Source organism: Bufo bufo, chromosome 4 (assembly GCF_905171765.1).
Source record: "Bufo bufo chromosome 4, aBufBuf1.1, whole genome shotgun sequence".
Classification (NCBI taxonomy): Eukaryota; Metazoa; Chordata; class Amphibia; order Anura; family Bufonidae; genus Bufo; species Bufo bufo.
In genome coordinates this window covers 403,079,414-403,151,502 of record NC_053392.1, presented here as the reverse complement: position 1 = coordinate 403,151,502, position 72,089 = coordinate 403,079,414, and the positions used below count along the sequence as shown (strand labels likewise).

At 47.3% G+C, this 72,089-nt stretch overlaps 1 long non-coding RNA gene across 1 annotated transcript; it reads left to right on the top strand.

Annotated features, from left to right (window-relative positions):
• The first annotated feature begins 35,174 nt into the window (after positions 1-35,174).
• Positions 35,175-48,934, top strand: LOC120997174. The gene is made up of 3 exons (XR_005778107.1): positions 35,175-35,353; positions 41,735-41,739; positions 48,925-48,934. It is a non-coding gene; the product is annotated as an uncharacterized LOC120997174 (long non-coding RNA).
• The last annotated feature ends 23,155 nt before the right edge of the window (positions 48,935-72,089 follow it).

Sequence of the window (72,089 nt, the reverse complement as noted above, 5' to 3'; positions counted from 1 at the left end):
CTCTTTCAGCATGTCTCTTACGTTTTTGTCTTTCTCTTATATCATTTATCCTCTCCTGTGTGACTGTTGATAAATGTGTTACGTATGTTTCTAGATCTGTTATCCTGCCTCTTTTTATTGCTTGTTGCTGACGTAGTGTTGCTCTCCTAGCTCTGTGTGCTTTCACATTTTTCTGACGCTCATTTTCCTTTTCTTCAATAGATCTATTTGCTCGTCTTTGTCTTTCTCTTAGAGATTGTATTTTACGCTGATTTTCCTGTTCTTCTATAGATCTATTTGCTCTTCTGTAATGACCGACGTCACGCACAGGGAGGATAAAAGGGAAAGCCCTGCCCAAGGGAGAGGGAAAGGTGGTGACCCCTAACTCACCTTGCGGCTGGCACCTGACTGCCCTGACGTCCCTAGACGGGTTCCTCACCCGTGCGGCGATCACGTGCCTAAACCCTGGCTTTCCCTAAAATGAGCCCTAGATAGTGAACGGGCCAGTGGGATCGCTAGTCCGCACCACTATCACTAAGAGGGAAACACCAGGGAGAGGACAGACAAAACAGACAAACACATACACCCAGGTGGGCGATCACAATAGACCACAAAGGTCCAACAGGGATCCGGAGGGTAGCGTTCTGGACCAACTACCAGAGAACACAGCAACACAACTCCAGAAGGTCAGAATAGATGTCCAGGCAGGAAGTTCTATCTCTGGCAACCAGAGAAGTGTGAGAGAGGAATATAAGGAGGTTTGGGAGTGCTGGACAAGGAACAGCTGAGGAGAAGGAGCTACGGATCCCTGAGTGAGCCAAAAGGGTTTGCAAAGCAAACCCAGAAAGCTACCATAAGGAAAAAAGCCCTATCTTAAATAGAGCGTGCAGCCAATCGCTGCGACTTCCTGACCCCGGGTATAACGGAGTCAGGCGTGGTTCTCGATACCCTCGTGACATCTTCTGAATCTTTCTCTTTTAGCGTTTTTGTGACACTCATTTTCTTTTTCTTGAATTGATCTATTTGCTCGTTTTTTTCTTTGTTTTTCAGCCTTTCTTTTTTTGATTTTTACTTGCTGACTTGACTGTTTCTCCAGGAGAATTTGGTTATGTAGGGTTTCATTGTCTGTGTCTTTTGTCATACTTGATGTGTCCTTTTTTTTGGGTGGCATGTTGTTAGTAAAAAGTCCAAGTAATATAGGATTGTATTTTTATAATTATATAATATTTTCTCTTACTGTAATACTGACTTATATGTAGCTGTAATATGCGTCACTGGCACTGACTTTTGGCTGAGACTGCAGGCACTGTGACTGGTGGCTGATATGACTGCCACTGACTGGTAGTGCTGAGACCACTTGCACTGTGACTGGTGACTGATACAGCTGTCACTGACTGGTGGTGCTGAGACCACTGGCACTGTGACTGGTGGCTGATATGGCTGTCACTGACTGGTGGTGCTGAGACCACTGGCACTGTGACTGGTGGCTGATATGGCTGGTACTGACTGCTAGCACTGACTGGTGGTGCTGAGACTGTGGGCACTGTGACTGGTGCCTGAGGTGGCTGGCACGGACTGGTGGTGCTGAGACTGCAGCTGATGGCTGAAACAGCTGGCACTTACTGGTGGCTGAGACGACTGGCAGTGCCACGTGGTGCTGAGACTGCTGCCACTGTGACTGGTGGCTGATACGGCTGGCACTGACTGGTGGTGCTGAGACCACTGGCACTGTGACTGGTGGCTGATACAGCTGGCACTGACTGCTAGGACTGACTGGTGGTGCTGAGACTGTGGGCACTGTGACTGGTGCCTGAGACGGCTGGCACGAACTGCTGGCACTGACTGGTGGTGCTGAGACTGCAGCTGATGGCTGAAACAGCTGGCACTGATTGGTGGCTGAGACGACTGGCAGTGCCACGTGGTGCTGAGACTGCTGGCACTGTGACTGGTGGCTGATACGCCTGGCACTGACTGGTGGTGCTGAGACCACTGGCACTGTGACTGGTGGCTGATACAGCTGCCACTGATTGGTGGTGCTAATACGGCGGGCAATGTGACTGGTGGCTGATAGAGCTGGCACTAACTGGTGGTGCAGAAACCACTGTGACTGGTGGCTAATACGCTTGGCACTGACTGTTGATGCTGAGACTGCTGTCACTGTGACTGGTGGGTGATACGGCTGGCACTGACTGCTGGCACTGACTGGTGGTGCTGAGACCACTGTCACTGTGACTGGTGGCTGATACAGCTCGCACTGACTGGTGGTGCTGAGACAGCGGGCACTGTGACTGGTGACTGATAGAGCTGGCACTAACTGGTGGTGCTGAGACCACTGGCACTGTGACTGGTGGCTGATAGGGCTGGCACTGACTGCTGTTACTGTGACTGGTGGCAATCATTGATGGCTGGCAATTATTGCTGGCACTGATTGGTGGTGCTGGCTAATACTGCTGGCAGCAGCTGCAGTGTGTATCTGAGAGCAATTTATGTCACTGTGCATGTAATGGCGGCGCTTCTTATCCACTCTGCTTCTTATGCACTCTGCTCCAACTGACACCACATGCCATAAGAGGTGGTTATTGGCCAGCGCCGCAGTTGTGGGGATGGTGTGATTGGACAGCTCCATGCTGTGGGCGGTCCATACAGCGTGTGGTGCGCCGTGTGTTTATTGGCTGGCGCAATTGTGGGTGGTCCGGGCGGCGACTTTGATTGGACGGCCGCACTGCTGTGGGCTGTCCGGGCTGCATGTGATGCGCCGTGTTTTTATTGGCCGGTGGCGCGGTGCTTTGGGCGGTCCCTGCTGTGTGTGTGTGGAGTGTGTGCTGATTGGTTTGTGCGCCACGCATGCAGCCGTTTCAAGGCTCTCACAAGCGGCCCCAAACGGATCAGTTAAGGCTACTTTCACACTAGCGTTCGGGTGTCCGCTCGTGCGCTCCGTTTGAAGGGGCTCACGAGCGGCCCCGAACGCATCCGTCTGGCCCTAATGCATTCTCAGTGGAGGCGGATCCACTGAGAATGCATCCGCCTGCCAGCGCTCAGCCTCCGCTCCGCTCAGTGAGCGGACACCTGAACGCTGCTTGCAGCGTTCGGGTGTCCGCCTGGCCGTGCGGAGGCGAGCGGATCCGTCCAGACTTATAATGGAAGTCAATGGGGACGGATCCGCTTGAAGATGACACTATATGGCTCAATCTTCAAGCGGATCCGTTCCCCATTGACTTTCAATGTAAAGTCTGAACGGATCTGCTCAGGCTACTTTCAGACTTAGAAAATTTTCTAAGTAATAATGCAGACGGATCCGTTCTGAACGGATGCAAACGTCTGCATTATCGGAGCGGATCCGTCTAATGAAACATCAGACGGATCCGCTCCGAACGCTAGTGTGAAAGTAGCCTTAGCCTCAATGCATTCTGAATGGATGCGGATCCATTTAGAATGCATCAGTTTGGCTCCCTTCCGCTGGGGCCTGGCCCCTGCTGCCCCTGCTGCCTGGCAGCACCCGATCAGGGGGCTGAGATCCGCACAATTTATCCCTCAGGTGCGGCACCTTAGGGGTTAATTGTTCGGATCACAGCCCCCTGTAAGAGATTGGGTTCTGCCAGGCAGAAGGGGGCAGTTATGTACACAGTTCTTAGTATATTCTAACTTGAAGAGTCCCCATCACCATGGGAACGCCTCTGTGTTAGAATATACTGTCGGATCTGAGTTTTCACGATAGTGAAAACTCAGATCTGAAAGAGCACGGGTGATGCGCCGTGTTTTTATTGGCCGGCGGCGCGGTGCTTTGGGCGGTCCCTGCTGTGTGTGTGGAGTGTGTGCTGATTGGTTTGTGAGCCGCGCATGCGCACTTCACTAATCGGCACACACGCACGGACAACAGCCCTGAGCACGTACACAGGGCTTTTATTAGTATAGATAACCTTAACTCTCATTGTAGGAACCATGTTTGAATGGGTCTTTAGGTACTATATACACAACAGTACATGAACATAAATCTATATACACTCACCTAAAGAATTATTAGGAACACCTGTTCTATTTCTCATTAATGCAATTATCTAGTCAACCAATCACATGGCAGTTGCTTCAATGCATTTAGGGGTGTGGTCCTGGTCAAGACAATCTCCTGAACTCCAAACAGAATGTCAGAATGGGAAAGAAAGGTGATTTAAGCAATTTTGAGCGTGGCATGGTTGTTGGTGCCAGACGGGCCGGTTTGAGTATTTCACAATCTGCTCAGTTACTGGGATTTTCACGCACAACCATTTCTAGGGTTTACAAAGAATGGTGTGAAAAGGGAAAAACATCCAGTATGCGGCAGTCCTGTGGGCGAGAATGCCTTGTGGATGCTTGAGGTCAGAGGAGAATGGGCCGACTGATTCAAGCTAATAGAAGAGCAACGTTGACTGAAATAACCACTCGTTACAACCGAGGTATGCAGCAAAGCATTTGTGAAGCCACAACACGCACAACCTTGAGGCGGATGGGCTACAACAGCAGAAGACCCCACCGGGTACCACTCATCTCCACTACAAATAGGAAAAAGAGGCTACAATTTGCACGAGCTCACCAAAATTGGACTGTTGAAGACTGGAAAAATGTTGCCTGGTCTGATTAGTCTCGATTTCTGTTGAGACATTCAAATGGTAGAGTCAGAATTTGGCGAAAAACAGAATGAGAACATGTATCCACCATGCCTTGTTACCACTGTGCAGGCTGGTGGTGGTGGTGTAATAGTGTGGGGGATGTTTTCTGGGCACACTTTAGGCCCCTTGGTGCCAATTGGGCATCGTTTAAATGCCACGGGCTACCTGAGCATTGTTTCTGACCATGTCCATCCCTTCATGACCACCATGTACCCATCCTCTGAGGGCTACTTCCAGCAGGATAATGCACCATGTCACAAAGCTCGAATCATTTCAAATTGGTTTCTTGAACATGACAATGAGTTCACTGTACTAAAATGGCCCCCACAGTCACCAGATCTCAACCCAATAGAGCATCTTTGGGATGTGGTGGAACGGGAGCTTCATGCCCTGGATGTGCATCCCTCAAATCTCCATCAACTGCAAGATGCTATCCTATCAATATGGGCCAACATTTCTAAAGAATGCTATCAGCACCTTGTGGAATCAATGCCACGTAGAATTAAGGCAGTTCTGAAGGCAAAAGGGGGTCCAACACGGTATTAGTATGGTGTTCCTAATAATTCTTTAGGTGAGTGTATATATAAAGAAGGACGTATATATGTGTGTGTATGTATGTATGTATGTATGTAGGTATGTTCCGCGCACCATCGATTTAAACAAGACATGGTATACATCCCTTGCTACCTGGAAGAAATCTTGTGGGGGTCATATGCCCCTACACAGGAGCTGCATGGAGTTTGTATGCTCCAACTGTTTTTGCTACACACATATTGCTCTGTAACTCAAAAACTCATTGATCAATTTCTACTAAACTAGCATGGGATAGCTAGCATGGGTTTACCAAAGATAGAAGTTGTTAAACTAACCTGATTTGTTTTGATTAATAGGTCAGTGGAAGAATGAACAAAGAGGTTACTGTGAATGTAGTGTTCCTGGACTTTGCAAAAGCATTTAATTATTTCTCTCACTGGCATTTAATAGGTAAAATAAGGTCTATAGGCTTAGAAAGTTTAGTTGTAATTGGATTGAAAACTGGCTGAAGAACTGTGTCCAGAGAATTCCGGTCAATTATTCTTATTCTAAATGGTCCCTAGTTATCAGTTTTGTATCCTATGGTTCAATGCTGTGTCTGCTATTATTTAACTTATTTATTAATGTGCAGAGGATAGGATTAATAGCACTGTTACTATTTTTGCAGGTGACACCAAACGTCACATGGCACACATGTGACATTTATCATGCCATGTGATGGAGACGGAACTCATGTGACCTTGCGTCCGGTCAAGTAAGGCTGTTGGGGGATAATTGGCACGGAGGTGGATGTGGTTGGTGCTGACTATCGCAAAACCGAGTGCCATCTTTGAGATGTGTGTTCTCGAGTCAAGGTTTACAACGGTGCTGTTGGGTAGAGATGGCCCGATGGTCGTTTCGCGGCAAACTTTGCTTGTTTGCGATTCGCAGAACAAGGAAACATATGGCAATATTCGCACGCACCATATTTCTTTGCATAGCACCGAACTTTGACCCATGACACATCCATCAGGTGGGACAGAACAGCAAATTAAGACGTTTCAGCACACCCCCAACCCTATAACAGAACCCAATTTGGCAGCCATTTTACATTATGTGTTTTGCCAGTGTAGGGAGAGGTTGCATTTTGGAGCAGGTACAGTTAGGGACACCAAACGCTAGCTAATAGGGCCACAAAAGTCCTTTTAAGGACTGGTACAGATGTGCTATCGATAGGTGTGATATAGAGGGGTGTAATATACTTATATTATACTTTCTAACATAGAAATTATACACTGCTCAAAAAAATAAAGGGAACACAAAAATAACACATCCTAGATCTGAATTAATTAAATATTCTTCTGAAATACTTTGTTCTTTACAAAGTTGAATGTGCTGACAACAAAATCACACAAAAATAAAAAAATGGAAATCAAATTTTTCAACCCATGGAGGTCTGGATTTGGAGTCACACTCAAAATTAAAGTGGAAAAACACACTACAGGCTGATCCAACTTTGATGTAATGTCCTTAAAACAAGTCAAAATGAGGCTCAGTAGTGTGTGTGGCCTCCACGTGCCTGTATGAGCTCCCTACAACGCCTGTGCATGCTCCTGATGAGGTGGCGGACGGTCTCCTGAGGGATCTCCTCCCAGACCTGGACAGTCTGTGGTGCCTTTATTTTTTTGAGCAGTGTATTACAGTGTATTTGTATTGTGCACCAGTTGTGTGCGATTCAGCTGCGATCCCGCAGCTAGATAGAGGGACAAACGCTATTGGAGTAACTAATTGCAACGGGTGTGATATACCTGTTGAGCCAAAAAAAACTGCTTGAGGGCTGCGATATACCTTCTTCCACAAAATCCTGATTCCTCCAAATACTGATTGAGGGGTGCTATATACCTGTTTCTGCCAAATACTGATTGGGGGGTGCCATATACCTTGTTCCACAAAATACTGATTGAGGGGCGCCATATACCTTGTTCCACAAAATACTGATTGAGGACTGCAATACACCTGCTTCCACAAAATAATGATTGGGGGGGGCCATATACCAGTTTCTGCCAAATACTGATCGAGGGGTGCTATTGCTATATACCTTTTTCCACCAAATACTGATTGATGGCTGCAATACACCTGCTTCAACAAACTACTGATTGAGGGGTGTCATATATCTGGTGCCAAACTTTTTCGTGAAGCTTGGCCGAACCCGTTGAATCCAAACATCCAGGTGTCCGCTCAACTCTATTCAGAACGGTAGGGGGAGTGTTCACAGACAAGCGCAGCCCCTTGTCCACAGCCAATGTGGACAAGCTCACGGTCATTAAAATAAACCAGGCATGGATCTCACAGGACCTGTCCATACCTTGTGCAGAATAGACAAGTATACCGGCCGCACCCAGCCATTGTTATACTCCAGCGCACTTTCTCTTTGTTTTCTTTTTAATATTTCCCAATTTTTTAAGGTCTTCCCAAATCTATAAAAAATAAATAAATACAAAAATAGTGTTGGCTACCTCCTTCTCCTCCACCACTGCTTCCACCTACACCACCACATCCACTGCCTCCTCAACCTCCTACTCCACTTTGACCTCCACCTCCTAGTTCAAGATCATTATTTTTAACTTTTTTTTTCTATGTTATTTGAATTCATTTCCCTATACACATTTTTTTGCAGGGCAATTTTCCTGCTCTACTCCTATTTTGCTTCATTTTACTGCCCTCTAGCCCTTTTAATGACTTTTTTAGAGCCATTTTAGTGCCCCAAAGTTCGGTCCCCATTGACTTCAATGGGGTTTGGGGACAAGTTCGGGTCCCGAACTTAAACTTTGCGACCGAACTCGGCAAACCCGAACTTCCATGTGTTCACTCAACCCTAGTTTTTTCTTGTAAAGCCTTTTGTGATGTGTATTAGGGCATAAAGAAAAAATACATTTGCCCCTCTGCAGTGCACTTATCTGTAGTAAAGGCTTTAGTGGGGTGTTTTAGCAGAAAAAGAAAAAATACATTTGCCGCTCTGCAGTGCAGTAATCTGTTGAAAAGGCTTTTGTGGGGTGTTTTAGCACAAAAAAAATAAAATACATTTGCCACTCTGTGGTGCAGTGATTTCTTGTTAAGCCTTTTGTGACGTGTATTAGTGCAAAAAGAAAAAATACATTTGCAGCTCTGCGGTGCACTTACAGTATCTGTAGTAAAGGCTTTGGTGGGGTGTTTTAGCGGAAAAAGTAAAAATACATTTGCCGATCAGCGGTGCAGTATATTGTGTGGTGTTTTAGCAAAAAATATATATTTGCTGCTTAGCTATGTAGTTATTTCTTGTAAAGCTTTTTGTGACATGTATTAGCGCAAAAAGAAAAAATACATTTGTAGCTCTGAGGTGCAGTTTTATTTTGTATAGCTTTTTGTGACATGTTAGTGCAAAAATAAAAATATATTTTCAGCTCTGCGGTGCGGTAATCTGTTGTAAAGGCTTTTCTGGGATGTTTTAGCTCAAAAAGAAAAAAAATACATTTGCCGCTCTGCGGTGCAGTTATCTGTAGTAAAGGCTTTGGTGGATTGTTTTAGCGGAAAAAGAAAAAATACATTTGCCGATCTGCGGTGCACTTATCTGTAGTAAAGGCTTTGGTGGGGTGTTTTAGCAGAAAAAGAAAAAATACATTTGCCCCTCAGCGGTGCAGTTATTTTTTGTTAAGCCTTTTCTGACGTGTATAAGCACAAAAAGAAAATATACATTTGCGGCTCTGAGGTGCAGTAATCTATTGTAAAGTCTTTTGTGGGGTGTTTTAGCGCAAAAAGAAAAAATGCATTTGCCGTTCTTCGATGCAGTTACATTTTGTATAGCCTTTTGTGACATGTTAGCGCAAAAATAAAAAATACATTTGCCGCTCTGCGGTGCAGTTATTTCTTCTTAAGCTTTTTGTGATGTGTATTAGCACAATAAGAAAAAATACATTTGCGGTTCTGCGGTGCAGTTATTTGTTAAGCTTTTTGTGACGTGTATTAGTACAAAAAGAAAAAATATATTTTCAGCTCTGCGGTGCAGTAATCTTTTGTAAAGGCTTTTGTGGGGTGTTTTAGCGCAAACATAAAAAAAATACATTTGCCGCTCTGCGGTGCACTTATTTTTTTGTAAAGCCTTTTGTGACGCGTATTAGCGCAAAAAGAAAAATACATTTGCCGCTCTGCGTTGCAGTTATTTCTTGTTAGGCTTTTTGTGACGTGTATTAGTACAAAAAGAAAATATATATTTTTAGCTCTGCGGTGCAGTAATCTGTATTAAAGTCTTTTGTGGGGTGTTTTAGTGGTAAAAGAAAAATATATTTTCAGCTCTGCGGCACAGTGATCTGTATTAAAGGCTTTTTTGGGATGTTTTAGCTGAAAAATAAAAAATACATTTGCTGCTCTGCGGTGCAGTAATCTATAGTAAAGGCTTTTGTGGGGTGTTAGCGGTAAAAGAAAAAATACATTTGCCATTCTGTGGTGCAGTTATTTGTTGTAAAGCCTTTTGTGACGTGTATTAGCACAAAAAGAAAAAATATATGTGCCACTCTGAGGTGCAGTAATCTGTAGTAAAGGCTTTTGTGAGGTTTTTAGCAGTAAAAGAAAAAATATATTTATCGCTTAGCGGTGCAGTTATCTTAAGTAAAGGCTTTTGTGGCGTGTTTTATCTGCCTTTTTATTTATTTGATCTAACAGTATGTCAGGCAGAGAAGTGCCAGGCCCTGCACAGGGGAGTGGCAGAGGCCTTAATGTTTCTGGCGCAGGCAGAGATCGCAGCAGAGTAAGGGACAGTGGCAGCAGGGTCACTTCGAGAGGCCTGAGCTCCCAGTCTCAGCTAGCGGTCGTGTTGTGACAAGCAACCCAGAGGTTCCTGAGTGATTGACTCGATCTTCGACCTCGTCGTAAATGACATCAGACACCCGCAGCCAAGAGTCAGTTGGTTAGTCAGCCACAACCATTAGTTGGCATGGCCCGGGAGCAGGGCCTGTGCCCTCACCTGTCCTCAACCTGCCTCCGTCCTTTTCTGTTCCCAGAGCCACAGAAGTATTGCATGCTGTGGGCTCTGCTCCACTATACAGCGAGGACGAGGTACTAGAAGACAGTCAGCAGCTACTGCCCAGCCAAGATCTGGAGGAGACTTCAGCCACTTCCTCCGCTAGGCGGGCCAGTAGTGATAAGGAGAGTGACATGGGAGCTGTTGTTGCAAGCGGTCAGGATCCTGACCTACAGACCGTTGAAGAGGACATCAGTGACGTGCAGACAGTATTCGATGATGATGATGTAGCTGATCGCACTTGGGAGCCGGGTGACGAAGGGGCTTTATCATCATCGGGAGAAGGAGGTCGCTAGCGTGGTTGGGAGTTAGCAGGGTGGCAGCAGTGGGAGGTTGGGAGCCAAACGTTCCATGGGTAGACAACCCGCTTTGTGGGAGCCTACCTGCCCAGAAAGTAGTGGTGCAGGGGTTCAAGGAGGCAATGGAGGTAGCATTCAGTTAGTGAGTAGTGTTGGTGGTCAAATCACCTACTCGGCGGTATGGGAGTTTTTTCTTAAGCCAACGGAAGAGGTGAACGTGGCCATATGTAGAATCTGTGGGCAGAAGGTGAAGCGTGGCCAGGGTGCCAATGTTCCAGGACCCAGACACACAGTGGCAGTATGCAGTGGAGATGGATGCAGGGAGTCCCTCCGAATCACTTGCACAAATGGCCTGATGCATGCTCACTTGCTTGCGTAGTGACAGCCGAATTGACACCATTTGGCAGAGGGATGACGAATGGCTGTCCACCTTGTTGGACCCTCGCTATCGGTCCAAAATGGGGGCCTTTTTTACACCCGCTGAGAGGGAGGACAAACTGAACTATTATAGAGACATCCTTTGTAGTCAGTTGGCAGCTGCCTATCTGCGCCATCGTCCGTCCTCTCGTAGGTCTGATGGCGCTGCTGGGGAGGGGTGGGTTGGCAGGAGCAGTAACAGCTCCATCAGCAGCAGCTTGAGTCTAGAGTCGCTGATAAGAAACTTCCATCACCCGCATAGTGAAGAAACTACTCACCAGCAGCTAGACATAGAGCAGAACCTGAACCTTGGACAGCACCCTGCCAACCCACATTGAAGATCCGCTGGACTACTGGGCAGCCAAACTGGATTTGTGGCGGCAACTAGCAGAGTTTGCCCTGGAAAAGCTGTCCTGCCCAGTAGTATGGCATCAGAGCAGGTGTTTAGTGCGCCGGGGACCATAGGTACTCATGCTGTCGTCACCTCCAGATTCTGTCATTGGGCCACTCTGTGGTCTCCTCATGCTGTCGCCATCTCCAGACTCTGTCATTGGGCCACCTTGTGGCCTCCTCCTGATGCTGCTGTCGTAACCTCCACATTCTGTCATTGTGCCACTCTGTGGCCTCTTGATGCTGCCGCTGCCTTTAGACTCTGTCATTGTGCCACTCAGTGGTCTCCTCATGCTGCTGCCACCTCCTCACTCTGTAATTTTGCCACTCTGTGGCCTCCTGATGCTGTTGCCACCTTCAGACTCTGTCATTGTGCAACTCTGTGGTCTCCTCATGCTGCTGCCACCTCCACTCTATGTCACCAAGCCACTCTGTAGCCTCCTGATGCTGCTGCCACCACCACACTCTGTCATTGTGCCACTCTTAGCCTCCTGATACTGCCGCCACCTACAGACTCTGTCGTTGGGCCAATCTGTGGTCTCCTCATGCTGCTTCCACCTCACCACTATGTCATAGGGCTACTCTGTGAGCTTCTCATGCTGTTCTCACCCTCCCCACTTCATGACTGGGCCACTATTTAGCCTTTTTGGCTTGGCTGACATCATCATTTAATTAACCCTTCTTCTGATCTATCAGAAGGAAGATAAAATGAGACGCCTATTGGATCCTTTTTGTGTAGCAGCTCTAAGTCCTGTATGGTTCCATCAGAATTGGCCTATGATTTGGTAGCAAGAAGCAGGAGTGGGTACTAAAGACATGCAACTATTCCGTTCACGTGTCATCTCTGTTTTGGATCCACTCTAGTGATGAGAGAGCATGCTTGGCCGAGAACCGGTTCGGCTCGAGCATCGCTATGCTCGGCAGGTGGCGGTACTCGGCCGAATACCACGTGTGCTCGTTGCATTGCTCGAGTCTCCTTCCCGCACGTTTGGCGCCTCCTAAGCAGCCATTCAACGTTCAGGTAAGTAATTCCCTACAGTGTAATGCCATAGCCATGTTAGCTATTAGCGTTACACTGATTGGCTGGTTGAAACTCGTTATACCAGTTTATATAGGAGCTGATGTCCCGCGCTCGGATCATTCACCGCCAGGGAGAGCACACAGTAGGTAGGGACAGATAGCATTTGCTGGAAATTCACAATTTTAACTCCCCAAAAAACTATTGAAAGACCAAACAGTCCTCTTAAGGACTACAGTGTGTGTTTGACAGCAGTGCAGCACCATTTTTTTTTTTACCAGGGGTTAAATTCAGCAGTATCAGGGACAGGCGTTTTCAGGAAGGGACAGATAGTGCAGGGCTGGAAAATCGCTTTTTTAAGTACCCAAAAGCTTTTAAAAGACAGAAATATTTGATATTAGTGAGATCTGCAGTACGCCATCAGAAAGCAGTGTGTTTAGCAAACATTATAAAAAGGGGCTTATTCACTAGAGTGTGTCTGCAAGTGAGATCTACAGTACGCCATCAGAAAGCAGTGTGTTTAGCAGACATTATAAAAAGGGGCTTATTTACTAGAGTGTGCCTGCTAACAAGATATACACCGTGCCATCAGACATTTTTTTTTCTGGGGAAATTAACCCAATTTGTGCCACATCTGTGTGTGTGTGTAAGGCATATTGGTGCTCCATAGACTTTTTTAAGGGTAAGGGTGCCCACAGAGATGGCTCTGAGTGTCTCCCCTGGAACCCTGTGCAAGGGTTTCGCTGACCCTATAAAACATTATGAGCGAGGGCAGCCTAAAAAGCATGTTGATATGATGGAGGAGGAGAAGGACGAGAAAAGGAAGATTGAACCATATAACCTTTTTGGTGGTGGCAGAGGTGCATGTGAATACAGTGTATTCAGTACATTACAAACAACACATTTAAAGTGCCTTTATGTTCAGCCGCTTTCATCTGGTGGAGTCGAGAAGTCAGGGGCAATCCAGGCCCGGTTCATTTTTATAATAGTCAACCTGTCAGCATTTTCAGTTGACAGGCGCATTCACTTATCTGTTATTATGGCCCCAGCAGCACTAAATATCCGCTGTGACAAAACGCTGGCGGCAGGGCAGGCCAGCACCTCTGAGGCATAAAAAAGACAAACTGAAGGTGGTAGAACGTAGAGTTCCAGCGCATGCTCACATCGCACAATAGTCTGTTAGCTGGCAAATGCAAGCGCTGCAGCAGCATTGCCAAACCGACATATTGTTATGGTTTAAGTTTGAGTTTCTGACTAGGCTGTAAAATAAAATGTTATGGTTATTTGGTTATTTGAGTTCTTAAAAATTCATGACATTGGTTTACCTCCACTTGTGTGTTAGGTTTTTAGTTATATTAATGTATAAGTTTGGGATATTTGTTGTGCATGGTACATATATGCTGTATGATTTCCATGTGTGTGAGCTTGCCGAGCTACAAAGCTGCCAACAAGTTATGGCCATTATCAGACACAACCAACCTGGTCCCTTATACCCTGCCCCAGCTCTGCGGCAGTGTGCTGTTTGTCACAGTTTGCTAATTAAAAATCATTTTTCGTCCTCACTTTCCTCAAAAAAGCCCCAGACTGTGGAACACCTACCTCTTGGCAAGGGAGATTTGCACAAGGGGGAACAGTTGTGGGCCTGTTTTTTATGGCCCACCTTCTCCCTTTCGCCACCCCACAGCCTCTTGCAGCCTGTTGCGGTGCTGTGGATCCCTCCCCCTCTGTCCTGCTGCCCTCGCTTGGCTTTCCACCTTCCTAGGTTGGGTCAGTGATGTCATCGTCCCCCATCTCCAAATCCACTTCCTCACTCTGGTCATCCTCCTGACTTGTGTTGACCTAACAAGACCCTACTTATTGACAACTGTGTCTCATCCCCATCATCCACCAAGTGAAACACTAATTGCCCCCCCCCCCCCCCCCCATCTTCTTATGACTTGGGAGGCTTAAGAGTTTGGAGATCAGTGCATAAGATATCCTCATGTCCCTCATCAGGGAGGGTCAGCTCACCTGCAGGCCGTGGTCAGCTCACATGGTATATACTTCTCTATGTTTCAGACTTGGAAGGAAACATAATTTGCTTTCCTTCGGTGGTGAATCTTTCACTCATGTGTTTTTTGCAGGATTTGGGTTTTTATACAGTTGCACTGGGGTAAATATTTCAAACATTTTTCCTAGCCGGTGCTGAACGACATTCCCTGCACTCAATCTGCAGAGTAACGTTAGCGCACGCAAAATATAGCTGTGAAATGCAATGCAATTTTTTCGTAGCCGGTGCTGACTGCCATTCATTGCGCTAACACCTGTTAATGTTATCTCTAACCCCCCAAAAAAAATTGAAATTGAAAATGGTCATTCTTTCTTGGTAGCCTGTGCTTACCGGGTCACTTAACTTTGTAGATGGTCAGATCAGCAGGCCATTGCTCGTAGGGTCACCAGCAGGCCATCAAGGATAATTTTTCAAGGGTGTGTATGATGCCCTACTTTATGTGTAAGAAAGGGTGTATTGGAGTGCCAGTTCCTAGTAATAATTGGCAGCCCTTTCATTTAGTGCATAGGCGTAGGAGTCCCACTACCTGAACTATTGTGCCACAATGTGAATGAGGCCTTCCTTTATGTGAAATACATGTTGTATCGGAGTGCTTCTTCCTTGTAATTTTTGGCAGCACTTGCACTGTATATACAATTGAATATACTGGAAAGAATGTTTCCTAACAATTTTTCTAGTAAATTTTTTATTTTATTTTTTGGGGGGGGGGGGGGGGGGGGGGTTGTGCCTATTTTTGTCAGTCTGTAAAAGTGGCGAACAACTCGGACAGCCTCATTCCTAGCAGCGACCCGGGAGTCCAAGATGCATCCAGACATGGTCCCCCTGCTGTTCCTGATCGATTTCAGAGGGATTTCAATCACTTTCAGACCTTTTCCTATGAACCAGGCACCCTCCCCTCATCCGTGCAGGGGGTGTCTGGTTGTCTACCATTGATTTCCATTATACTCTGGTGCTCGGCCGAGCGCACGAATATCGCTATGTGTTTGGTGCCTGCTGCCATATACCTGTTTGACATATACCTGTGCCATATAACCTGGTGCCATATACTGTACCTGTTTTCGCAAATACTGATTGAGGGGTGCTATATACCTGTTTCCGCCAAATACTGATTGAGGGGTGCCATATGCATTCTTCTACAAAATACGGTACGATGTCACTGACCGTGCCCTGGCTGTGACTGAACAGTTTGGTGATCTCATCAACTGTCATGTTATTTGTTCCTGCACATTGTTATTTAGTAAAGAACTGCATTACCTGCCTTAGTGTTATTGTCGCCATTCACCTTCATGACTTGGGGCTCAGACTGCTTGGCTGATTTGCAAGGGGGTGAGGTGAAAGACAGATGGACATCAGCTGCAGGTGCTAACTCTGATCTTTCAGCAGGAGACTGGGTGGGAAACAATGTGAAGGAACTGGAGGCATTGTCAGCAACCTAATCACCTGCCTGTACTTGTTCTGGCCTCACCATTTGTAGAGCCGCATTAGGCCCGGCCAAATAACGCTGAAGGTTCTGTCGCCTACTCGCACCTCAGGAAGGTGTTTCACTTGTGCATGTAGCTGGCACAGATCGACCACGTCCTCTCCCTCCTACAGGAGCTTCACCAGCAGAACCACGACCGGGGCCACGTCCCTTATTCAACGCTCTCCTCATTCCCTGCAAATTCAGTATTTGGCCCCAATTTTTTTTTTATAACAGAATATAACAGCAGTATCTAACGCGTTTAGATCACATTGACAGAAGCAGCAAAGGCCGCAAATTTTGTATTTTGCCCAAAATGGGTGTTTTTTTAATAACAAAAGATAACAGCAGTATCTAACGCGTGCATTTCACACTGACAGAAGCAGTAAAGGCCGCAAATTTAGTATTTTGCCCAAAATGGGTGCTTTTTTTAATAACAGAAGATAACAGTAGTATCTAATGCTTGTGTAGTGTCCCACTAGGTTAAGGTGGGCACTGCACAAAAGGGGTTAATGTGTCTTTATTACATTTAATGTTATGTGTATGCATTTCCCTGTGTTTAACTGGTGTCAGGCCTAGTTAGGGTGCAGTTTAGCCTCCCAGACATTAGAGGGAGCCAGAGAGCCCTAGATATATATAGGAAGGCCCAGGCAGGGGAGTGGTAGTTCATTCCAGGGGACTAGAGGAGTTACTTCGTCCACCTGAAGCTCCTGAGGCTAGGCTTAGCTCAGTAGAGACACCCCAGTTGCAGGACAGCACCTCCTGGGAGAAACCTGCAGCTTCCCAACCAAGCAAGGATAATACAAGTCAGATAAGTACCCTGATGGGCAGAGGTTCTATAAAGTACAGCAATCGCCAATACTGGAGAGAGGATTTATATACCAAGGATTAAAGCCAGCATTTAGGCATCCGGGCCTTGGGATTCAGCCAGCTAGAATAGCTGAAGGGGATAGAGCAGCATTGCACTGCAAAGCATTAACTGTTGCACCCTCCAAGTATCTTGCATGATTAATTCCTGCCACTATTTAAAGTCTACCTGCTTGTGAAGTATTGTTCAAGGGACTGCATTATCATCACAATCACCTGTAACTGTATGTACAAAGTTGGACTGTGTTCACCAAGTAAAGCAACGTTTGGTTTATCCACTGCGTACTCAGTTATTCCTCCTATAAATCGGTGTGCCACCGTTACAGACACTGGCGTCACGAAACCAACAGGGACCTTGCCCCAGGCACTCAAAATACCTGTAACATCCAGGGCACCTCATCCACCATCAGGCCTGGTCCCTACAAACAGAGTGTGCCCCAGAGGAACTGTGTCTACCTCTCATTCACTGCCGCATGCCTGCCCAGGGTTCTCCAATACAGTGAGCAACCCTCGATTGCCCATAACCGTGACCTCACATCGCAATACCCTGCAGGTCTGGCGTGCTGCATAAATTGGCGTCACGAACAGGATTTACGGAACATTCCTGCGCCATTGCGGATTTAAAACTGTGTGCTAAAAAGTGCCTTAAAGTGACCAAGCCCTATTGTTTTATTCAAAATTATTGGGCCAAAGAACTGTCATCATTAGCGGTGTGAAGATAGTGTGTTCTGGACTGTTTGCTGCTTATTTGAGCCACCGCTTGCTGTCAGTGAATAGACAGCCATTTTGCCACTTAAACCTGAGGTGGATTACAAGTGCGCCCGGTGAACTGTTTGGCGCGAAAAAGAGGACTTTGGCGCGAAAAAGAACCAGGCGGAGTCATCACCCAGCCGGCGAGGAGGAAGAACGCCGCCCTGTCTGGAGAAAAAGGTGCCACCTACCTGAGTCCCGGAGCTACGAGAGGCCGCGCCCACCTGCTGACGCTGTACGCAGGACGTCCGACGCCCGTAGCCACGCATCTCGCGAGACTTGGAGCGAGCACCACCGGAGTGAGTACCAACTTAAAACTGTTGCCGGCTCTGCTATTTACCTTACCGGAACCTTCCCGACCCCTGCCAGGGCACCGGAGGGAGCCCCGTTAGCGACAAAAGACTTTTCTGTGAAAAAAAAAAAAGTTATTATCATTGCCGCTCCAGTCCGCTCTGCTACATTTAAAGGGCCATACTCACCTAGCAACGCCATGTCCACACCTGAGGAAATCGGACAGGTGTCCCCAGTCGTGCCTTCTGGAGTATCCCCAGCCGACCCTAGGGCCCCTGCCGCCGCGGCACCGCCAAGCGTGATGCCGCTAACTATGCCGTACTATTTTGGGGCCCCCTGGTTCCCACGTTATTCAGGGGAAGCCCATAAGTTAAAGGACTTTAGGGAACAGATACTGGCCTTGTTCCGGCTTTACCCCATAAATGCCGAACAGCAAATGGAGATCCTCCTAGCTCAGTTGGAAGGGGCCGCCCGCAGGGAAGTCATGTCATGGCCCCGCTCTGAGAAAAGTAGCCTGGAACAGATCTTTGATCGCTTGGGCACCACATTTGAGGCCAGAACGGTGTCAGAAGTTAAAATGCGTTTCTTCAGCAGAAAGCAGCAACCTGGGGAGTCGCTCCGTGATTTTGCCCTGTCCTTACAAGAGACACTGAGAGCTGTAGTCCAAGTGGATCCTAAAGAAGCTGAGGACCAGGACAGGACTCTTAGAGAGCAATTCATTGCGGGCATAAGTACTGAGCATTTAAAGGGCCAGCTACGCATGTTGTCAGCTCAACACCCCCACTGTGCATTTCTGGACTTTAAGGAATTGGCCATCAGTATATTAGGCCAGAACCCTGCTCCAGGGCCAGCAGCCTCCTATGAACCCCAGGCTTGCCAACCAAAGACTGTTAATGTGGGACCTGCAGGAGTCAGTCAGGCGACCCAAGGTCCAGTTACAGACGTAGTGGCAGCCCTCATGGAGCAAGTGAACCACCTTACTCTAAGTCTAGAGAAGGTGTGCAAAAAGATAGAGGAATGGGAGAGACCATTATTACTAGAAGATGAAAGTCCTCTTCCTCCAAGGCTTTCACCTGCATATGGAGACGTATACCCAAAAGAGCCTGATGGGCGACCGAGGTACCGGCCCAGAAGTAGAAAACAGCCTGTCTGCCACCACTGCAAGAAATATGGACATACTGAATCAATGTGCTGGCAGTTAAAAGGGCAACCCCTGAGGCAGAGGACCGCCCCTCGGGAGGTAGAACAGTAGGTCCAAAGGATCCAAGCTGGATGCCTAAGTATGTAGGATCCCGTCCAAAAATTAATATATGCATCGACGGGATACCCTTTGAAGCCCTCTTGGACACTGGGTCACAGGTCACCACCATTCAACGGCCTGCCTTTGACAAGTTCTGGGATCCAAGTCTTCTCACCCAGCCACCAGAGTCCTGGCTAGATATCATTGCCAGCAACGGTAAGCCAGTGAAAGTGCATGGGTATTGGGAACCTACCCTTCAAGTGGGAGAAGCCATCCTGCCACAGCAAGGCGTGATTGTGGTACAAGCAGGAGATAAAGGAGGATACCCTGTGATCTTAGGGACTAACGTTCTGAAAAATTGTTACTCTGAAGTGCTTGACGCCTTAAATCAAACTATATCTTTAGCCTCACCTGCTTCCAGAAGAGTTATCCAAAAGACTATTAGTGTGCTGAGTGTTCAACAAAAGTTTGCCAACAAGAAAGGAGAAATTTGCACTGTCCGGATCCGGGATAACCGGCCGGTAATTCTGCCTCCAAATTCCCAGATCATCCTGTGGTGCCGCGCGGTGTTAGGGATCCAGGGCCAGGACTATCAAGCCCTAGTGGAACCTATTTCCTTTGAACATCATCCCTTCGTACGGACAGCCAAGAGCATGGTGACTGTGTCTCAAGGTAAAGTGCCTGTCCGTTTAATTAACTTTGGTGATCATCCCGTTACTCTCCTTAAACACTGCCCCGTTGCTCAGCTTTTTCAAGTGTCTTTCCAGGATGTGATCCGTCTGCCTGCCACGGAGGCGTTCCAGACCACACAGAGCAGCAGCACCCCTACAACATCCTGGTGGGAAGAATTACATGTGGGGAACGAATCCACCCCAAAAGAGCAAATAGAGGGAGTCCTGAAGCTGGTGAAGGAGCACCACCAGGCTTTCAGCAAGCACTCCACGGACTATGGAGAGGTCAGTGTAATCAAACACACCATACCCACTGGCTCTCATCCTCCTATTAAGGAGAGGCACAGACCCATAGCTCCTACTACCTATCAGTCTGTGAAAGTAATGATAAAAGAGAAGAAAGACTCTAATATAATTCGGGACAGCCATAGTCCCTGGGCTGCGCCCCTAGTTCTTGTCCGAAAAAAAGATGGCAGCATAAGGTTCTGCGTGGATTACAGGAAAATTAATCAAATCACCCACAAAGATGCATATCCATTGCCACGCATTGAGGAGTCCTTGACTGCTCTGGGGTCATCAGCCTATTTCTCTACCTTGGACTTAACCAGTGGGTACTGGCAAGTACCCATGGCCCCAGAAGATCGAGAAAAGACTGCTTTCACTACCCCTATGGGCCTGTTTGAATTCAATTATATGCCGTTTGGACTGTGTAACGCTCCAGGAACGTTCCAGAGGCTGATGGAACGTTGTTTAGGCCATAGGAATTTTGAGACTGTACTCTTATATCTGGATGACGTCATTGTATATTCCAAGACGTATGAGGACCATTCAAAGCACCTGGGTGAGGTGTTTCAAGTTCTTGCTAAATATGGCCTCAAGATCAAACCATCCAAGTCAAATACCTTGGGCACGTTGTCAGTGCCGACGGAATACAGCCTGATCCTGATAAACTTGCTGCTGTCCGCAACTGGCCTACTCCAACGACCGTGAAAGAGGTGAGAAGCTTTCTCAGTTTTGCAGGGTACTACAGGCGTTTCATCCCGCACTTCGCACAAATTGCGGATCCCATCCAGGAACTGTTGAGGGGGCATCCAAAAAAGAGCCCGAAAACCCCTATTCCTGTTGAATGGAACCAAGAACGAGAAATTGCCTTTCAAATCCTAAAGAAGAAGTTGACTGAACCCCCTGTTCTGGGTTACCCAGATTATCAGAAGCCGTTCCTCCTCTACACGGATGCCAGTAAAAGAGGCCTGGGGGCCATGTTGGCTCAAGTGCAAGACAACAAAGAAAGGGTAATTGCCTACGCCAGCAGATCCCTGAAGGGAGCCGAAAAGAATGATGAGAATTACAGTTCTTTCAAGCTGGAGTTTCTTGCCTTAGTGTGGGCTGTGACTGAAAAGTTCAAAGACTATCTCGCTGCCACACCGTTTGTTGCCTTCACGGACAATAATCCCCTGGCGCATCTGAACACGGCCAAGTTAGGGGCACTGGAGCAAAGATGGGCCTCCCGCCTTGCCAACTATGACTTTACTGTGAAGTACCGGGCAGGCCGCTCCAATGATAATGCTGATGCCCTGTCGCGGCTTCCCACTACAGAGGCCCCAGATGATCTAAAAGATGCCCTGGAAGAAGTGGAGATGCCTGCGTTCTACAATAAATTCGCCCAGCAGGATAATATCCGTACTGAAAATCTCCCTGCTGCTGATCCTCCCTCATCAGATGATCCTGAGTCTAGAGGCGATCAAGAAAGATGGATTAAGCTCCAGTCCGAAAGTAGAGTCCTCAGTGAACTGCTCGACTTCCTTACCAGTGGGAAAATCCCTGAGAGAATCTGCAGGAAGAGTGCAGACCCAGAACTAGTAAGACTGTGGAGACATCACCACCAACTATTCCTTCAAAGAGGCCTGTTGCTCAGAAGGAGTCTGGATCCAGTGTCCTGTGATAGAGTCTACCAGATTCTCCTGCCACGTCGGGATGCCAGCCTGGTACTGGACATGTACCACAACCAGTCCGGACACTTCGGGGTGCAAAAGACTGAGGCCACTATACGGAGGAGATTCTATTGGATCGGGATGAGAGAAGATATCGAGAAATGGTGCCGAGAATGCACTGCCTGTGCTGTGGGGCGGACGGAACGCCATGACCAGAGGGCGCCTCTCCATCCTATTGTAAGTACAGCTCCTCTAGAATACCCTGCAGGTCTGGCGTGCTGCACTTGTATTTCACACTGACAGATGCAGCAAGGGCTGTAAAATTCTGTATTTTGCCAAAAAAGGGTGTTTTTTAAAACCCCGAAAATTATTGCTGTATTTCAAGCTTAAATTGCACACTGACAAATGCTGCATAGGCTCCAGATAGAGGGTTTTGCCAAAAATAGATGGTTTTTAAAACCCAGAAAATTATTGCTGTATTTCAAGCTTAAATTGCACACTGACAAAACCTGCATAGGCCCCAGATAGAGGGTATTGCCAAAAATGGGTGCTTTTTTAAACCCAGAAAATTATTGCTGTATTTCAAGCTTGTATTTAACAATGTCAGATGCAGCAAACGCTGCAAAATTCGGATTTTGCCCTAAATTGGTGTTTTTTTAATAACAGAATATGACAGGAGTATATAACGCTTGTATTTCACACTGACAGATGCAACGAGGGCTGTAAAATTTAGTATTTTGCTCAAAACGGGTGTTTTTTAAAACCCAGAAAATTACTGCTGTATTTATAGCTTAAATTGCACACTGACAAATGCGGCATAGGCCCCAGATGGAGGGTATTGCCAAAAATGGGTGATTTTTTTAAGCCCAGAATATAATTGCAGTATTTCAAGCTTCTATTTGACTGTCACAAATGCACATATGCTGTGCTGGTGCACATAACTTGCATAAAATGGCCGCCGCCTCCCACCTAACTAAGGGTCCATTCACATATCCGCAACGTGTTTTGCGGATCCACTGATCCGCGTATCCGCAAAACACGGACAGCGGCAATGTGCGTTCCACATTTTGTGGACCGCACATTGCCGGCACTAATAGAATATGCCCAAGAATAGGACATGTTCTATTTTTTCGCGGAACGGAAGTGCGGGTCCGCAATTCCGTGTCCGGGCAGCACAATGTGCTGCCCCATAGAAATTAATGGGTCCGCAATCCGAAATTGCGGACGTGTGAATGGAGCCTAACCAATGGATAAAAGTAATTTATCCATTATTTATAAATGCTGACAGGTTGACTCTGTGTCACTGGGCTCAGGGCAAGATAAAAAGATTGTGCACTTCACCCACAAAGCAAAATCTCCATCAGACAACGCTGGTGGCAGAGTCCGTAGTTCCTTGGCCAACCGAGGAGGGGAGACAAGGGATACACACAGCAGTTCGAACAGAGGCAGGGCAACACTCTCCAAAGTCTGGGACAGTTTCATGACACCCCGCCAGCACCCTTACTCTGATGCGCAGCCTAGTGTCACAAGGAGGGAAAAATTTGGGAAGATGGTGAAGGAGTACGTAGCAGACCGTGTCAGCGTCCTCAACGATCCCTCTGTGCCTTACAACTACTGGGTGTTCACAGGTGGCACGAACTGGCGCTGTATGCCTTGGAGGTTCTGCCCTGCCGCCAGCATTTTGTCAGAGCGGGTATTTATTGCTGCTGGGGGCATAATAACTGATAAGCGCATCCGCCTGTCAACTGAAAATGCTGACAGGTTGACTCTGTGTCACTGGGCTCAGGGCAAGATAAAAAGATTGTGCACTTCACCCACAAAGCAAAATCTAGGTAGATCACTGAGTTAACAAGCACTTCAGATTAAAGATTCTGTCCTATTCTCTCCCTCACAGCAGCAGCATCTTATCCCTACACTAATCAGAGCAGAGTGGCAAGCAGCGTACGTGACTCCAGCTTATATAGAGGCTAGGTCACATGCTGCACTGGACAATCACAGCGATGCCATTAGTAGGCAAGGCTGCGATGGCTTCTAAGGGCACACTAGTTAAACGCTTGTTGATTCGCTGCTCTGCAGCCTTTCAAAAAGTGCCATTAAATCCCCAAACACCGAACCCGAACTTTTACTGAAAAGTTCAGGTTTTGGTCCGGGGTCCAAAAATCCTAAAGTTTGGTACAAACCCGAACTTTACAGTTCGGGTTCTCTCAACCCTAGTCTCTACTCAAACGCTCGCTGCTCACAATTAAGGACAACGCTTTGCATGTGGAAGAGGTCGAAATGGGGAGGACAGTACACAGGGTGATAGCCAGACCACACTCAGTTCGTCTTCTCAGCGTGAATTGGATAATGAAGAGGAGGAGGAATAGCAGGAAACGGTTGCCTCCGCTACAGAGCGTAGTACCCATGGAAGTTTAATTCCATCTGTTCAGCGTGAGTGGGCAGAAGAGGAGGAAGAGGATGAGGAGATTGAATGTTGGTACTCTGGAACACATGGCTGACTTCATGTTAGGCTGCCTTTCCAGTGACCCGCGCGTTATATGCATTTTAGACAACACGGATTACTGGTTGTTCACCATTCTTGACCCCCGCTACAAAGAGAACTTCTCATCTTTCATTCCTGTGGTGGAAAGGACAAGCAAAACGGTGCAATTCCAGAAGATCCTTGTTGAAAAATTGCTACAAAAATTTCCATCAGACAACGCTGGTGGCAGAGTCCGTAGTTCCTTGGCCAACCGAGGAGGGGAGACAAGGGCTACACACAGCAGTTCGAACAGAGGCAGGGCAACACTCTCCAAAGTCTGGGACAGTTTCATGACACCCCGCCAGCACCCTTCCTCTGATGCGCAGCCTAGTGTCACAAGGAGGGAAAAATTTGGGAAGATGGTGAAGGAGTACGTAGCAGACCGTGTCAGCGTCCTCAACGATCCCTCTGTGCCTTACAACTACTGGGTGTTCACAGGTGGCACGAACTGGCGCTGTATGCCTTGGAGGTTCTGCCCTGCCGCCAGCATTTTGTCAGAGCGGGTATTTATTGCTGCTGGGGGCATAATAACTGATAAGCGCATCCGCCTGTCAACTGAAAATGCTGACAGGTTGACTCTGTGTCACTGGGCTCAGGGCAAGATAAAAAGATTGTGCACTTCACCCACAAAGCAAAATCTAGGTAGATCACTGAGTTAACAAGCACTTCAGATTAAAGATTCTGTCCTATTCTCTCCCTCACAGCAGCAGCATCTTATCCCTACACTAATCAGAGCAGAGTGGCAAGCAGCGTACGTGACTCCAGCTTATATAGAGGCTAGGTCACATGCTGCACTGGACAATCACAGCGATGCCATTAGTAGGCAAGGCTGCGATGGCTTCTAAGGGCACACTAGTTAAACGCTTGTTGATTCGCTGCTCTGCAGCCTTTCAAAAAGTGCCATTAAATCCCCAAACACCGAACCCGAACTTTTACTGAAAAGTTCAGGTTTTGGTCCGGGGTCCAAAAATCCTAAAGTTTGGTACAAACCCGAACTTTACAGTTCGGGTTCTCTCAACCCTAGTCTCTACTCAAACGCTCGCTGCTCACAATTAAGGACAACGCTTTGCATGTGGAAGAGGTCGAAATGGGGAGGACAGTACACAGGGTGATAGCCAGACCACACTCAGTTCGTCTTCTCAGCGTGAATTGGATAATGAAGAGGAGGAGGAATAGCAGGAAACGGTTGCCTCCGCTACAGAGCGTAGTACCCATGGAAGTTTAATTCCATCTGTTCAGCGTGAGTGGGCAGAAGAGGAGGAAGAGGATGAGGAGATTGAATGTTGGTACTCTGGAACACATGGCTGACTTCATGTTAGGCTGCCTTTCCAGTGACCCGCGCGTTATATGCATTTTAGACAACACGGATTACTGGTTGTTCACCATTCTTGACCCCCGCTACAAAGAGAACTTCTCATCTTTCATTCCTGTGGTGGAAAGGACAAGCAAAACGGTGCAATTCCAGAAGATCCTTGTTGAAAAATTGCTACAAAAATTTCCATCAGACAACGCTGGTGGCAGAGTCCGTAGTTCCTTGGCCAACCGAGGAGGGGAGACAAGGGCTACACACAGCAGTTCGAACAGAGGCAGGGCAACACTCTCCAAAGTCTGGGACAGTTTCATGACACCCCGCCAGCACCCTTCCTCTGATGCGCAGCCTAGTGTCACAAGGAGGGAAAAATTTGGGAAGATGGTGAAGGAGTACGTAGCAGACCGTGTCAGCGTCCTCAACGATCCCTCTGTGCCTTACAACTACTGGGTGTTCACAGGTGGCACGAACTGGCGCTGTATGCCTTGGAGGTTCTGCCCTGCCGCCAGCATTTTGTCAGAGCGGGTATTTATTGCTGCTGGGGGCATAATAACTGATAAGCGCATCCGCCTGTCAACTGAAAATGCTGACAGGTTGACTCTTATAAAAATGAACAAGGCCTGGATTGCCCCTGACTTCTCGACTCCACCAGAGGAAAGCGGCTGAACATAAAGGCACTTTAAATGTGTTGTTTACAATGTACTGAATGTATTTATAATGTATTCCCATGCACCCCTTCCACCACAAACAAGGGTATATGGTTGAATCTTCCTTTTCTCATCCTCCTTCTCCTCTTCCATCATATCAACATGCTTATTCGTCGCATATAAAGCCCTCGCATATATGCCTTTCGCATATAATGTTTTACAGGGTCAGCTCAGCTGTAGGCCCTCGTTTATAATTTTTTAGAGGGTCAGCTAACCAGCAGGCCCTCGCATATAATTTTTTAGAGCGTCAGCTCACCTGCAGGCCCTCGCATATAATGTTTTACAAGGTCAGTTCACCAGTATTGTTGATCGCGAATATTCTAATTGCGAATTTTTATAGCAAATATTGGCACTTCAAGAATTTGCGAATATCTAGAATATAGAGCTATATCTTCGTAATCACGAATATTTTAGATTTTTTTTCATCAGTACCCATGATCCCTCACTGCCTCTTGCTTGTGGGCCAATGATAATGCTGCAATATCTTTGACTTTAGGAGTAGTGTTGATCGCAAATTTTTTGTATCGCTAATTTTTATAGCGAACTTTCCAATTGCCGATTTTTGCAATCAAGAAAATAATAACTGGAGATTACGAATTCTCGATTTTGCGAATATATGATGAATATTTACCCAAATATTCGCGAAGTATCACAAATTTGGATATTGCCCCTGCCGCTCATTACTGCTCACCAGCAGCGCCTCACCTACAATCTTTTACAGGGTCAGCTCACCAGCAGGCCCGCACCTCAAATCTTTTACAGGGTCAGCTCACCAGCAGGCCCTCGCATATAATGTTTTACATGGTCAGCTCACCAGCAGGCCTTCGCATATAATGTTTTACATGGTCAGCTCACCAGCAGGCCTTCACCTACAATCTTTTACAGGGTCAGCTCATCTGCATGCCTGTCACGACCATGGTCATGGTCGTGACTCCTGTATCCGCATGCTGTTGCCTGCGGTCTGGTTTGGTTGTTCAACCACAGGTGAGGGCCGCTAGTATGTTGCCTCACTTGTGGTTGCCGCTGGCAACATGTAGTTATTCGCAGTTTAGCAGCCTGAGCTGGTGCTGGGCAGCTTGCTGCAATGTGCATGCGGTTGCACCTGGCAACCTATCTTTGTTAGGTGTGTCTTTTGTATGGTGGTGTGCACAGGGTTTTAGTTTTGTGTGCACTTTCTCCTTTAAGTGGCTGTCTTCCCTTCCCTGGTGTGAGAAGGGTTAATTCCCTTCTGTGTGTGTGAACACTGGGTGTGTCTGTGTGGGTGTGGCCACTTTGGGCTATATAGCCTCAGTTGAGACCTGATGTCTGAGGGGTACTCCAGCCTTGTTTGTAAGCTGGAGGCACCCTCCTGCTCCTTTATTCTGTTGTCCTGGCCGAGCAGCGACTAACATCTCGTGGCATCGCACGGCTGAGGGTTTTCCCCATCCTCAGCCGTGACAATGCCCTCACCTACAATCTTTTACAGGCTCAGCTCACCTGCAGGCGTGCACCTAAAATCTTTTACAGGGTCAGCTCACCAGCAGGCCCGCACCTCAAATTTTTACAGGGTCAGCTTACCTGCATGCCCGCACCTAAAATCTTTTACAGGGTCAGCTTAGGCTACTTTCACACCTGCGTTCAGGTGTCCGCTCGTGAGCTCCATTTGAAGGGGCTCACGAGCGGTCCTGAACGCAGCCGTCCGGCCCCAATGCATTCTCAGTGGAGGCGGATCCACTGAGAATGCATCCGCCTGCCAGCGCTCAGCCTCCGCTCCGCTCAGTGAGCGGACACCTGAACGCTACTTGCAGCGTTCGGGTGTCCGCCTGGCCGTGCGGAGGCGAGCGGATCCATCCAGACTTATAATGGAAGTCAATGGGGACGGATCCGCTTGAAGATGACACCATATGTATGGCTCAATCTTCAAGCGGATCCGTTCCCCATTGACTTTCAATGTAAAGTCTGAACGGATCCGCTCAGGCTACTTTCAGACTTAGAAAATTTTCTAAGTTATAATGCAGACTGATCCGTTCTGAACGGATGCAAACGTCTGCATTATAGGAGCGGATCCGTCTGATGAAACATCAGACGGATCCGCTCCGAACGCTAGTGTGAAAGTAGCCTTACCTGCATGCCCGCACCTAAAATCTTTTACAGGGTCAGCATACCTGTGGGCCTGCACCTAAAATCTTTTACAGGGTCAGCTCACTTGCAGGCCCTCACCTAATTATAACAATTCACGGAAATAATAATTGATAAGGTAAAGCGTCCCTAATAAATAATATTCATGATGAGTGTGGGATTCGCTAAAATTTAACTTTTCTTGATATGTCAATAAAAACAGGGGAAGAACAATGTGACCTAGAGAAAATATTAGGCAGGTGGGGTGGCACTAACCAAAGTGCTCAACAAAAAAGTGGCGTGTGAAAAACACCATGTGTGTAATGTCCCACCCCCACTCTATAACCAAATAGGGATATAAGAAAATGTGTCCCAATAACAGATTGCCTCCATTAGCCTGGAATGGTAGTCCAAGTGCAACTGTGGAGAGCTGAGATGGGAATCACATTGGAACTAATCACCCGCAGCTGATACTGCCCTAGCACATAGAGAACTTGGAGACACCAGTGTACATGGGGTGATTGACACTACAGTGTCCCAGTGCTCTCTGACCAGCTGCGGTGATTAAGATGGGAAAGACAGGGTTAGGTGTAGATCAGGGTGCCTCAGTTTTACGACACCCTGATACACTGTAATACGCATGGATCCCACTATGCTGTATAATGCGTGGTATTGCAACACAGCTGTGGGTACCCTGCAACGTTCCACCTGGCCCTGCTTCCCAGTTAGAAGACTGTCATCTAGCTCATGCTATCGCAGTATGTCTCTGCTCAACGCGTTTCTTCTATATAAGAATCATCAGGAGCCAAATAAATTGCCTATATGGATCTAAACTGAGCTATCTCATTCAGAGCAACAACAGGATAGCATATCCGGCGCTAGTATGGCCGTGAAGCGGCAGCCGACAGCACTCTAATTTAAGGAAGAAGGCCCTCCTGGAGAGCACCCGACAGGGTAAGGAGGGTGATGAGGGACTGTTGGTCCCCCTTACCCTCCCCTTATGTTTCCCTGGGTAGGGGTAAAGAATAGGCCCCGGGTTAGTGGTTAGGAGAGAGGATAGTAGGGGGTTAAAAGAAGTGGTAGGTGGAGTAAGGAAGGAAGGGGAGAGACGGTGGGAGGAGGAGTAGGGGTAGGCATATATAGGGGAGGTCAATGTGAAGTACTTCCTCTTGACAGGGTAAGCCGAGTTGGTGAGTACTTACCGCTGGCTTGGCTCTTCCAAGATGTCCGCAGGTGATGATGCGCTGCGCGCTTCTCTTCTGGCGCGTTTTCATGCGGAGGGGGAAGGATGGCTGCGATCTTTCTTGCGCAGCTTTGATCCTTCCTCTGCCTCTGCTCCTCCTGCATCTGCCCCATTAGTGCTGCCGGAGACACCGCTTGGTGAGTGTCCCACGGTGGTGACTCATGGTCTGCGACGCTCAGCGCGTAGTCGCCGCCCCCCTGCTAGGCTTCGGCATGTGTCCCCCTTCCCTGTTGTGGCGGCCGATGCCCGCGGCTGCTATGTTCCGGTGCGGGGATCGGAGCCGGAAGTAGGCCACATCCTGGCTCCTCCCCTTCCACCTTCCTCCTTCCGGCGTGGCAGGCAAGTGGCAGGCAAGTGAATCGGCCATTATGGGGGCTAATCCTTCCAGCGATGACCGCCCCATCACTCCACCGCCTTCGCAAGCTGCCCCTCTCCCCCCTCCCCCCTCATCTGCGGCGATGCTTTCCCTAGCTCCCCCTATGATTGGTGGAGCGGCAGGGAGTTTGGCTCCTCCTACTGGGGGATCTTCTGTGGCGGTTGGTGCTGCAGTTTTGAGTCCTGGAATAGCCCCCCTTTTACAAATCCCTCCCACTCCTTCCGCAGCGGCTTCTCCGGTTGGACTAGGCAGACGCAGGGAGAGATCTTTGTCCCCCACTTCCTCCAGAGAGGACAGGAGACGGGGTAGGCACAGCCGCAGGAAGCGGCATTCCAGTCGGCATTCCAGGTCCTCCCGGTACAGAAGGCGGTCCAGATATTCCAGGTGATGTTCTCCGTCATCTTCAGAGGGATCCTCGGGCGTCTCGGAAGAGTCTGCTCGTACACCGCGATCCGGGCATGGACGACTGGCGGTTGGTGAGATTTCCAGGGCCCATAGCCTGGCTTCGGTGGCAGTACACAGGGATGCTGTGCCTGTACCTGCAGTGGCTCCGCCGGCGATCCCGGCTTCTGGTGAGTACCAATATGTGGGGGCGTGGGGAGTGGGTGGTGTTAATGCGGGTTTAGAGTCTTTATTAAAATCACTGCTTGATAGATTGCCCGTGGTTTCCCCTGATCCCCCTGCGGTTCCAGTGGTTGGAGTGGCGGAGGCGCCAGTGGTGGCTCCTTCACAGGTGACAAAGGCCTCCGTGGTTTTGGCGGGGATCCACAAGGAGTCATGTTTTTGTGGTGTCAGTCCTTTGGGGGCTCATTTAGAGGAGTCGGTTAGGGAGAAGATCTGGTCCCACCAATACGTGGACATATGGTCCTTGGTGTCAGTGGATCAGCATGGGGTGGATAAAGAGAAGCGTTTTGTGGATAAGCCCTATCATAAATGGTTTAAGGTAGCCAGAACTATAAATAATTGGTTGCAGGCCTTTGCGGTTTTGGGGTGTGTGATGGGGCAGAGGCATCCGGAGCGATGCGCTGAGTTGTTTATTTACATGGACACGATTTATAGTGCGTATAAGGCCCATGGGGGTAGTGCTTGGTGGAAATATGATGAGGGATTTCGGAGGCGTCTTGCGCTACAGCCTGAGCTGGGGTGGGGTGTGAAGGCCACGGATGTCTGGCTCCGCTTTATGATGGCGCCTCGGCCTCCTTCCTTTCCAGGGGTGGCCACTGGCGTTGGGGCCTCGGCTGCCCAAGGTCCAGTGGCCGTCAGACGCCCGGGGGCATGTTGGTTGTACAACGAAGGGCACTGCAAGTACGCTGGCTTGTGTAGGTACAAGCATGAATGTTCGGCGTGCGGGGGCCCCCATCCCGTGGGTAGGTGCTCTAGATCCCAGGGAAGAGGTGTCAAACCCCCTACCGCCCTTGAACAAAAGGACTACAGTCAACGTGGAAAGGATGGCTCCCTGGTTAGACCGGTACCCCAATAAAGGGGTGGCTGACATTTTGCGGAAGGGTTTTTTGGAAGGTTTTTTCATACCATTTATCCTCAATAGATCCCCGTTTTTTTCGGACAATCTTAAATCAGCTAGGGAATATCCGGAGGCTCTCAGGGATAAGCTGCAGAAGGAAGTGGCAGCGGGCAGGATTTTGGGTCCCTTCGTTCAACCCCCCTTTTCCAATTTGAGGGTTTCGCCGTGGGGTGTTGTACCCAAGAAGGAACCAGGCAAATTTCGCCTGATACATCATCTGTCTCATCCAAAGGGCGCATCGGTGAATGATGCGATACTTCAGGAGGAGTCATCGGTGTCGTATGTATCGTTTGACAGGGCGGTGGCACTAGTGAGAGAAGCAGGAAAGGGAGCTCTGTTGGCTAAATCGGATGTGGAGTCAGCGTTTAGGCTCTTGCCTATTCATCCGGATTGTTTCCATTTGCTTGGGGGTTGTTTTGAGGGTTTCTTCTATTACGATACCTGTTTGCCCATGGGTTGCTCCATTTCGTGCCACTATTTTGAACTGTTTAGTTTGTTCCTGGAGTGGGTGGTGCGCTTTGAATCTGGTTGTTCGTCGGTGATTCACTATCTAGATGACTTCTTCTTTGTAGCGCCAGGGGGTGAGGGAGTCTGTCAGGCTCTCTTGTCTTCCTTTTTGTCCTTGATGGAGCGTTTTGGGGTTCCCATATCGGCTGAGAAGACGGAAGGTCCGGTGACGCGGTTGTCTTTCTTGGGCATCGAAATAGATTCAGTGGCTATGGTCTTTCATTTGCCGCAGGACAAGTTAGTTGGGCTCAAGGCTTTGATTGAAGGGTTTCTGGTGGTGCGGAAGGTGACTCTTAGGCAGCTGCAGTCGCTCCTGGGTTTGTTGTGTTTTGCTTGCCGGGTTATGCCTATGGGGCGGGTCTTTTTGCGGCGGTTATCTTTGGTGACGCGGGGGGTGGTTTCCTCTCGTCTTCGCATACGGCTGACCAAGTCGCTCAAGGCTGATTTGAGGGTGTGGCGTGAATTTTTATGTTCTTACAATGGCCATACGTGTTATATTTCGCAGGAAATATCTAGTTGTGAGTTGGAGCTGTGGTCGGATGCGGCTGGTTCCTGTGGCTTTGGTACGGTGTTGGGTAAGGAATGGTGCGCTTCTCCTTGGCCTGATGAGTGGAGAGTTCTGGGTTTGGTGAGTAACCTAACGTTGCTGGAATTGTTCCCTATTGTAGTGGCAGTGGAGATTTGGGGTGATAGGTTAGAAAATCGTCATGTGTGTTTTTGGTCGGATAACCTGGGCACGGTTCAGTGTATTAATAGGTTGTCCTCTTCATCATTGCCGGTCCTAGCATTGCTTCGGCATTTGGTGCTAAGGTGCTTGGAACGCAATATTTACTTTAGAGCCCGCCACCGGGGGTGGATAACAGGATTGAGGATGCCCTCTCTCGGTTCCGTTGGCAGGATTTTCGGGACCTTCTTCCGGAGGCGGAAATGGATGGACTGGCGTGCCCGGATTTCCTGTGGCGTCTAGTGATCAACAATTAGTGACGTTGGTCAGCTCTTCGGTGACTCCGGCCACGTGGCAGGCGCATGGTAAGGCCTGGACTGAGTGGTTGGCGGTAAAAGGTAATAGGGAAGTGTCGGCAGGGGATGATGTGTATTTGGAGGTCACAGTGGAGTGGATGTTAAGGCTGCGTGGTCAAAGGGTTTCTGCTCCGGTTGCGCGGCGTAAATTGGCAGGGGTGGGCTTTTATTTTAAATTATGCGGGTGGCCAGATGTAACAAAAAATTTCTTGATCCGTCAGGCTATGAAGGGGTGGCAGAGGAATATGTAGTGCGTGATAGTAGGCAGCCGATTTAATTTAGTTTGCTGGGAAGATTGGTGGATGTGTGTCAAGTTGTGTGTTCATCAGGGTTCGAGCGGGCTTTAGTTGCGGCGTGTTTTAGCGTTGCCTTTTTCGCGGCTTTACGGGTGGGGGAACTGGTGGCGCCTTCGAGCTCTCGACAGGGTGGTTTGTTGATGTCGGATGTGATTCTCAATAATAATGCGCTGCGGGTTCGGGTTCGTTGTTCAAAAACCGATCAGTTTGGTAAAGGGGTATGGTTACCTATCGATCCGGTGGCGAGTGGGGCTTGCCCCATAAGATTGGTCTCAGATTTCCGGGCGGTACGGGTTAGTGGGAGGAATTTTTTCGCGCATGCCGACGGGTCTCCCTTGACAAAATTTCAGTTTTCATCGGTGTTGTGTAAATGTTTGGCGCAGTTGGAGTTAGATCCGGGGGAATTCGGTACCCACTCCTTTAGAATAGGTGCGGCGACGGAAGCGGCTAGGGCACGGTTGCCGGAATCAGAGGTCATACGGATTGGTCATTGGAGGTCGGCCTGCTTTGCGCGGTACGTAAGGCCAGATTTATTGGTGAGTTAGATAAAAAATAAAAAGAGGCAAGAGGAGAATGTTGGAGATAGTTACATGCGTGTCAGACATGTTGGTGTTTTTTACTAACTCTTTTTCTTTGCAGGAGTCGGTCGTCCGGTGATCTGGTTGGTTGGGCATTCCTACATCTTCTGGGCTGCGCAGAGGGCTGAATGCAGGCCTGGAGGTCGCAGCCTGGGATTCAGGGAAGTGGAGGTGCACTGGAGGGGGCTTCGGGGGCTGAGATGGTCACAGGTGTTACCGGAGGTGGTGGAGATTGGACATAGATCGGTGGGGCCAGTAATACTGGTCTTACATGCGGGTGGGAATGACCTGTGTTCCCAGAGGATGTTGGAATTAATGGCGTTGATGAGGTCTGATTTGGAGCGCTTCCCTGCGTTCTTCCCGGAGCTAGTTATAGTGTGGTCAGAAGTAGTGCCAAGAGTAGTTTGGCATGGGGCCAGGGACGGGGAGGCTATGGAGAAGTGCAGGAGGACATTGAATAGCCGAATGTCCCGCATTGTGAGTTCTAAGGGAGGGGTGGTTGTCCGACATTGGCAGTTAGAGGGCGATAATAGAGCTTTGATGAGGCCAGACGGTGTGCACCTCACAGAGATTGGTCTGGATATCTTTTTGTCCGAGTTGCAGGATGGCATCGAACAGGCTTTTAGTTTGCTGGGTGGTGGTCGGAGCCCCGTTTGAGATACAGTCCTCCTCTGTGGCGGCATTTGAAAATAAAAGTTCGTGGTGAAGAGTTATTGGCGTACGTACACCCTGGGGATCCAGGGTGGTATACCGCATCGGAGGAATGGTTCGTGGAGGAGGTGGTGTTTTGATACCGTTTTGTTAAAGGAAAAATTTGCTGTGGCCGATCATCACCCAGTAAAGGATTGGTTGATAAAACTAAGTTGTCTGAGTTTTTATTTGGTTTAAGTTGAGGGGGCCGGTGGGGTCTCCACCTTCTTTTTCCCTCTCCTTGCCTCATCCCCATTTTAGTACCAGCAGTCTGGAGAGCACCCGACAGGGTAAGGAGGGTGATGAGGGACTGTTGGTCCCCCTTCCCCTCCCCTTATGTTTCCCTGGGTAGGGGTAAAGAATAGGCCCCGGGTTAGTGGCTAGGAGAGAGGATAGTAGGGGGTTAAAAGAAGTGGTAGGTGGAGTAAGGAAGGAAGGAAGGGGAGAGACGGTGGGAGGAGGAGTAGAGGTAGGCATATATAGGGGAGGTCAGTGTGAAGTACTTCCTCTTGACAGGGTAATCCGAGTTGCCCGCCCTCCAGCCCTTAGGTTTCAGATTTATTTTTATATCAGGTTTATTTTTATACATTTTATAAAAAAAAATAAAAAAATAATGATGGTGATATGTGGTTTAAAGATCAGTTTGGTTCATTATGTCTCTCTTTTGAGGTTCGGTGAAAGGAGGAAAGTGGAAGTCACAGCTGGCGGCATTTGAAAATGAAAGTTCGTGGTGAAGAAATATTGGCGTACGTACACCCTGGGGATCCAGGGTGGTATACCGCATCGGAGGAATGGTTCGTGGAGGAGGTGGTGTTTTGATACCGTTTTGTTAAAGGAAAAATTTGCTGTGGCCGATCATCACCCAGTAAAGGATTGGTTGATAAAACTAAGTTGTCTGAGTTTTTATTTGGTTTAAGTTGAGGGAGCCGATGGGTCTCCCCCCCCCCCCTTTTTTCCCTCTCCTTGCCCCATCCCCATTTTAGTACCAGCAGTCCCCATTGATGACGTAGGAGTCGCGTTTTAGCCAATCACGAGTTGGAGGGGCGGATCGCCTGTAAACCTCCCACATCGCGCTGGCTGGAACGAAGAAAGCGATGCGTGCATCTAAATATGGTGTGTATGTATAGAGGAATACTTGACAAAACAGAGGCAAATGCACACAGCTGTGGGTACCCTGCAACGTTCCACCTGGCCCTGCTCACCTAATTATACCTAATAGGTAATTTGCACGCATGCTGCCTTCCTTGGATGTGGTAGCCGTAGCCGTTCCACAGGCTCACTCTCCGGAATCGAACCGTGATTCCCCGTGGTCACCATGGTTTGCGCTGAAAATAACATCGAAAGTTGATAGGGCAGACATCCGAATGGATCGTTGCCGACGCGGGGACGTGCAATCGGCCCCAGGTTATTTAGATTCACCAAAGCGGCAGCAGGTCCTCGCCCATAATGTTTTAGATGGTCAGATCAGCAGGCCCTTGCTCCAAATATATTTGGGGGTCACCAGTAGAGATGTTGCGAACATTAAATTTTCTGTTCGCAAACGGCGAACGCGAATTTTCCGCAAATGTTCGCAAACGGGCGAACCGCCATAGACTTCAATAGACAGGCGAATTTTAAAATCCACAGGGACTCTTTCTGGCCACAATAGTGATGGAAAAGTTGTTTCAAGGGGACTAACGCCTGGACTGTGGCATGCCGGAGAGGGATCCATGGCAAAACTCCCATGGAAAATTACGTAGTTGACGCAGAGTGTGGTAAGTTAAATTCGCAATGCGATTAATATAATCTGTATTAATCGCATTGCGATTACAACTTAGATCTGAGTTCCTAATGGTTGTATTGCTAGAATATAACGAAGATTTAGAATATAGTGCTATATTCGTCAATTCTAGCAATACAACCATTAGGAACTCAGATCTAAGTTGTAATCGCAATGCGATTAATACAGGTTATATTAATCACATTGCGATTACAACTTAGATCTGAGTTCCTAATGGTTGTATTGCTAGAATATAATGAAGATTGAAAATATAGTGCTATATTCGTCAATTCTAGCAATTCTAGCAATACAACATAAAGTAACACAGTACTGTGTGTTAAGTAGTACTATTCCTATCAGTTTAATCCCTGTTACATTCACTAGTATTATTATTATTATAAGGTGTGTTAAGTAGTACTATTCCTATCAGGGGACGTGTATATGGAATCGATTTTAGGAACCGAGAGATGGAAAAAGATGCATGATCGGTCCTCCTACTTCAAATTTGGGGCACTGCACGTTCAATCTAATGTGCCACAAGATATGAGTGGTGTGTTAAGTAATACTATTCCTATCAGTTTAATCCCTGTTACGTCCCCTATCAGGGGACGTGTATGGAATAGATTTTAGACAACCGCAAAGAGTTGTCAATAGTTGACACACTCATGACATAAATTTTATACCTCTATGCGTCAATCTTGGTGTAGTTATGACTGTGCTCGTGCGCACGTTTGGGAGATTGCAGGCGATGGGGTTTTTTCAAAGCCTATGGTCGGTTGAGGTAGTTCAGTGGCAGTTAAGTGACCCAGAAAACAATGAATCTGCATTGTTGGCCTAGTAGGCTTTAATGATCACCTTAGATGATCACAAAGAAAATTAATGTTTTTTCTATGCAAAATTATCCAGCCGATCGCTTTTGGTCTGTTCACAATGAAGCAACAACCTTATCATTTGGGGTGTGCCAATATTACCATTGCCAACACACTCATAGAGGTGGTTGCTTCATTGTGATACGCAAGCCCCTTCACCACAACAAGGTAACGATCACGAAGGAGAATTGACACATGTATGTGCCTTTTTTTTGGTTTGGTTTTTGAAGCCACAGTGCAGCACCAGAGGCCAGAAAAATTAGGCATGTACACATGCCTGAAAAATTAGGTATTGTTGCAGCCGCTGCTGTAGCAGCGGCCAGAAAAATTTATGTTTGTTTCCCAGGCAGAAAGTGCCCTAAAACATTGCGGCTTGAACCCTAGTTGGTGGCGGATAAGTCACTCAAGTCATCCGGCATTCAGAGATAAAATACAGCAGCGTGTGGACCATTTTTAGCCCAAGGCAGCTCATCTCATCAGGCCTTTTTTAGTCGAATGTATCGCCCACTATTAGTCCCTTCGGGATCCATCCCTCATTCATCTTAATAAAGGTGAGGTAATCTAGACTTTTTTGACCTAGGCGACTTCTCTTCTCAGTGACAATACCTCCTGCTGCACTGAAGGTCCTTTCTGACAGGAAACTTGAAGCGGGGCAGGCCAGAAGTTCTATCGCAAATTGGGATAGCTGTCACGACCATGGTCATGGTTGTGACTCCTTGGGAGCCGCATGCATTTGCCCACGGTCTGGTATTGTTGTCAACCACAGGTGAGGGCTAGTATCTTGCCTCACGTGTGGTTGCCGCTGGCAACTTGTGGTTGTTGGGCAGTGGAGCAGCCTGAGCTGGTTGCTGGGCGGCTCGCTGTCCATGCATGCGGTTGTCTTTGGCAATGTGTAGTTTTGTGCATGCACTTTGTCTGTTTGTTGTGCACAAGGTTATGTTTGTATGCACTGTGACACCTCCTTTCACTTGCGGTTGTCCGCGGCAACGTCTGGTGTTGTGTGCATGTGGTGGCAGTGTCTCGGCCTGCTGGCTGTTCCTCAGGACATGGTTGCCACGCATGCCGTTGCCGGGGGTAACAGGTGAGTGTGTTTATGTGCTTTTCCCTTTAAGTGGCTTCACTACCCTGCCTGGTGTAGGAAGGGTTAACTCCCTTCTTTCTGTGTGAACACTGGGTGTGTCTGAGTGTGGGTGTGGCTACTTTGGGCTATAAAGCCTTTCTGGAGACCAGATGCTGAGGGGTACTTCAGCCTTGGTTGCTGGAGGCATCATCCTGGTTATTTACCATCTGCCAGTGTGGGCCACCCTTGTGGTCATAAGCTTATGTTACATGGTGTTATGAAGGTGTGTTTTTGGTATGCTTGTTTATTGCAGCTTATGGTCCTGGGTTCCTGTGTGATGTGTGATGTGTGGTGTGTGCTGTGTCCATTTGTGTTCTTGTGGACAGCAGCGCTTCTGCATGGGTTCCAGGCTTTGTGTCTGTGGCAGGTAGGTGCTATACTTGTTGCATTTACCTGCCATTGCCATAAGTTGTTTATGTCCCCCTTTTCTTGTAGCTTGCCCAGTGAGACTTCTGTTCCTCCGTTCCTAGGAGGAACAGGTCGTCTTACCCTGCTCCTAGTTGATGGCCACCCTGAGGGCTAGTAGGAATCTTAGGTTTCCGGTGTATGAGCCCTCCTACCATCAGGGTCGGAGGCAGGGTCAGAGTTAGGGATATATAGGAGGTGACCTGTTCCCTGATATCTGTCCTGGCCTTGCAGGGACCAACATCTTCTGGCATCGCACGGCTGAGGGTCTTCCCCATTCTCAGCCGTGACAATAGCTCAGGCCACAGGTCAAGCCTGCACACCCAGTAGTCAAGGGGTTCATCGCTCCTCAGAGTGTCGATATCTGCAGTTAAGGCGAGGTAGTCTGCTACCTGTCGGTCGAGTCGTTCTCTGAGGGTGGACCCCCGAAGGGCTGTGGCGATGCGTAGGACTGAAAAAGCTCCGCATGTCCTCCATTAACAACACGTCTGTAAAGCGTCCTGTCCTTGCCGGCGTGGTCGTGGGAGGAGAAGGATTACTTTCACCTCTTCCCCTGTTAGATTGCAGTTGTGCTGTGACATCACCCTTATACGCTGTGTAAAGCATACTTTTTAATTTATTTTGGAACTGCTGCATCCTTTCCGACTTGCGGTAATTCGGTAACATTTCAGGCACTTTCTGCTTATACCGGGGGTCTAGTAGCGTGGCCACCCAGTACAGGTCGTTCTCCTTCAGCCTTTTTATACGAGGGTCCCTCAACAGGCACAACAGCATGAAAGACCCCATTTGCACAAGGTTGGATGCCGAGCTACTCATGTCCCGTTCCTCGTCCTCAGTGATCTCGCTGAAGGTATGTTCTTCCCCCCAGCCACGTACAACAACACGGGTACCAGATAGGTGACAACGAGCACCCTGGGATGCCTGTTGTGGTTGGTCTTCCTCCTCCTCCAAGCAACATTCCTCCTCTGACTCCTTTTCCAGCGTTGCCGCAGGTCCAGCAAGCGATGCTGATAAGGCTGTTTCTGGTGGTGATGGTGACCACAACTCTTCCTCTTCCTCTTCACGCTCATCTACGGCCTGATCCAGCACTCTTCGCAGGGCATGCTCCAGGAAGAAAACAAATGGTATGATGTCGCTGATGGTGCCTTCGGTGCGACTGACTAGGTTTGTCACCTCCTCAAAAGGACGCATGAGCCTACAGGCATTGCGCATGAGCGTCCAGTAACGTGGCAAAAAAATTCTGCAGAGGCTGTCCTAGCACCCCGGTTATACAAATACTCATTGATGGCTTTTTCTTGTTGGAGCAGGCGGTCGAGCATTAGGAGTGTTGAATTCCAACGTGTCGGGCTGTTGCAAATCAAGCGCCTCACTGGCATGTTGTTTCGCCGCTGGATATCTGAAAAGTGCGCCATGGCCATGTAGGAACGCCTGAAATGGCCACACACCTTCCTGGCCTGCTTCAGGACGTCCTGTAAGCCTGTGTACTTATGCACAAAGTGTTGTACAATCAGATTACACACATGTGCCATGCACTGCACATGTGTCAACTTGCCCAAATTCAATGCCGCCAACAAATTGCTTTCGTTGTCACACACCACTTTGCCGATCTCCAGTTGGTGCGGAGTCAGCCACTGATCCACCTGTGCGTTCAGGGCGGACAGGAGTGCTGGTCCGGTGTGACTCTCTGCTTTCAGGCAAGTCAACCCCAAGACAGCGTGACACTGTCGTATCCGGGATGTGGAATAGCCCATGGGAGCTGTGGGGGTGCCGTTGATGTGGAGCAAGACACAGCAGCAGAAGAGGACTCAGCCGAGGAGGTTATGGAAGAGGATGGAGTAGGAGGAGTAGAGGAGGTGGCAGCAGGCCTGCCTGCAAGTCGTGGCGGTGTCACATGCTTGGCAGCCGTCAGCAGGTTTACCCAATGCACAGTGTAGGTGATATACCTGCCCTGACCGTGCTTTGCAGACCAGGTATCAGTGGTCAGATGGACCCTTGCCCCAACACTGTGTGCCAGACATGCCATTACTTCCTTTTGCACAATCGAGTACAGGTTGGGGATTGCCTTTTGTGCAAATAAATTTCAGCCGGGTACCTTCCACTGCGGTGTCCCAATAGCTACAAATTTTTGGAACGCCTCAGACTCCACCAGCTTGTATGGTAAAAGCTGGCGGGCTAAGAGTTCAGACAAGCCAGCTGTCATCCGCCGGGCAAGGGGGTGACTTTGTGACATTGGCTTCTTACGCTCAAACATGTCCTTGACAGACACCTGACTGTGGGCAGATGAGCAGGAACTGCTCAAGGCGAGAGACGGAGTGGCGGATAGTTGAGAGGGTGCAAGGAGGACAGCAGTGGTTGACGTGGCTGAAGATGCTGGACCAGGAGGAGGATGGCGGCTTTGAGTTTGTGTGCTGCTTGTACTTATGTGTTGATCCCATAGGCGTTTGTGATGTGCGATCATGTGCCTTCGCAAAGCAGTTGTACCTAGGTGGGTGTTGGACTTCCCACGACTCAGTTTCTTTTGGCACAGGTTGCAAATGGCATCGCTGTTGTCAGAGGCAGACACACACAAAAAATGCCACACTGCTGAGATCTGCAATGACAGCATTCTGGTGGTGGCAACAGCATGCGTTGATTGGCGTGCTGTCTGGCTGACCCCGGGTGCCGATGCATGCTGTCTGACTGTGCCACTAGCTCCTTGCAACGACCTCCCCCTGCTTCCAACTCGTCTCCTCCTCCTCTCTGTCTCCCCATCTAAACTTTCCCCATTTTCTTCTTCTCTTCTAGCAGGCACCCACGTGACATCCACGGACACATCGTCATCATCAACTGCTTCACTTGTATCTGACAACTCAGCAAAGGAAGCAGCAGCGGGTACAACATCATCATCATCACACCGTACGTCCATGTGTGTAATGCTGCCTGACTGAGACATATCCCTGTTATCTACATCCTCTGGCAATAATGGTTGTGCATCACTCATTTCTTCCAACTGATGTGTAAATAACTCCTCTGACAGATCAAGTGAAGCGGCTGTGGTGCTAGTGTTGGTGGTGGCAGCAGGCGGGCGAGTGGTAACTTGAGAGGTGCCCGAAGCTAAGCTGGAGGAGGATGGTGCGTCAAGGTTCAGAGCGGAAGCTGTAGAAGATTGGGTGTCCTGTGTTAGCCTGTCAACTATGTCCTCAGAACTTTTCGAATTCAGGGTACGTGGCCTCTGAATACTGGGCATTATTCTAGGGCCAAAGGGAATCACAGCACCACGACCACGACGGCCCCTGCAGGGTGGCCTGCCTCTGCCTGTCATTTTTTTTTCGATTAGTGGTACTATGCGTGCAAGCTACTGTGACACCAGAAATGAGTGGCACTGTGCACTGGCAGAAGTTGGTAGAGTAGACGCTGTAGGCCTGACACACACGCTTGCAGACAACTAACTGCTATTCAATCTATTACAGTCAAAAAATTTTATTTTATTTTATTTTATTTTTTTAAAAGCTTTATTGAAAATTAAATATCTGTTACATTCATTTCAATTCAATGATACGAGAGAGTAGATTCCCCTTTTACAAGGGAGTGTTGCGGTAACAAATATACAACACAGAAAATCAACCAACATTAAGGATGTACATAAACATTGCTTTGTTCTATGTATCTGTAGTCCGGGTCTGGTGAGAGGAAGTAAAGAAGTACCTCCAGAAAACCAAACAAATGGTTAGGTTAGCTGAAGCCTCTAAAGCAGGGGTGCACAACCTGCGGCCCGCGGGCCCCAGAGCTAAGATTTGCGGCCCCCGTCCTCCTGGACAGAAACAGCTGATCATGAAATCAGCTGTGTTTCTGCCCGCAGCGCCGCACGATAGATCATTACAGCTCCTGCCCCTGCACTGTAGTCATGCCACACATGGAGTATTGTGTTCAGTTCTGGGCTCCTGTGAACAAGGCAGACATGGCAGAGCTGGAGAGGGTTCAGAGGAGGGCAACTAAAGTAATAACTGGAATGGGTTATTGACTTTTAAAAAAAAGGTGACTCAGAGGAGATCTAATAACTATGTACGGATGTAGCAGGGTTAAAACACATGTTACCTAAACTAAATGCAACTAAATGCATTAGGCAATTGCTTCTCAATGGCTTTTGTTTCAAGATAACGTGATGAGTTCAGAAATTTGAGTTAAGAGTGTGTACATCTGTATAAATACATCAGGAGTCAGTACAGAGATCTCTACCATGATTTATTTATACCCAGGACTGTAACTGTGATGAGGGACATCCTGTACAAGCATAGAAGAGAATTCTTTACGATAAGAGCAGTGAGACTATAGAACTCTATGACAGGGGAGGTGGTGATGGTGAATTCAAAAAAAGAGTTCAAAAGGGGCCTGGATGTATTTCTGGAGTGTAATAATATTAAAGTTGTAGTTATTAGATTTCTGGAGAATGGTAATTGATCCAGGTAGTTATTCTCATTTCCTGATTAGAGTCAGGAAGATTTTTTTTCCCCCTTAAATGAAGAAAATTGGCTTCTACCTCACAGGTTTTTTTTTTCCTATGGATCAACTTGCAGGATAATAGGCTGAACTGAATGGACAATGTCTTTTTTTTGCATAAGAAACTATGTTACTATGTTACTATGTTACTATATGTATACTAATGAAAGAAACCAAACGAAACATTGAAACAATGGCCAGAAGATAGTAAAGAACTATTTCAATGACATAGACAAATTATCTGCACAACATCAAGGTAATGTATAGCAGTCTGATGGCTAACCTTCGGCACTCCAGCTATGGTAAAACTACGACCGCCCAAGATGCACACTTGCTTGGCTGTTCTCAGAACTCCATAGAAATGAATGGAGCATGCTGGGATTTGTAGTTTCACCACAGCTGGAGTGCTGAAGGTTAGCCATCACTGGTGTAGCACATGCACCAGACATAACACACCCATGTAGAGAAGCTTTTGTTAGCCAACAAAGAACACACATGTGCTAATATGTTATATTGGAGCCATTTTTCCACAGTGAAATTCGAGGTAACCTGCAGAAGCCCATTGGGTCTTCTCACATGGTGCATGTACACATACCGCAACAGAAAGAGATTAACATCCAAGGGTGGCTATATAAAAAAGAGACACATCCTATACTATAAAGATAACTGTCTTATTTTGTGAAGTGGGGAAATAGATAAAGTGCATATAGTTAAAAATACTACTAGAAACCTGCTAGAAATGAAAATACAAGCCTATATTACTTAGAATTCACCCTCATATATTACTAATGTAAAAAATATATATATATATAATCTGTGTAATTGAAGTATGTTGACACAAACATGACCTCAAGACAGTGGGCATTCTGTCTAAGATTTAGAAATAGTGATGAGCGGGAGGTGCTATATTCGATTTCAACGAAATTCGCGAATATTCGCTAGAATATTCGTCTCATATTTGTCGAAATCTAATATTCATCATTATTCTAGTTATCGCGATTAATATGCGATTTAAATAACCGCGTATTGCAATTTTAACTTAAGGCAACTTTCCTATTGGTTTGATATCTAGAATTAGCGAAGATGACGAATATGACAAATGTATTCGTCATATTCCTCAAAACGAAGATAACAAAATATTCTCCATCTTCGTTTTAGCTCATATTCGTCAACTTCGCTAATTCTAGCAATCAAATAGGAAAGTTGACTAGAGACAGCTAAGATTTTAATTCACTATGCGAGAATATTACTTTGCGTTTTTTAAATAAATAGAATAATTATAATACTTGATAATTATTATAATTATTCTAATTATTAAAAAAAAGCTAAGTAATATAATCGCATAGCAAATTAAACTTAGCTATCTTTATAGTCAACTTTCCTATTTGATTGCTAGAATTAGCGAAGTTGACGAATATGGAGCTAAAACGAAGATGGAGAATATTTTGCTATCTTCGTTTTGAGGAATATGACGAATACATTCGTCATATTTGTCATCTTCGCTAATTCTAGCAAGCCAACCATAGTAAACCAGGTCTAAGTTGAAATCGCAATGCGATTTACTTCAAGTTATATTAATCGCATTGCGATTTCAACTTAGAGCTGTGTTTCTAATGGGTCAGCTTGCTAGAATTAACGAAGTTAATGAATATGGAATATAGCAGTGCTAAGTTGAAATTGCAATGCGATTAATATAACTTGAAGTAATCACATTGCGATTTCAACTTAGCACTGCTATATTCCATATTCGTTAACTTCTTTAATTCTAGCAAGCTGACCCATTAGAAACACAGCTCTAAGTAGAAATCGCAATGCGATTACTTCAAGTTATATTAATCGCATTGCGATTTCAACTTAATTCTCACATCCGACAGAACATTCTAGTATGGAGGCGTTCCCATGGTGATGGGGAAGCTCCATGAGCACAGAAGTCGGCAGAAGCGGCAACGGGCACTGACTGGAGCAGCCAGGAAGCCAGGAATCCTCAGAACAGGTAAGGACTACTTTTGGGAAGTGGGAAAGAAAAAAATATAACAATAAAACAAAAAAAAACGAATATTCTAAATAACAAATTTATAGCGCTATATTCTAAATATTCGTGAATTAGCGAAGTGCCGATATTCGCTAAAAAAATTTGCTATTCGAATATTCACGCTCAACACTTTTTAGAAACAGCAGTGTGTCACTCACAGCAGAGAGGGACAGAGAGAGGTGGTGTTACATTGTGCTTGTACAATAATAACAAAGAGGAGGAGATAGAAACCGTAAACTATTACAAAAAAAAGCTGAGTGGATTATCAAAACTAATGCCATGGGACCATTGGGTCTGAATGATAAAAATGACCTGGCTGTCTTTATATACAGTTGTGTTCAAAATTATTCAACCCCCAATGCTGTAAAGGGTTTTAGGGAATTTAGTGTACATTTGTAATTGTGTTCAGAATGAAATCTTACAAGGACTTTTTAAAGAACCAAATGCGACTAAAATGACATCAATTGTTTTTGTAATACAGTATTAAAAATTATTTTTTGTGATTTCTTCATTGACACAATTATTCAACCCCTTAAAGACTACCACTCTTAAGAACAGAGGTTCATTCAAGTGTTTTCGATCAGGTATCGAAAACACCTGTGGATGTCAAGGATCAGCAATCAAGCATAATAAGCACCAATTAGGCAGATTTAAAAGGACTGTGATACTCAGCTCCTTCTAGACATTTACTGGTGTGTTTACAAACATGGTGAAGTCAAGAGAATGGTCCAGGAAGACTGAAGAGGTGATTTCTCTTCACAGGAAGGGCAATGGCTATAAGAAGATTGCAAAGATGTTAAACATACCAAGAGACACCATAGGAAGCATCATTCGCAAATTCAAGGCAAAGGGCACTGTTGAAACGCTACCTGGTCGTGGCAGAAAGAAGATGCTGACTTCGACTGCTGTGCGCTACCTGAAGCGCAAAGTGGAGAAAAGTCCCCGTGTGACAGCTGAGGAACTGGCCTCCATGCCAGAACTCCCATGCGCACCCCTTTGCTGTCTCCAAAGAATAAGAAGAGTCAACTGCAGTATGCCAAAAGTCATGTGGACAAACCACAAAAGTTTTGGGATAATGTTCTGTGGACTGATGAAACAAAATTAGAACTGTTTGGGCCCATGGATCAACGCTATGTTTGGAGGAGGAAGAACAAGGCCTATGAAGAAAAGAACACCTTGCCTACTGTGAAGCATGGTGGGGGGTCAATCATGCTTTGGGGCTGTTTTGCTTCTACAGGTACAGGGAAGCTTCAGCGTGTGCAAGGTACCATGAATTCTCTTCAGTACCAGGAGATATTGGATGAAAATGTGATGCAGTCCTTCACAAACCTGAGGCTTGGGAGACGTTGGACCTTTCAACAGGACAATGATCCCAAGCATACCTCCAAGTCCACTAGAGCATGGTTGCAGATTAAAGGCTGGAACATTTTGAAGTGGCCATCTCAGTCACCAGACTTAAATCCGATTGAGAACCTCTGGTGGGACTTAAAGAAAGCAGCTGCAGCGCGCAAGCCTAAGAATGTGACTGAACTGGAGGCTTTTGCCCATGAAGAATGGGCAAAGATACCCGTAGATCGCTGCAAGACACTTGTGTCAAGCTATGCTTCACGTTTAAAAGCGGTTATAACTGGAAAAGGATGTTGTACTAAGTACTAAGATTGAATGTCACTTGGGGGTTGAATAAAACTGATAATGATGTGAGCACAGAAAAGACATTTGTGGTTATTTCATTATAAATGTTATGTTATATTTGTCTGACTTAGAAGTGCCTCTTTGATTTAATTGTAAACAAGATGACTGAAATGATCAAAATCAATGTCAAACTGGCCAAAACACTAAATTTCAGTGGGGGTTGAATAATTTTGAACACAACTGTAATTATGTTGTTCTTAACATTGTATTTATTTGTATTAGATAAATAGACATGTAATTGTCTCACCTGTTGACTGGTCACGTGGAGGAGTGTGGTATTTACTACATCCCTCAACCACTTCACAGGAGGCTTGACAAAGCACTGTTTAGTGCGAAACGGCTGTTGACTTGGATTGCTGTGCAGTGACCCGCATCTATCATGTTTTTCCCCGGAATAAAGCTACTATTGATACAACAATTGGTGAGTGCCGCTTTTCTTCTATCATCTTATTTTTTATGATCAAACTCAGTACTTTATATAGCAGAGCACCACCACTGTACCGCGTGAGCAGCCGTGGCAAGTGTGAATCCGGTCAGACGTTCAAATACTGCACGGTGCAGTGCCGACTTTGTTTCTCTTTCTTGAACATGGTGTTACATTGTGCATGTACAATAATAACAAAGTTTATGGTGCAATTAAAAGTGTATGTACACAGGTTTTATGTGGATCTAGGATGGACCATCAGAACTATTTCTCTGGTGGGGCTAAGTAATGGCTCTAATCAAGTCCAACACTAATTGCTATTTTCTAATTTTCTAAATATCAACTGCTAAATAATAATAGCAATCTAATTGGCTGTCATAACCCATTACTTTGTTCTTAATCCCACCATTTTTCATTCATGTGTGTAATTTGTAACAATCACTTTTGTAACTGGATTAATTTAACAGAATATCAGCATTTCCTAATAATGAAATTACTACCATGTCCACCAGTGTCCTTGATGTCTTTTTCTTGGTTTTCCATGATTAAGGGCTCATGCACACGACTGTATGCCCTCCGAGACATACGGTCCGTGAGCGGAACATATGTCCCGGAGCGGCATACATCGTGCGCATGGGAACGCACAGCATCATAGGTTACTATGATACTGTGCGCATCTGGCTGCCTATGGGACTACTGTACTGCACATATGAGTACAGTAATCTATGATGCTGTGCGCTCCCGTTCGCACGATGTATGCCGCTCGGGGACATATGGCCCGCTCATGGACCGTATATCTCGGAGTGCATATGGTCGTGTGCATGAGCCCTTAGTATCGGGTTCTCTAAAGATTGGATGTCTTGTTCTATTTGCTTGGTGACAGGCAATTTTGAAACTATTTGATTTTGTAATCCATCAACCTAGAAAGAAAACATTTCTAGACACAATAGTTTGTAGAAGGGTTCTTTATCTTCTATAAAATGGATTTGCTTTGCCTTCTTTGTTTCTAATACTGATCTTTCCGACCCATGGATGAGTAAAGATGTATTCCTTGCTTCTGATGTGCTTGATTAATCTTAGTATCATTTTCAATCCATGAGGTATTGCAGAAATTTTTCACAAGTAATTGCTTGTGTGGTAGAGTTGAAAGAAGATTTTGTGCTTTTATAAAGTTAATCTTTTCATTCTCATCGAGAATGCTTTTGTGTGATCGTGTTGACAAGAAGAGATTTAGAATCATGTCTGTCATAAAACATGTGCTAATGCATTGCTTCATTAGAATCAAAAATTCCATCAGTCCTATTTCATTTGTCACTCAAAGCATGGGTACATCTGACATTAACAGTTGAAATAATTGCCATTATGAGAACGGAATGCTTGTCAGTTAAAATCATTTTTACAACTCAACCTTGATTATTTTTTAATATTTGTATCAACCAATGTGTTAACTGATTAACAAAGTTAATCATCTTATTTGATTTGTACTATGAAAGGAAGCTTGCTATAATTTATATGAGATCCTGATTGTAAGAATTCACCCTTGATTTTTTTTATTAACCCCTTTATGTGTACGGTGGAAGTCTGCACTTTAAAGATGACGCTCAGAGACCAACGGCGGATGTATGCCATCAACCATAAGTCTGATGGCATACATTTAACACTTAAGATGCAGTGGTCAAATGTGACCCCAGTATCTGAGCAATCCGAAAGTGGGATCCGGGCAACCCCACTCCTGGAACAGCTTTCCTCGGTTGAGATTGGGGAATCTGTTACACTAGCGTAATAGCCTGAAGCCTCAAGCAGGCTTCAGTAACTATTACCAATATATACCAATACAGGCCAGCAGGTGGCAGCACTGTATTGTTATTTATTGAAGTGTTCTAAGATGGCTATATAGCCATCACAGAGCACTATGGGCAATCTAATGATTGCCAGTTATAGTCACACAGGGTGACTTAAAAAAGGGAATAAAGTTAAAATAAGTTTTAAAAAATCTAAAAATATATGAAAGTTCAAATCACAACCCTTTCCCCAAAATAAAAATAAAAATACATAACCAATAAAAAAATACACATCACCATGAGCAAAATTACCGTACTATTAAAATACAAAAATATTTATCTCATACAGTGAATGGCATAATTTGCACAGAAATCCCATGATTACTATGCAGAGGTGGCATTGCCATCACTTGGCCAAGTTGCTTGTGTATGTGGGCAGGAACCATATTCACCCAGTGGGTCGTAAAGGACATATATTGTCCTTGGCTATAGTTACAGCTCCACACATCAGCGCTGGCGTGAACTGTTCCAAACACTGAAAGGCTCAAGGACTGACCCATCTGCTCAACATACGTGTGCAGGGCTGGTGCAGCTTTTTTAGAGAAGTAATAAAGGCTTGGGACTCTACACCTTGGCTGGGTACAAGCCATTAGCCCTTTGAAAGGTGCAGAGTCAGCGACATGGAAAGAGAGGGATTGTAGTAACAGCAACTTGGCCAGGTGCATCTTCAGCTTCTGCGCAGTTGAATGAGTGAACACATACTGTTGTCTCTTTGCAATGACTTAGGTAATTGATTGCTGGTGAAACACGTGACGAGGAGGAACATCAGGAGCCATAGACAAAGGAAAGGAATGACAGCTTCATTCTGCTAAGGTTGAGGAGCTCTGACTGCTGGAGAAGGGGTGCGGGCCGATAGAAGATGCAGCAGTTGCTGTTCCATGAGTTGACGCCAGACCATGTCCCTTCGAACTGCTATACTTCTGTTGGACGTGGCCAAAGAGGCGTGGGAACAACAACCCACACTGAACAAAAGTGTTGTTGAGTACGTCACCCAGATGCAAGGATGGATGGAAACAGTGTTACCTTTGGTTAGGGAGCATATGGAGGCAGCGCAGCGAGCCCAGAGTAGGGTCGATAATCGTCAGGCTCGGGTTTGGAACTTTAACCCGGGTGATTGGGTATTGGTTCTGGTACCAACCATAGACAGTTAGTTCCTAGCTAGGTGTCACGGGCCCTACGAGGTACTTGAAAAATTGGAGAGGTAGATTACAAGGTACACCAGCCACGGAGGCGAAAGCCGTAGCAGATGTACCATTTGAATCTGCTCAAACCATGGAAAGATAGGTAAACCTGTACTAAAGACAGCCCGTAACCAGGGTTTCTAGAGAAAGCGGTTTCGGCCCCTCTGTCTGAAGCAAGGGAAGCGGCTGCCACAGTGAAAATTGCTGACAGCCTCTCCTCTAAACAGGCTAAGGAAGCCAGGGAGTTCATTAGTCGGAACACAGATGTGTTCTCGGACCTCCTTGGACGCACTTCCATAATCCGGCATAACATTATCATTGAGCCTCAGGCAAAAGTCCGGTTAAAACCATACTGGGTATCCGAGGCTTGGCGATAAGCCATTGCGGAGGAAGTGCAGCTAATACTGCAGCTAGACGTCATTGAGAAGTCCAAAACTGAATGGACCAGTCTGATAGTCTTAATACCCAGGCCGGATGGGACATTACAGTTCTGTAACGATTTTCGCAAACTAAACAAAATCTCTAAGTTTGATGCATATCCCATGCCTCGGGTGGATGAGCTTATTGAGAGGTTAGGCCAAGCTCGGTATTTTTCTGTTTTGGACCTCACCAAAGGGTACTGGCAGGTACCCTTGACAGCAGCTGATAAAGAAAAAACTGCCTTCATCACGCCAGAAGGGCTATACCAATATAAGGTGTTACCCTTTGGTCTGCATGGCGCCCCTGCCACTTTTCGATGGCTCATGGACATAGTACTTCGTCCACATTGTCAGTACGCTTCGGCTTACCTGGACGATATTGTTATAGTACCGACTGGGAAAGTCATCTACCAAAAGTGCAGGCTGTAGTGGACTCCCTTAGGAAGGCTGGACTGACCGCTAACCCAAAAAAAGATTAGAGGAGTACCTGGGGTATGTCACTGGACGCGGTGTCATCAAACCCCAAGTAAATAAAATAGAGGCGATTCGGAATTGGCCCCGATCTGTCACTACTAGGCAAATAAAGTCGTTCCTGGGAATGGTGGGCTATTATATGAGGTTCGTTCCCCATTTTGCTACTTTAGCGGCTCCGTTGACAGGGCTCCTGAAGGGACGGAAGTCTGTGAAGGTCCGCTGGAATGACCGGGCGGAAGAGGCTTTTTTCCGCATTGGAGTCTGTCCTGTGCGGGTCACATGTTTTGGTGACACCCGACATAAAGAGGGAGTTTGTGGTACAGACCGATGCCTCTGAAGTAGGCCTTGGAGATGTACTCTCTCAGGAAATCAATGGGGAGGAACATCCTGTTGTTTTCCTGAGCCGCAAACTTACCCCAGCCGAGACTAGGTACAGTATATTGGAGAGAGAGTGCCTGGCCATCAAGTGGGCACTCGAGTCTCTCCGCTATTATCTGCTGGGGAGAAAGTTCTGTCTGGTGACCGACCACTCCCCTCTCAAGTTCATGAGCCAAACCAAAGAGAGGAATGTTCGGGTCACCAGATGGTTCTTGTCGTTACAGAACTTCAAGTTCTCAGTGGAACACAGGACAGGCCGCTTATAGGGAAATGCGGATGCCCTATCCCAGGTACACTGTCTGGCAAGTGTTTACCCCCTCAGGATTGAACAAAGGGGAAGGTATGTAGAAAGGTGCAAGGGTCTGTCATTGATGGAAGGTATGTGTCACTGAGGTTCCTGACCTTTGTGAAGTAAGAGCTGGTATTTTCAAGTGTCAGTGGCAGCTAGTGCTGGTTGACACGTTGCTATTTTAGTATGGCTGTAAGCTGATCCGGGCCGGCTCTTACTGGGAGTAGCCAAAGTGCTGGATAGGTGGCTTCTCCCCACGCTCCAGGCCGGGTCTTTACTGGCCTATATCAAACACAGCCAGCAGTCTCAGCTGGGTGTGGATTACTCCTCTCTGACAGTGGAGCGTTGTCAGTCCCTGTGTGTTTTGGGATCTGAAAACTTGTTCAGTGCAAAAGGACTGGGAGCCGCATGCTGAGAAACAGACCCCTAAAGCCTGCTGTGGACCACAGGTGGAGAAACTGCAAACCAGGTGAAGGTTTTTGTTCTGTGGACTTTTCATGGTGTGAACAAACACCTAGACTGCAAAATGTCACTTTTTGTTTTTCCTTATGTGTGAATAAAACACTTAACTGCTTAAAGGGGTTATCCGAGTTAATGAAAAAAAAAACTCTTAAAACCCATCAGGATATACATACAGGATATAATTTGGTTAAGCTAGATTTCATCAAGTTAAAATCCATATGTCCACCTTTTCATGGTTCAGTTATTGCTTTGTTTACATCCTGAAGTACATGCTGAGGGGGCGTATAACAACAAGGCCTGAGCTCTGCCTCATGAATATTTCTGGGCGTGAACAACCTGACCTTTCCCTCACCCTGCTCTGCACTTTGCATAAAAAAACACACCATCACCTCCTAGCTCACACTGGCAGAAGATCTTCCTGCACATTGCAGCTGGAGCTGCTTGCCGGATCCGCCGATCAGTGTGACAACTGACAGCATTTGTAGATGGATCCGGGTGCGGACCCGTCTACAAATGCATTGCAAGGACGGATCCGTCTACAAATGCATTGCAAGAACGGATCCGTCTATCCGCTTGTCATGCGGATGTACGGATCCCTCTGGCAGTCTTTTTCACAGTTTTCATGGTCTGCTCATGCGCAGACCAGAAGGACGGATCCGTCCTTCAGTTGTTTTGCAATGCCGGATTCGGCAGGCAGTTCCATCGTCGGAGCTGCCTGCTGGATCCGCCGATCAGTGTGACAACTGACAGCATTTGTAGACGGATCGGGGTGCGGATCCGTCTACAAATGCAGTGCAAGAACGGATCCGTCTACAAATGCAGTGCAAGAACGGATCCGTCTACAAATGCATACACAGACCAGAAGGACGGATTCGTCCTTCAGTTGTTTTGCAATGCCGGATCCGGTAGGCAGTTCCGTCATTGGAGCTGCCTGCCGGATCCGCCGATCAGTGTGACAACTGACAGCATTTGTAGATGGATCCGGGTGCGGACCCGTCTACAAATGCATTGCAAGAACGGATCCGTCTATCCGCTTGTCATGCGGATGAATGGATCCGTGTGGCAGTCTTTTTCACAGTTTTCATGGTCTGCTCATGGGCAGACCGGAAGGACGGATCCATCCTTCAGTTCTTTTGCAATGCCGGATCCGGCAGGCAGTTCCGTCGTCAGAACTGCTCGCCGGATCACTATGCTGCAAGTGTGAAAGTAGACTTAGTCCTGTGACCTCTCGCCGTGCTGCGCCGGAGCTCCGCCCCCGTCCCCATTATAGTCAATGGGGACGGAACGGCAGTCCAGCGGCACGGCCAAATAGTGACAGGGCGGATCCGACAGGGTGAACAGCCTGTCGGATACGTCCTGCCACTAGTGTGAAAATACACTTACGCTAGTGTGAAATGTACCATTAGCAGTATCTGTATCTAAGCAATATCTATATTATTCAAATATATATTCAATATAGATATTGCTTAGATAAATATATGTATTGGTGGCAGATATGGATTATGTATAGCTGAATCCAAAAATATGATTGACATTTATTTATTTTTTCCCAGGGGGTGTTCAATGTGTAATGTCTACTAGTGGGGGGGGGGGGGGAGAAAGGCCTGTAAGAACAGGGAACAGGCCTGTAAGAACAGGGAACAGGCCTGTAAGAACAGGGAACAGGGCTGTAAGAACGATCCATGTGTACAAACTGGCACCTCTAGCCCAGTGAGTGCAGGAGCGATAACATACCCTGCTGCTGGAGAAGAGGTCGCCTCGGCTCTGGTATGTACTGCGCATGAGCGATCGCATACCAGAGCCGAGGCAGTGTAAGAAGAGCTGGAGGGGGGAGGGCACCAGAGGCTCTGACGTTTCGTTTACAGAGCCTGCCACTCCCTCAAGCAGGGAAAAGCCTGTAAACGAGACGTCAGCACCAGAGCCGGCTTGCTGACGTCAGGGGTCACATGACCCAGAATTAAACTGGCCAAACGGGGAAAGATAGCTTATAGAAGTGATTTAAAGAAACTTTCAGTGAACTAGAATAAGAGTAATTAGAATAAATTTATTTAAGTCGGATAACCCCTTTAAGACACCACTCATATAGGGTGTCACAGCACATTGCTCCGTGCACGCGCAGTGCCCCAACTTGGGACTGAGTAAGAGGACCGACCAAGCTGCTTTTTCCATCTCCCGGTTCCTAAAATCAATTCAGTTTGGTGTATCAGAGTTTGGTCTGTCACTGTGAAGGCAGTTGAAGGTACCCGGCCTAAATTTTTTTTCACAAAAGGCAATCCCACCCTGATATGGGACGTAACAGGGATTAAACTGATGAGAATAGTACTACAGAAAATAGCACTCATATCGGGTGTGACAGTAAATTGCACGGCGCAGACGCAGTGACCGTGGCATGGATTCAAACAAAGGGGAGGGAGACAGCGTTTTTTTTAACCATCTCCCCGTTCGAAAAATCAATTTAATAAATGGACCCCAGATTAGGGACGTAACAGGGATTAAACTGATGAGAAGAGAGAACTACAGAAAATACCACTCATATCGGGTGTGACAGTAAATTGCACGGCGCAGACGCAGTGACCGTGGCGTGGATTCAAACAAAGGGGAGGGAGACAGCGTTTTTTTTAACCATCTCCCCGTTCGAAAAATCTATTTAATAAATGGACCCCAGAATGGGGACGTAACAGGGATTAAACTGATGAGAAGAGAGAACTACAGAAAATACCACTCATATCGGGTGGGACAGTAAATTGCACGGCACAGACGCAGTGACCGTGGATTCAAACAAAGGGGAGGGAGTCAGCGTTTTTTTAACCATCTCCCCGTTCGAAAAATCTATTCAATTCACCTTTCCGGGACCCTTGGTGTTGTACGTGGCTGGGTGGAGGAAGAAACCTTCAATGACATCAATGGGACATGGCTAGCTTGGTATCCAACCTTGTACAAATGGGGAGTTTGCGGTTGGGCAAATGGACTGCTTGCGGTTGTTTGCGGTGCATTAAAAGGGGAGTTTGTTCTGTCAATGTCTGTGAAGCGGGCGTAACCCTTACACTACCTGATCGATACAACATCATACCTGATCGTATACACACACTGGATGTTTTAAACCACGTTGTTCAAAAAAAAATTGGATTGTTAGGTGATTTATGCTCTTTATGGATTAAAATCCAACTCTGCGTCAACTATGTAATTTTACATAGGAGTTTTGCCATGGATCCCCCTCCGGCATGCCACAGTCCAGGTGTTAATCCCCTTGAAACAACTTTTCCATAACTACTGTGGCTAGAAAGAGTCCCTGTGAGTTTTAAAATTCGCCTGCCTATTGATGTCTATGGCGGTTCGCCCATTTCGCCCGTTCGCGAACATTTGCAGAAATTCGCGTTCCACGTTCGCGAACGGAAAATTTTATGTTCGCGACATCTCTAGTCACAATCTCAGGTACCCTTTGCTCAGGGGGCATGGATTAATTAGCTAACTAGAGTGTGACACTTTGAGCCTAGAATATTGAACCTTTTCACAATATTCTAATTTTAAGTTGCATTAATGCAACTCCTTTTAAGTTGCATTACTGAAATAAATGAACTTTTACACAATATTCAAATTTTTCAAGTTTCACCTATATATAATTAACCAGATACATGAGGATAGGTCACCAATAGAGTTGAGCGAACACCTGGATCCGATCCAAACTTCGTCCCGAACCCGAACCCCATTGAAGTCAATGGGGACCCAAACTTTTGGGCACTAAAAAGGCTGTAAAACAGCCCAGGAAAGAGCTAGAGGGCTGCAAAAGGCAGCAACATGTAGGTAAATCCCCTGCAAACAAATGTGGATAGGGAAATGAATTAAAATAAAAATTTAAAAAATAAAAATGAACCAATATCAATTGGACAGAGGTCCCATAGCAGAGAATCTGGCTTCACGTCACCCACCACTGGAACAGGCCACTGTCACACATTTAGGCCCAGGCACCCAGGCAGAGGAGAGAGGTCCCGTAACAGAGAATCTGGCCTTATGTCAGCGCAGAATCTGTCTTCATGTCATAGCAGAGAATCAGGCTTCACGTCACCCACCACTGGAACAGGCCACTGTCACACATTTAGGCCCAGGCACCCAGGCAGAGGAGAGAGGTCCCGTAACAGAGAATCTGGCCTTATGTCAGCGCAGAATCTGTATTCATGTCATAGCAGAGAATCAGGCTTCACGTCACCCACCACTGGAACAGGCCACTGTCACACATTTAGGCCCAGGCACCCAGGCAGAGGAGAGAGGTCCCGTAACAGAGAATCTGGCCTTATGTCAGCGCAGAATCTGTATTCATGTCATAGCAGAGAATCAGGCTTCACGTCACCCACCACTGGAACAGGCCACTGTCACACATTTAGGCCCAGGCACCCAGGCAGAGGAGAGAGGTCCCGTAACAGAGAATCTGGCCTTATGTCAGCGCAGAATCTGTATTCATGTCATAGCAGAGAATCAGGCTTCACGTCACCCACCACTGGAACAGGCCACTGTCACACATTTAGGCCCCGGCACCCAGACAGAGGAGAGCGGTCCCGTAACAGAGAATCTGGCCTTATGTCAGCGCAAAATCTGTCTTCATGTCATAGCAGAGAATCAGGCTTCACGTCACCCACCACTGGAACAGGCCACTGTCACACATTTAGGCCCAGGCACCCAGGCAGAGGAGAGAGGTCCCGTAACACAGAATCTGGCCTTATGTCAGTGCAGAATCTGTATTCATGTCATAGCAGAGAATCAGGCTTCACATCACCCACCACTGGAACAGGCCACTGTCACACATTTAGGCCCAGGCACCCAGGTAGAGGAGAGAGGTCCCGTAACAGAGAATCTGGCCTTATGTCAGCGCAGAATCTGTCTTCATGTCATAGCAGAGAATCAGGCTTCACGTCACCCACCACTGGAACAGGCCACTGTCACACATTTAGGCCCAGGCACCCAGGCAGAGGAGAGAGGTCCCGTAACAGAGAATCTGGCCTTATGTCAGCGCAGAATCTGTATTCATGTCATAACAGAGAATCAGGCTTCACGTCACCCACCACTGGGACAGGCCACTGTCACACATTTAGGCCCCGGCACCCAGACAGAGGAGAGCGGTCCCGTAACAGAGAATCTGGCCTTATGTCAGCGCAGAATCTGTCTTCATGTCATAGCAGAGAATCAGGCTTCACGTCACCCACCACTGGAACAGGCCACTGTCACACATTTAGGCCCAGGCACCCAGGCAGAGGAGAGAGGTCCCGTAACAGAGAATCTGGCCTTATGTCAGCGCAGAATCTGTATTCATGTCATAACAGAGAATCAGGCTTCACGTCACCCACCACTGGAACAGGCCACTGTCACACATTTAGGCCCAGGCACCCAGGCAGAGGAGAGAGGTCCCGTAACAGAGAATCTGGCCTTATGTCAGCGCAGAATCTGTATTCATGTCATAACAGAGAATCAGGCTTCACGTCACCCACCACTGGAACAGGCCACTGTCACACATTTAGGCCCCGGCACCCAGACAGAGGAGAGCGGTCCCGTAACAGAGAATCTGGCCTTATGTCAGCGCAGAATCTGTCTTCATGTCATAGCAGAGAATCAGGCTTCACGTCACCCACCACTGGAACAGGCCACTGTCACACATTTAGGCACAGGCACCCAGGCAGAGGAGAGAGGTCCTGTAACAGAGAATCTGGCCTTATGTCAGCGCAGAATCTGTATTCATGTCATAGCAGAGAATCAGGCTTCACGTCACCCACCACTGGAACAGGCCACTGTCACACATTTAGGCCCCGGCACCCAGACAGAGGAGAGCGGTCCCGTAACAGAGAATCTGGCCTTATGTCAGCGCAGAATCTGTCTTCATGTCATAGCAGAGAATCAGGCTTCACGTCACCCACCACTGGAACAGGCCACTGTCACACATTTAGGCCCAGGCACCCAGGCAGAGGAGAGAGGTCCCGTAACAGAGAATCTGGCCTTATGTCAGCGCAGAATCTGTATTCATGTCATAGCAGAGAATCAGGCTTCACGTCACCCACCACTGGAACAGGCCACTGTCACACATTTAGGCCCCGGCACCCAGACAGAGGAGAGCGGTCCCGTAACAGAGAATCTGGCCTTATGTCAGCGCAAAATCTGTCTTCATGTCATAGCAGAGAATCAGGCTTCACGTCACCCACCACTGGAACAGGCCACTGTCACACATTTAGGCCCAGGCACCCAGGTAGAGGAGAGAGGTCCCGTAACAGAGAATCTGGCCTTATGTCAGCGCAGAATCTGTATTCATGTCATAACAGAGAATCAGGCTTCACGTCACCCACCACTGGAACAGGCCACTGTCACACATTTAGGCCCCGGCACCCAGACAGAGGAGAGCGGTCCCGTAACAGAGAATCTGGCCTTATGTCAGCGCAGAATCTGTCTTCATGTCATAGCAGAGAATCAGGCTTCACGTCACCCACCACTGGAACAGGCCACTGTCACACATTTAGGCACAGGCACCCAGGCAGAGGAGAGAGGTCCTGTAACAGAGAATCTGGCCTTATGTCAGCGCAGAATCTGTATTCATGTCATAGCAGAGAATCAGGCTTCACGTCACCCACCACTGGAACAGGCCACTGTCACACATTTAGGCCCAGGCACCCAGGTAGAGGAGAGAGGTCCCGTAACAGAGAATCTGGCCTTATGTCAGCGCAGAATCTGTCTTCATGTCATAGCAGAGAATCAGGCTTCACGTCACCCACCACTGGAACAGGCCACTCTCACACATTTAGGCCCCGGCACCCAGACAGAGGAGAGCGGTCCCGTAACAGAGAATCTGGCCTTATGTCAGCGCAGAATCTATCTTCATGTCATAGCAGAGAATCAGGCTTCACGTCACCCACCACTGGAACAGGCCACTGTCACACATTTAGGCCCAGGCACCCAGGCAGAGGAGAGAGGTCCCGTAACAGAGAATCTGGCCTTATGTCAGCGCAGAATCTGTCTTCATGTCATAGCAGAGAATCAGGCTTCACGTCACCCACCACTGGAACAGGCCACTGTCACACATTTAGGCCCCGGCACCCAGACAGAGGAGAGGTTCATTCAACTTTGGGTTCCCCCCCAATATAATGGTAAAATGAAATAAAAAATAGTATTGAATGAGGAAGTGCCCTGGAGTAGAATAATATATTGTTAAGGGGAGGTAGTTAATATCTAATCTGCACAAGGGATGGACAGGTCCTGTGGGATCCATGCCTGGTTCATTTTTATGAACGTCAGCTTGTCCACATTGGCTGTAGACAGACGGCTGCGTTTGTCTGTAATGATGCCCCCTGCCGTGCTGAATACACGTTCAGACAAAACGCTGGCCGCCGGGCAGGCCAGCACCTCCAAGGCATAAAAGGCTAGCTCTGGCCACGTGGACAATTTGGAGACCCAGAAGTTGAATGGGGCCGAACCATCAGTCAGTACGTGGAGGGGTGTGCACAGGTACTGTTCCACCATGTTAGTGAAATGTTGCCTCCTGCTAACACATTCCGTATCAGGTGGTGGTGCAGTTAGCTGTGGCGTGGTGACAAAACTTTTCCACATCTCTGCCATGCTAACCCTGCCCTCAGAGGAGCTGGCCGTGACACAGCTGCGTTGGCGACCTCTTGCTCCTCCTCTGCCTTCGCCTTGGGCTTCCACTGGTTCCCCTGTGACATTTGGGAATGCTCTCAGTAGCGCGTCTACCAACGTGCGCTTGTACTCGCGCATCTTCCTATCACGCTCCAGTGTAGGAAGTAAGGTGGGCACATTGTCTTTGTACCGGGGATCCAGCAGGGTGGCAACCCAGTATTCCGCACACGTTAAAATGTGGGCAACTCTGCTGTCGTTGCGCAGGCACTGCAGCATGTAGTCGCTCATGTGTGCCAGGCTGCCCAGAGGTAAGGACAAGCTGTCCTCCTCATCCTCGTCCTCCTCGTCCTCCAGTAGTGGGCCCTGTCTGGCCACATTTGTACCTGGCCTCTGGTGTTGCAAAAAACCTCCCTCTGAGTCACTTTGAAGAGACTGGCCTGAAAGTGCTAAAAATTACCCCTCTTCCTCCTCTTCCTCCTGGGCCACCTCCTCTTCCATCATCGCCCTAAGTGTTTTCTCAAGGAGACATAGAAGTGGTATTGTAACGCTGATAACGGCGTCATCGCCACTGGCCATGTTGGTGGAGTACTCGAAACAGCGCAACAGGGCACACAGGTCTCGCATGGAGGCCCAGTCATTGGTGGTGAAGTGTGTCTGATCCGCAGTGCGACTGACCCGTGCGTGCTGCAGCTGAAACTCCACTATGGCCTGCTGCTGCTCGCACAGTCTGTCCAGCATATGCAAGGTGGAGTTCCACCTGGTGGGTACGTCGCATATGAGGCGGTGAGCGGGAAGGCCGAAGTTACGCTGTAGCGCAGACAGGCTAGCAGCGGCAGGGTGTGAACGCCGGAAGCACGAACAGACGGCCCGCCCTTTATGCAGCAGCTCTGACATGTCGGGGTAGTTGCGAATGAACTTCTGCACCACCAAATTCAGCACATGCGCCAGGCAAGGGATGTGCGTCAAACCGGCTAGTCCCAGAGCTGCAACGAGATTTCGCCCATTATCGCACACCACCAGGCCGGGCTTGAGGCTCACCGGCAGCAACCACTCGTCGGTCTGTTGTTCTATACCCCGCCACAACTCCTGTGCGGTGTGGGGCCTGTCCCCCAAACATATGAGTTTCAGAATGGCCTGCTGACGTTTACCCCGTGCTGTGCTGAAGTTGGTGGTGAAGGTGTGTGGCTGACTGGATGAGCAGGTGGAAGAAGAGGAGGAGGAAGCTGAGTAGGAGGAGGAGGAGACAGGAGGCAAAGAATGTTGCCCTGCGATCCTTGGCGGCGGAAGGACGTGCGCCAAACAGCTCTCCGCCTGGGGCCCAGCCGCCACTACATTTACCCAGTGTGCAGTTAGGGAGATATAGCGTCCCTGGCCGTGCTTACTGGTCCACGTATCTGTGGTTAGGTGGACCTTGCCACAGATGGCGTTGCGCAGTGCACACTTGATTTTATCGGACACTTGTTTGTGCAGGGAATGCACGGCTCTCTTGGAGAAGTAGTGGCGGCTGGGAACAACATACTGTGGGACAGCAAGTGACATGAGCTGTTTGAAGCTGTGTGTGTCCACCAGCCTAAATGACAGCATTTCATAGGCCAGTAGTTTAGAAATGCTGGCATTCAGGGCCAGGGATCGAGGGTGGCTAGGTGGGAATTTACGCTTTCTCTCAAATGTTTGTGAGATGGAGAGCTGAACGCTGCCGTGTGACATGGTTGAGATGCTTGGTGACGCAGGTGGTGGTGTTGGTGGTACATCCCATGTTTGCTGGGCAGCAGGTGCCAACGTTCCTCCAGAGGCGGAGGAAGAGGCCGAGGCGGCGGCAGCAGCAGCAGAAGAGGCCGAGGCAGCAGCAGCAGAAGAGGTAGCAGGGGGAGCCTGAGTGACTTCTTTGTTTTTAAGGTGTTTACTCCACTGCAGTTCATGCTTTGCATGCAGGTGCCTGGTCATGCAGGTTGTGCTAAGGTTCAGAACGTTAATGCCTCGCTTCAGGCTCTGATGGCACAGCGTGCAAACCACTCGGGTCTTGTCGTCAACACATTGTTTGAAGAAGTGCCATGCCAGGGAACTCCTTGAAGCTGCCTTTGGGGTGCTCGGTCCCAGATGGCGGCGATCAGTAGCAGGCGGAGTCTCTTGGCGGCGGGTGTTCTGATTTTGCCCACTGCTCCCTCTTTTGCTGTGCTGTTGGCTCGGTCTCACCACTGCCTCTTCCTCCGAACTGTGAAAGTCAGTGGCACGACCTTCATTCCATGTGGGGTCTAGGACCTCATCGTCCCCTGCATCGTCTTCCACCCAGTCTTGATCCCTGACCTCCTGTTCAGTCTGCACACTGCAGAAAGACGCAGCAGTTGGCACCTGTGTTTCGTCATCATCAGAGACGTGCTGAGGTGGTATTCCCATGTCCTCATCATCAGGAAAAATAAGTGGTTGTGCGTTAGTGCATTCTATCTCTTCCACCCCTGGGGAAGGGCTAGGTGGATGCCCTTGGGAAACCCTGGCAGCAGAGTCTTCAAACAGCATAAGAGACTGCTGCATAACTTGAGGCTCAGACAGTTTCCCTGATATGCATGGGGGTGATGTGACAGACCGATGGGTTTGGTTTTCATGCGCAATCTGTGCGCTTTCTGCAGAAGACTGGGTGGGAGATAATGTGAACGATGGTGTCGGCCACCCAATTGACTAATGCCTGCCCCTGCTCAGGCTTTACCATCCTTAGAACGGCATTGGGCCCCACCAAATATCGCTGTAAATTCTGCTGGCTACTGGGACCTGAGGTAGTTGGTTCACTAGGACGTGTGGCTGTGGCAGAACGGCCACGTCCTCTCCCAGCACCAGAGGGTCCACTAACACCACCACGACCATGTCCACGTCCGCGTCCCTTATTAGATGTTTTCCTCATTGTTCCCGTTCACCACAATTTTGAGAATGGCAAATTTTGGAATGGTTTTTCAACCCAGAAAAAAAAGTGTGCTTTTACGGTCACTACAAATAACTTGACCAGCTAAAACAGTACAGATTTGGTTAAATAGAGATGTGAGGCCTGTTTTTTTTTTGCGCAGTGTGACAGGTATAGGTTTAATCACAGATTTAGATTTCTATCAGCACGCTAGTGTGTGTCTTAGGTTTTTCTGAATGACACTATCAGTACCTTCAATGTAAGATATTCTTTTTGGGATAGATTTCAAGTAGGCCTCAAATACCAGAAACTAGTTATTTTGAGAATGGCAAATTTGGGAATGGTTTTTCAACCCAGAAAAAAAAGTGTGCTTTTACGGTCACTACAAATAACTTGACCAGCTAAAACAGTACAGATATGGTTAAATAGAGATGTGAGGCCTGTTTTTTTTTTGCGCTGTGTGACAGGTATAGGTTTAATCACAGAATCAGACTTCTATCAGCACGCTAGCGTGTGTCTTAGGTTTTTCTGAATGACACTATCACTAGCTTCAATGTAAGATATTCTTTTTGGGATAGATTTCAAGTAGGCCTCAAATACCAGAAACTAGTTATTTTGAGAATGGCAAATTTGGGAATGGTTTTTCAACCCAGAAAAAAAAGTGTGCTTTTACGGTCACTACAAATAACTTGACCAGCTAAAACAGTACAGATTTGGTTAAATAGAGATGTGAGGCCTGTTTTTTTTTTGCGCTGTGTGACAGGTATAGGTTTAATCACAGAATCAGATTTCTATCAGCACGCTAGCGTGTGTCTTAGGTTTTTCTGAATGACACTATCACTAGCTTCAATGTAAGATATTCTTTTTGGGATAGATTTCAAGTAGGCCTCAAATACCAGAAACTAGTTATTTTGAGAATGGCAAATTTGGGAATGGTTTTTCAACCCAGAAAAAAAAGTGTGCTTTTACGGTCACTACAAATAACTTGACCAGCTAAAACAGTACAGATTTGGTTAAATAGAGATGTGAGGCCTGTTTTTTTTTTGCGCTGTGTGACAGGTATAGGTTTAATCACAGAATCAGATTTCTATCAGCACGCTAGCGTGTGTCTTAGGTTTTTCTGAATGACACTATCACTAGCTTCAATGTAAGATATTATTTTTGGGATAGATTTCAAGTAGGCCTCAAATACCAGAAACTAGTTATTTTGAGAATGGCAAATTTGGGAATGGTTTTTCAACCCAGAAAAAAAAGTGTGCTTTTACGGTCACTACAAATAAGTTGACCAGCTAAAACAGTACAGATTTGGTTGAATAGAAATGTCAGGTCTATTTTTTAGGCGCTGGGTGACAGGCTCAACTTGCCCCTGATGTAATATATGGCCAAAAAATAACCACACTGTTGATGGTTAAATGCACTTGGGTGACACAGGCTCAGCCTGCACCAGATGTAGTATATGGCCAAAAAATAATCAGACTGTCGATGGTTAAATGCACTTCGGTGACACAGGCTCAGCCTGCAGCTGATGTAGTATATGGCCAAAAAATAACCAGACTGTTGATGGTTAAATGCACTTCGGTGACACAGGCTCAGCCTGCAGCTGATGTAGGATATAGCACAAAATAACTACACTATCGATGGTTAAATACACTTGGTGATAGCTTGTGCTGGCGCACCACAAGTCACAAAATGGCCGCTGATCACCCCAGAAAAAAAGTGATCTAAAAACGCTCTGGGCAGCCTCAAAAAAGTGAGCAAGTCAATAATAGCACTTCAATGATCCACAGCTGCAGATCGATCACAGAATGAAGTCTTTTGGAGGAGTTAATCTGCCTAATCTCGCCCTAACGTCGCAGCTGCAACCTCCCCCTATACTGATCATAGCAGAGTGACGTGCGGCGCTACGTGACTCCAGCTTAAATAGAGGCTGGGTCACATGCTGCACTGGCCAATCACAGCCATGCCAATAGTAGGCATGGCTGTGATGGCCTCTTGGGGCAAGTAGTATGACGCTTGTTGATTGGCTGCTTTGCAGCCTTTCAAAAAGCGCCAAGAAAGCGCCGAACACCGAACCCGGACTTTTACGAAAATGTACAGTTCGGGTTCGCTCATCCCTAGTCACCAATATAAATGCTAAAAAAAAAACAAGGTCTGAGCAGGTAGGAGCCCTAAATAATGGTAAAGGGGGGTAGTCACTGAAGATAAGGAAAAGGCAGAGTTACTAAATGTGTTTTTTTAGCTCTGTATAGACAAAAGATGAGAAAGGAGCTGATATCTGTGGTTCTGGGGCTGTTAGTACATCCATTAATATACTCATTTGAATAACTGTAGATATGGTACAAGAAAAGTTAAATAAGGTAAATGTGAACAAGGCTACGGGTCCAGATGGATTACACCCAAAAGTGCTTAAAGAGCTCAGTTCAGTCATTGCTGTGCCCCTGTTTATAATTTTTAAAGATTCTCTAGGTTCTGGTACAGTGACAAGTGATTGGCGCAAGGTAAATGTGGTGCCCATATTCAAAAAAGGATCTAAGTCCTTCACAGGTAATTATTAGTGATGAGCGAGAAAAGTGTCAGTGTGTTTGGATGTTCGGTCCAAACACATTGCGATATTCGTGCGCTCGGCCGAGCACCCAAGCATAATGGAAGTCAATGGAACAGACTGACAAAAAAACGCCAAAAACGCTGCCCCCACAAAAAAAAAAAAAATTTTAGAGGAAAAATTGTTAGGAAACATTCTTTCCTGTAGATTCAATTGTTTATACAGTGTAAGTTCTGCCAAAAATTACAAGGAAAAAGAGATACAGCCTCTATATCACATAAAGGAGGGCCTCATTCACATGGCGCTACAATTGTTCAGGTACTGGGACTCCTACACTCATACAGCCTATGCACTAAATAAAAGGCCTGCCAAAAATTACAAGGAACAGGCACTCCAATGCACCTTTTATTACACATAAAGGAGGGCATCATACACACCCTTTAACAATTATTAATAATAGCCTGCTGCTGACCCTCAAAAAACATTAGGAGCAAGGGCTTGCTGGTTACCCTCTAAAACATTATGGGTGAGGGCCTGCTGCTCAGCTGACCCTCTTAAATAGAGTTGAGTGAACCTGAACTGTAAAGTTCGGGTTCGTACTGAACTTTAGGTTTTTCGGCACCCGGACCCGAACCCGAACATTTACGTAAAAGTTCGGTTTCGGTGTTCGCCAATTTTTATGGCGCTTTTTAAAAGGCTGCAAAGCAGCCAATCAACAAGCGTCATACTACTTGCCCCTAAAGGCCATCACAGCCAAGCCTACTATTGGCATGGCTGTGATTGGCCAACTGCAGCATGTGACCCAGCCTCTATTTAAGCTGGAGTCACTTAGTGCCGCCCGTCACTCTGCTCGGATTAGTGCAGGGAGAGGCTGCAGCTGCTGTGAGGGAGAGATCAGGGAGCGATTTTATCAAGAACTGGTTTATGTACTCAGCGATCTACAGAAAAAGTGTTTTGTGGGTGCAGTGCACAATTTTTTAAGCCTGCCCTGAGCCAACTACTGCTGAAAACGAACTTATTTTTTTTCATTTCATCAATATCAATACCTGATTGGCAGCCATTTCATGCAACGATAGTGCACCAGCATAGGCTATCTGCAAGTTCAGAAATACAGCTTTGGCATACTGGGGTGAAAAAACCCTCTAATATACTGCACATCTGGGATTAGACAAGCATAAGTGACTGTCACATTTAGGACAGAAATACAGCTTTTTGGTTAGGGTCAAAAAAGCCTCTAATATACTGCACATCTGTGATTACACGTGCATAAGTCACTGTCACATTTAGGACAGAAATACAGCTTTTTGGTTACTGGGGTGAAAAAAGCCTGTAATATACTGCACATCTGTGATTACACGTGCATAAGTCACTGTCACATTTAGGACAGAAATACAGTTTTTGGTTACATACTGCACATCTGTGATTACACGTGCATAAGTGACTGTCACATTTAGGACAGAAATACAGCTTTTTGGTTAGGGTGAAAAAACCCTCTAATATACTGCACATCTGGGATTAGGGGTACTTGTGGTTCGCTGCGGGCATCCTCCACCGTATGCATTTTTGCTGGGGATCGCCATTAGCAACGGGCCACAAGTTCAGGATTTGGTCCCCTATATATATGCACGACTGCATGTGGGTTTGAGCACCTCCTGCTAATACCACGCTAGTCTTTTCAGTTTGTATATATAGAATCCTGGAGGTGTATAAACTCCAATTTAAATGTGCCTGTTTTCCATCTACAGGCCACATTTAGGTGCACCTATGAGGCCTGGGCTATATCAGCCAGTCTTGAGTGGGACTCGCAGACTCCTCCCTCCTCCCACTGCAAGCATGGTTACATGCTGGAGGTAACTGGTGAGTTGTATGTGAGTCTGCCTCATGCTCCTGTAATTTTCCCACTGGCTTCTGGTATTGCCCATACGGCTCTGTTAGGAGAGTGTTAGGTCCCGGGCTACTTGAGTAACCTTGGCATGGTGCCCGGGCTTAGACATGTCCTACACCGTAGGACATGTTGACTAATCTCTTAATTTTAAAATCCGTTTGAGGGTTTAGTAAGACCGCAGAGTGCACCTGTCTTTGCTATTATTTTGTTATATTGATTATGACATCCACACAATTGCTACCTTGTGTAGGATGTCTATTGTGGTACTTGTGGTTCGCTGCGGGCATCCTCCACCGTATGCATTTTTTCTGGGGATCGCCATTAGCAACGGGCCACAAGTGCAGGATTTGCTCCCCTATATATATGCACGACTGCATGTGGGTTTGAGCACCTCCTGCTAATACCATGCTAGTCTTTTCAGTTTGTATATATAGAGATTCCTGGAGGTGTATAAACTCCAATTTAAATATGCCTGTTTTCCATCTACAGGCCACATTTAGGTGCACCTGTGAGGCCTGGGTTATATCAGCCAGTCTTGAGAGGGACTCGCAACCTCCTCCCTCCTCCCACTGCAAGCATGGTTACATGCTGGAGGTAACTGGTGAGTTGTTTGTGAGTCGGCCTCATGCTCCTGTAATTTGCCCACTGGCTTCTGGTATTGCCCATACGGCTCAGTTAGGAGAGTGTTAGGTCCCGGGCTACTTGAGTAACCTTGGCATGATGCCCGGGCTTAGACATGTCCTACACCGTAGGACATGTTGACTAATTGTCACGGCTGTATGTGAGCAACAGTAGTATACACAGTAAAAGAGCTACTGACCGGACCCAAACTAGGGAGGATAAAGGGTGACCCCTGTCAGACCCTCAAAGCTCTCCCTATGCTGCTAAGCACATGCCCGAACGAGGCATGCCCACGTACCTAAGACTAATGACCACTGTAACCCCTACAATAGTGGAAGGGGCACGGCCACCGGTGCCCTACTCAGTATATGGAGGGAACCGTGGCCACCTCAGATCCAGTCAGAAAATGATCTGGTACACAACAATGTCTGTACACTTAGCTGAAGGTGTTGCAGCCGCAGAGAAGACGGATCCAAGGACAGCTGGCAATATCCGGAGTGCTTGCTGCAGCAGAACACAGGTCCAGTGAACTGATAGCTACAAGTGAAGATACTAAAGCAAGAGCTACAACTGAAATGAGAACTATAATCCACGCCCTACAATAGGAGGAGGGGTGATATAAAGAGAGGGAAATCAAACGCATGAGGAACAGCTAGGAGGAAGGAAACCAAAAGTAAACAGAGCAGTGAGAACTCCTCCCAGCTCTAGTAGTGACATCATCACAGGGGTGGAGAAACAGAGCTGTGAGAACGTCCCAAAGCTCTGGTAGTGACAGTACCCCCCCCCTCTACGGGTGGACTCCGGACACCCAGGACCCACTTTCTCAGGATGATCCCTATGAAATGCCCTGATGAGGCAAGTGGCTTTAATGTCCGACACCGGAACCCACATCCTCTCCTCAGGACCATAACCCTTCCAATGAACGAGGTACTGAAGAGAACCGCGGACAATGCGAGAGTCCACAATTCTGGAAACCTCAAACTCCAGATTGCCATCAACCAAAATCAGAGGAGGAGGCAAAGAGGAGGGTACTGTGGGCTGGACATATGGTTTTAAGAGAGATCTGTGAAATACATTATGTATCTTCCAAACCCGTGGAAGATCAAGACGGAAGGCAACAGGATTGATGACTGACAAGATTTTATAAGGCCCAATAAACTTGGGACCCAATTTCCAGGAGGGAACCTTCAGTTTAATGTTTCTTGTAGACAACCACACCAGATCACCCACATTCAGGTCCGGACCAGGCACACGTCTCTTATCAGCCACACGCCTATACCTCTCACTCATTTTTTTAAGATTACTCTGAATCTTTTGCCAAATGGTAGACAAAGACGAGGAAAATCTCTCCTCCTCAGGTAAACCAGAAAGAGCCCCTCCCGAGAATGTCCCAAACTGCGGATGACGGTTGTTCAGAGCAAACTCAGCAAGAGGGAGAAATGAACACCAATCCTCCTGGTTCTCTGCCACAAAACAGCGCAAATATGTCTCCAGATTCTGATTGAGGCGCTCAGTCTGACCATTCGACTGCGGGTGAAAAGCAGAAGAGAAGGACAGCCGAACCCCCAGGCGAGAACAGAAAGCCTTCCAGAACCTGGACACAAACTGCGTGCCTCTATCGGAAACAATATCAGAGGGAATGCCGTGCAATTTAACAATATGGTCGACAAAAGCTTGCGCCAACGTTTTAGCATTGGGTAAACCAGGGAAAGGTACGAAATGAGCTATCTTGCTAAAACGGTCCACCACCACCAGGATCACTGACTTCCCCGAGGAACGAGGAAGATCCGTGATAAAGTCCATGGACAGGTGTGTCCAAGGACGGGAAGGTATGGGTAACGGGAGAAGGGAACCTGAAGGCCGTGAACGAGGGACCTTAGCGCGAGTGCACGTCTCACAAGCAGCCACAAAGCCCTCCACCGACTTACGAAGAGCCGGCCACCAAAATCTCTGAGCAATGAGATCTACCGTGGCTCTACTCCCGGGGTGACCAGCAAGAACCGTATCATGATGCTCCTTAAAGAGTTTGTGACGTAGCTCAGGAGGCACGAACAACTTCCCAGAAGGACAACGGGCAGGTGCCTCAGTCTGGGCAGCCTGGACCTCGGCCTCCAAATCGGAATATAGAGCAGAAACAACTACCCCCTCCGCCAAAATGGGACCCGGGTCCTCAGAGTTTCCTCCTCCCGGAAAACAGCGAGAGAGAGCATCAGCCTTCACATTTTTTATCCCATGTCGAAATGTAACAACAAAATTGAATCTGGAGAAGAACAGAGACCATCTGGCCTGTCTCAGATTCATACGCCTGGCCGACTCCAAGTATGCCAGATTCTTATGGTCGGTAAAAACGGTGATAGGGTGCCTGGCCCCCTCCAACCAATGGCGCCATTCCTCGAAAGCCAACTTGATGGCCAACAACTCCCTATCTCCCACATCATAGTTTCTCTCTGCCGGGGAGAGTTTTTTTGAGAAAAAGGCACAGGGTCGCCATTTGGCAGGAGAAGGGCCCTGGGACAAAACCGCACCCACACCCACCTCGGAAGCATCCACCTCAACAATAAAAGGTAAGGAAACATCGGGATGCACCAAGACGGGAGCAGACGCAAAACTCTCTTTAATCTTAGAAAAGGCTGCAAGCGCCTCCTCCGACCAAGAGGAAAAATCCGCCCCCTTTTTTGTCATGTCAGTAAGGGGTTTGACAACAGAGGAATAATTCAAAATTAACTTTCTGTAATAGTTCGCAAAACCCAGAAAGCGCATCAATGCCTTCTGATTCTCAGGAAGCTCCCACTCAAGTACAGCACGGACCTTCTCCGGATCCATGCGAAAACCAGAAGCAGAGAGGAGAAAACCCAGAAATTGAATCTCCGATACCATAAAAAGACATTTCTCCAGCTTGGCGTACAATTTATTTTCCCGCAGAATCTGCAGAACCTGAAAAAGATGATCCTGATGGGTCTGAACATCAGGGGAAAAAATCAAAATATCATCAAGATACACCAATACAAATTTCCCCATTAAATGGTAGAAAATACTATTAACAAAATGCTGAAAGACGGCCGGAGCATTCATCAGGCCGAAAGGCATAACGAGATTCTCGAAATGCCCGTTAGGCGTATTAAAGGCCGTTTTCCATTCACCCCCCTCTCTGACCCTGACCAGGTTGTACGCGCCTCTCAAATCCAATTTGGAAAACACCTTAGCCCCAACAATTTGGTTGAAGAGGTCCAGGATCAGAGGAAGGGGATAGGGATCGCGAATCGTGATACGGTTCAGCTCCCTAAAATCTAGGCAAGGTCTCAGAGAGCCATCTTTTTTTTTAACAAAAAAAAACCCGCGGCCACAGGTGACTTTGAGGGACGAATATGCCCCTTCTCGAGACTCTCGGAGATATAAGTTCGCATTGCGATTCTTTCCGGTTGTGAGAGATTGTAGAGGCGTGCTTTTGGCAGCTTGGCGCCGGGAATGAAGTTAATGGGACAGTCAAACTCCCGGTGAGGAGGTAGCTCCTGACACCGCTCTCGGAAAACACGTCCGAGAAATCAGAGAGAAATGATGGCACAGTTTTAGTAGACACCTCTGCAAAAGTCGCTGTGAGACAATTCTCTCTACAAAAGTCACTCCACTCATTTATTTGCCTTCCTTGCCAATCAATAGTGGGGTTATGTCTAGTGAGCCAGGGTAACCCCAAAACTAGAGGAGAAGGCAATCCGTTAAGGACAAAACAAGATATTTCCTCCACATGAGTGTCACCTACAGCTAGCCGGATATTGTGAACAATGCCCTTCAGAGATCTCTGTGAGAGTGGAGCAGAGTCAATGGCAAAAACAGGTATATCCTTTTCTAATGTGCAAACCTGAAAACCATGCATGGCTACAAATTGAATGTCAATAAGATTGACGGCCGCTCCACTATCGACAAAAATCTCACAAGAAATTACTTTGCTCTCTAGCGCCACCCTGGCAGACAGGAGAAAACAGGAACTGCAGGTCAGAGGAAAAGCATCAATTCCTACATCAACTTTGCCCAAAGTAGCAGATGAAGCAGAATTTGATGATCTACCTTTTGAGTTTTTTCTCTTATTATCGCTCTTAGTACAGTTCAAGAATCTCCTAGACGGACAAACATTTGCCAAATGACCTATGCCCCCACAACAAAAACACACCAAACTCTGAGGACTAAATCCTCTTTTATCAGGGGCAAGTCGACCTAGCTGCATGGGCTCCTCCTCAGCAGGGAGCGAGACAGGATGAGGCCCTTGCACACTGAATGAGTTCGCACCACTGCC